General features: G+C 38.2%; 1 protein-coding gene across 1 annotated transcript; it reads right to left on the bottom strand.

The window, feature by feature from the left end:
- Positions 1-21,652: 21,652 nt before the first annotated feature.
- LOC130581922 (low-density lipoprotein receptor-related protein 1B-like) lies at positions 21,653-63,429 on the bottom strand (the record flags this gene model as incomplete). The annotated part of the gene is made up of 11 exons (XM_057380322.1): positions 21,653-24,098; positions 27,267-27,411; positions 29,782-29,872; positions 31,954-32,030; positions 42,106-42,210; positions 42,781-42,955; positions 47,017-47,178; positions 56,121-56,285; positions 60,780-60,905; positions 61,394-61,567; positions 63,313-63,429. Coding segments are annotated over 11 exons (1,478 nt in total), but the record flags the coding sequence as incomplete, so codon positions are not given.
- Positions 63,430-63,585: the final 156 nt, after the last annotated feature.

Here is a 63,585-nt window from a genome sequence, read left to right as displayed (position 1 = left end):
TTTTTTTTTTTGCTAATTCTGCAATTAATATTCAAACCGCAAGGAACTACTTACTGCCATACAAAAGGTTTTTCCTTCTTTTATATTTTTACTTCTACTTTGTTTTCTTGGCTGGCCTTTTGGAGGCTTTTCWGGTGATTAGGGGGTGRTGTTGGGTTGGCCTTTTTCCTTCCYGTTCCGACTATTAGGATGGAAGAAAGAGATAAATTACTTTTCCCACCCATCATTTTTCTCCTGGAGCATCCTTCGCATCAGCATTTCCCTCCAGCCACRCTCACGCTTCACCAGTTTTTTTAAGCACAACAAACAATCTCAGGGTTGCCATCTCAGGGCAGAGGCAGGAGGGGAAATCACACTGTGCTCCCTGCCCTGCACACATCATTCCCTTGGAACTGTGTGCTCCTTTCTGCTGCTTAATGAGGGAAGCTTTGGCCTTGGGACCAAATGTCACTCTCAGCGCCCCTTGGAGCAGTGCTGTGTGGGGTGGATTGGCTGCAATATCCTCTATTTCATGGAAATTTTTTCTTAGGAATACAGTGGTGTTATGGAAAAAAAACCCAAAAAACAAAAAAAAAACAACAATAAACCACAAACAGACATAGAGGAAACCACTGGAGTGGACAGAGCTACTTCACTTTACTACTTCTGAAAGATCACCTGGTTGAAAATGTCTGATTTTGGTTTGAGAGGGCTGAACACTATGATCAAACCACAGCCTTCTCTCCCAAGTCTCTCCTCTGATTGCTTTTTTTTTTTAATTGTTGAATTTGGGGTTCTTTTGTTTGTTTTGTTGTTGTTTCTTTGGGGTTTGGGGGTTTTATTGGTTGTTTTGTTTGGTTTTTGTTTGTTTGTTTCGTTTGATTTTTTTTGGGGGGGGGGTTTTTGTTTTTTTTTTTTTTTTTTTTGGTTGCTTTTGGTTTTTTTAATATCATAGAATCATAGAACAATTTCAGTTGGACAGGACCTTAAAGCTCATCTTGCTCCATGGGGCATCTTCCACTATCCCAGGCTGCTCAAATCCCCATCCAGCCCGGCCATGGACCCATCCAGGGATGGGCATCTATAAGGGTCACCATATGCTCTGCCTGTCAGTCTAAGTTGTGAGGCATACACAGAATTTTAGCTGTAAGAAAACCAGCAGAAGTATTTAAAGTCCATCCCTTATTTGTTGAGTCAAACAAGAATTTCATCCCTGTGCAGGAGCAGTCCTGACACTTTAGCCTGACTTGAAGATTAAAGTTGCCACAGGACAAGAATTTTCAAAGGGAGCAGATAATCCTAAGACACCCAAGGTACCCAGAGACATAATTAATGGCTCCCAAAGAAGCTGGGAGGAAGTTTATATATTTATATTTCAGTTATCAGTGGGCTGGATTGCATTTTGTATCTTTGCATCCTGAAATTAGGGAAAGAGCTAAATTTCTTTTATTTTCAGGCATCTCACCGTTGACAGAGAATTACTGAAATGTGTGGTCTTTAAGTCTCATTCACTTCCCAACCACTGGATCCTCAGATGCAGTCAGGCAGCATTTTTCTCTCCACTCATATCACAATTTGTAGGAGAACTCACTAACACTTTCTAAACTTGTTTAATATTTCTAGTGCAGCTGTCTGCCTGCTTATGAAATGTTTACCTTTACAGTGGTTTTCCTGTTCCTCTCCCTGAGTTTCCTCTTTGGAAATTAAAGCTGTCCATGATCTTGTGCAAAGATATTGCCAGTGCTGCTGACCAGAAGGAGCACYGAGTTTCCTGAGGCCACTTCATAATTGCATTTTGGAATACAAATGAGTTTACTCTCCAAAGAAGATATTTCATTTGAATTCTTCCCAACTTCATTTCTATTATAAACTCCGCCATCCAGTGTTCCTGCAGTCCACCCACAAATCAAACAATATTTTGTGACTGTGCAAAGCAGCTCCTGTGTGGGATTTTGTCCCTGGTTTATAACCTGCTCTCTGCAAGGATGAAGGACAGATGAAGCAAAGTGGGCACAGCTCAAAGCCTGCGTGACATGCAGACTTTCAGAGACACTGAAATTGCAAATTCAGAGTCCCTGACTCACACAGCTGTGAGTCAAATCAAAATAAAATAGGCGACAAATTGCGAGTGAATACTGTCTCGGACCTCCCAGCGTCTCTGTGATGGAGTGAGGCTGCAGCAACGCTGTCAGGGGTGGCAATTGCTGTTAGAGCTRCCCCACTGTGGAATTCTGGTCAAAAGTCTCTGGAAATGCCAGAATGTTCCCAATTTCATATTACTGTTTTCTGATTTCTAAAGCCGTGCGTGCTAAAGCCCCCAGCAGTTTGGAAGGGAGGCTTCTACAACTCAATAAACGTCCTGCCAGAAAAAATGTTGGTACAAATAAGTGGTGATTCTCTCCTTCTTGTATTCATTAYCTTTTTCCTAGCTTTTTGGTGGCTTTTTTTCCCAGGTTAACTAGTAAATCACACAACTGTGCAGTGGGCAAGAGCTCCTGAGGTCCCCTGGTCTGGCTCCCTGCACTGAGGTGTCCTGGCCACCATAAATAACTAAAAAAGGATTTTTTACTTTGTGCTCCCATCACCTGTGCCAGSCCTTCATTAGAGTTTTTAACTCGCTGAATTCTCTCACTATCCATTTTTACACCCTTTAAGAATTTCTAATCGTGGTTTTTCAGCCAGTCTAGACATTGATAGCTCATTTTCTCTCGCCTGCTATGCCGACCTGCTAACCATTTTTAGAGCTTTTTGTTAAACTCCTTCSAAATTAGTCAACATCTCCCTGCTAATGATGCATTCAGAGCTAACACAAAGGTGAAAAAGCATCACTAAATGAGCTCYTTTCTACGTTAACAGTGACTTCAATGAAAGCAAGTTCAAGTGAAAAAGCTTATTTTATTTTATTTTAATGGTAGCAGTTCTGAGCAAAACCTGCTTGGAGGAGGAGCACCAGGCAGGTGAATGGCTGTGTGAATTTTAACAGCCCAATATGCTGATGAGGAATGCCAATAAACAGGACCTTCTGGATCTATATTTGATGGATTCAGGAGAATCCTTCATAAGGATTTCAATTTCATTTAAAAGGACTCAGAAATTAGGGGATGACAGAAAGGTGTTCCCTTCCTGCTGCTCACAGGGAATGGTTTTTTTCACCTAAAAATATGAATTTTTTTAAGATGAGGAATAGTGAGCATGGACTCTCTGTGAAGCTGTAGACAAGTCAATCTTTTGGGCAAGGCCTGAAATATTGATTCTGTCTGCAGCAGAAGGGATATTGGGGCAGGGGGCTTGAGGTGAAGAAGGAAATTTTCCAGAATATCAGTGGGGAAAGCAGTGAGTGGGGATGAACCACAACCACATGCTGCTCCTCTGTATTCACAGGCTGCATTAAAGTTCCTTTAATGCAGGAAGGAAGCAGCAGAATGGACTTGTGTGGAATTGCTCAGCTTATAAAAACTTGGTTTACAGAAAGATGTCTTTTTAAAGTTAAAATTGGATATTGTTCTGTACATGCCTTGAATGCAGCACAGAGAAGAAATTAAGTATCAAAAATATCTGCTCATGAAAAAACGAAAAAAAGAGAATGCTAAATGTTGGAAAACATTAAATGCCAGCAGCTAGATCCACAAAAGCCTGAATCTTTTACACCTTAATTACATGAGTAYTAATTCCATGACAAAGAGTCTCTGGCTGGGGTAAGAAAAATACGAGTAAAGCAACTTAGATTCAGCATCAAATAATGAGAAAACTTCTGATGCTTCCCACAGTTAAGCTAGGTTAAGCTGAAAACATTTATGGAAATTCATAAGAAAATATAACTTTCAGTGAAAAGGAAAAAGGTTCTTGTAAATTTTTAATATGAACCATGCAGACAATTACATTAATAAGATTTAATTATACCATGAAATATTTAGTGTTTCTCTCTGTGCTGAATATTATTTTGAGAATAGTTCTAAAAAGATTATAATGCTTAAGAGATACCAAAAAAAAAAAAAAAAAAAAAAAAAAAAAAAAAAAAAAAAAAAAAAAAAAAAAAAAAAAAAAAAAAAAAAAAAAAGAAAAAAAAGAAAAGAAAAGAAAATGTATTAATAGACAGTGATTCAGTCTTTACTTAAAACAAGGGAACATTTTGGTCAGCTATTGCACATAAATACAGATATAAGAAGTACTTTGTGTGTTATGTTTAATTAATAGAAAAAACAGCTCATGTGTTATAGGTCACACAAAAGCATCACAAAAATCTACAATTAACATCCAAGTTTTGGCTGAAATGCATAACTATTTATCAGAGTCTACATTTACTTTTTATTATGCCAAAACTAACCAGCCATATATTTACTATCAACCACAAGGTGACGGGCTAATTAATCGACTTGTGAATTACAATTTCCTAAATTATGCGCTGTTGCTATTTTTATTCCATGGCTCTTGGGTCTAACACTACTTCATAATTAAGGGAAGCCAACTTTTCTGCAGGAAGTGCAGTGGATTTTGTGATTGTGTTCATCCTCATCCTCAGCACTGATTCTGCTTCAATGTAGGGCTATATCCATATCCCCATTCCCACCCAAAMGCTTCCCTGGCTGCCCACACACCTGGTGTTGCTGCTGGGAACTCAAACTGTGATTTAAACACTTTGCCAAAAGCAGCAGAATACCCCTAGGASAGCTGTAATTGGATAAGCAAATTGTTATTCTTTAAAATGCACATTTCTAATGCCATGGCAGTCTCCCCTRCAGCACCTCAAGCACTGTGCAGCTCTTCTGTGCCTCAGATCCACCAATTTCACTGAGGTTCATAAAGAATCAGGTGCCAGAACACCATCAAGTGAGGATTTTCACCCTAAACATGAACAAAATGCTTTATGCTTCTAAYAAGACCAATATTCAATAACAAGAAAGGGACTCCAAGTGTTTACCTGATTTCCAGGAGAGCACAGGGCAGTGTGCTGGAAACCTGGGCAGCCCACAAAAACACGCAGGATAAATCCTTCCTGGGGCTGCTGCCTCCTCCTGAATGGGAATGAGCGCCTCGGAGGTGGCCCTGAAATAATAATCATCATTTTTTTGTAAATGGGATGTTTGTCCTTACATTTYATAGAACCACAGAATCACAGATTGGTTTGGGTTGGAAGGGGACCTGAAAGATCAGCAAGTTCCAAACCCCAGGCCATGGGCAAGGACACAATTAACACAGTTAATTCATGTCCTGACTCTAATCTAGACACATTTTTGAATATGTGTAAAATATAGATTCTATAATTTCATTCTATTCTGTTTTACATGCTTTCTTTGTCCTTCTCCACCACTTTCTCTTTTATTTTACTTTTAATTATTTCATTTTTATCTCTTTTGCCTACAAGATCTCCTTAGCTTTAACACACAGTTTCACTCTGACAGGCAGCAGATTGGATTTGTTTGTTTTTTGGTTTTTTTTTGGAAGCCCAAAAAGGAGGGAGAGGAGCAAGTGGCCCCAGGTACACAAAAGCAGCACGAGGGACCCACCTGCCCCGTGTGCCACACGGTGTAAGGGCATGAAAGAGCAAAATTCCAGATGGGAAGCACACAGCTCMAGGAAAGAGGCTGCAGGGAAAATGAGGAGACAACAGAGGGGCTCAGAGGGGCTGAGCAAATGAACCTCCCCGAGATGAGAGAGAGGAGAGCACAGTGTGCTGCTGCTGCTTAGAAAGAGAATTAACCAAAGCAAATCCCCCCCAAGCCAGCACAGCCCTGCAAGGGTGGTGGGAGAGGCAGAAAGAGATGCACAAAAATCCTTTTTTTGCTGTTGTTCTGTCACAGCTCAGCTCATTCCTCTGAAGGTTTCTGTTTGTTTGTTTTAGATGGCAAATACCAGGCAAACGTGAACTGAAAAAAAATATTTTGAGGGTGTTTATTTTGTCTTATTTATTTATTTATTTATTTATTTATTTATTTTAATTTAAAACACTCTGTTCCTTCTTGAGATCTCCAAACCAGGAAGAAGCAAGCACAGAGTGTCTCTGACTGGGCTGGTTTGGGGTCTCATCACATCTGCCCTGGGAGACAGGGACAGGAATGGGCAGGGTTGTGTAGTGAACCAGACACTAGGGAACCAGGGAAAATATTCAATTTTAAAAGATCAGAAAATAATTTTACATTTACATCTGATGGGTTTTTGTTGGATTTTTTTTTTAAATGTCTATAAGGTTTAGGAATAGAAATCCCTCAAACTTTCACATGTGTAGGCGCCTGCTAGGGCACTGTGTCACACCTTGGATTTAGTGAAGGCTAGGATTTAGCTAAAATTCACTCCATTTCCACCCTTCCAAGCAGAAAATTTGGCACAATAGGCCTCACCTTTTCTTTATAACGTGGAGGACAATCATCTGTGCAGGAAGGTGCCCACTCTGGACCAGCAGCCTGTGGGGAGAAAAAGAGGTCACTTGCTGATACTGCAGCATCAGGATTTGCAGCAAATTTCACGACATTTGGTACCCCCAGATCTCGAATTTTCTCACCTCAGATGCACTGCCATGCACATGGGCAGGAGGAGGGAGGAAGAAGAAGCCTCTTCATAGAGAGCACTGGGTTAAAMTTTACACTTTTAGAACATATTGATTTCTAAATAAGTATCAATTTACCTTGCCACCTTATAAGATTTGCCTAGGACACTAATTCATGTTATAAATATAAATAAATCAATTAAATGTGTCTGTGTTAACTCTGCTGGTCCTTAAAGGGATTTTCACAGCAGTCAGAATCCCTAATGCTTTAGGAAATTATTCTCAATGCAAATAGATCTCATCCTCTAAAATGGGAACTGTTCTCTCCCTGTGCCTGGAGAGACCTTTTAGAGGGGATCTCAGCATCAAAGTGCTGCCTCTGAACACCRATACAAATGGCTGAGGTTTTATTTATTTCATATTCTATCCTTAAAAGCCATCACTGCATCACTGCTGCCCTTCCTCCTCAGCCAGAGAAGACAATCCCATAGATACACCTTCTATGAATATTCTTTGTCTTAATCCAAATTTTTCTACATGTGGAAAAAAAAAAAACCAACAAAAAAAAAGAGTAAAGAGTCAGCTTTGGTGGGCCCAGGGTCTAAACCAAGTACAACATATTTATGCTCTGAAAGAACTGGTTCATCAGCCCTGAGAAAACTTCCCAGTTTAGTTTGGTCATTAAGATGGATTCACTTTGCAAATCTTGCCTTAGCACCAGGCTAAAGAAAAGATCTTTTTTTTTCTTCACCCACACCATTTCTGGTCTTGTATGTCTTCATACATAAAARTTAAAGCTCAACTCTTTACACACAAAAAAAAAGAAAAACAGTTGAGGAGCCAGAGACAAGACATGCTGGTTGAATTATTTCTGCCATAACAAAAAAACTCCTTTTCTGGGGACAGATTCTCAGATAAATCTACACAGCTCCTCTGAAGTGAACTGAACCATGACTTTATGTACTCCAGCTACAGAGTTTGTCCATATCAGACTGATCCTGATGGACACAAAGCCAGMCATCAAATCCCATATTTTTTCAGTAGGGAAGGATTGGTTCCATTGTATAAACATAGTTAAATTGCTGAAGAGATGAAGGAAGCAAAAGACATCGTAAAGTTCCTGGTTTYCTAAGCAGATGGGAGAAAGAAGGCCAATTATAGTGTAAAGCATCATTTCACCAGGAGAAGTGTGAGAGTTGGAAGAGCTCTGAACAGGGAGGATTTTGCTTTGCCATGTGTGGTCTCTGAGAAACAAAAGGAAGGGTGTGACTGAAATGAAGACAGACAGAATGCAATATTTTCCTCTGATGTGTAAACAGATTTAATGCAGCAAAAATCAATGAGGAAACTCTCCAAAGGAGAGTGTTTTAATGCGTTATCATATTTCACATAGATTTCATAAAAATTCAATTTCAATTATAGCACAGTTTACAAACAGAGGAAAGCGCTGTGCCTCCCTGGAAAACATATGGCCATCAAAACTTCAAACAAAACATTGCCAAAGTCGCTCGTAAAGAATAAATAGCCATAAGCCAGYGTGTTATCATCCTTTTAATGTTTGTTGAATGTCCATAAATCTCGCCGTGTCCGCCTGGGCTGTCAGCTCTGCTCTCTGCTCTCCCTCCTCACACCTCCCCATCTGCACCATGGGTTATTCTGGGTGTTATCTCACATCTCCAGTGGGGCTGCTGCAGAAAAAGGATTAAATAAATATCCACAAACCCTCCAGTGCAGCAGTGGAGGGGCACAGGGAGAGGTTGAGCCCGTTTTGATGGCTGGGAGAGGAGGAACGGGCTCTATCCCAGACAGAGCAGTGGCTTCCTGAGAGATCTTGGCTCCAGCCACCAGCTCCTACCTTGCCAAAAAAAAAAAAAACAAAAAAAAAAAAACCAAAAAAAACCACACTTGGTTTGCCCAAGGTGGTCAACAAGACTTGGGTGTCAGGATGGAGCCAAGCTTCGGTCCTGTGCAGGGTCAAAAAGMRTGTTGTGTGTGCAACTAGGGACCTACTTGTGAACTTTTTTAAAGAGATCGGGATAGGAATGAGTAAAATGGGATGGGAGAGAGTAAAATGGGATAGGAATGAGTAAAATGGGAATGAGTAAAATGGGAGAGGAATGAGTAAAATGGGATGGGAATGAGTAAAATGGGATGGAAGGAGTAAAATGGAATGGGGATGAGTAAAATGGAATGAGTAAAATGGGATAGGAATCAGTAAAATGGGATGGGAAGGAGTAAAATGGGATGGGGATGAGAAGATGCCCCATCTCAGTACCCACAGAGGGTGAAAGGAAGGGCTGGGAGGGGGGAGCTCTCCTTGAGATAGGGCTGGGGGACATCAGGGCAAAGGTAGAATTCAGAGAAGAGCCAGCCTCCAACACAACACTCTCTAACCCCCTCACATCCCAGATTAATTCAGGAATACAATACCTATGATTGCAGAAATTTTGTTTTGGCTGGAGAGAGGTGAAGAAGGAGCAAGTACTAATAAAACACCAGGGAAGAAAGAGTATAAATGAAAACCAGAAATGCATGGAGGAAGTAGGACATTGCTGATGGCATCAGTGAGGTGTGAGTGTGGGGGAAGAAAAGGTGATGTACTCTGGCAAGGGAGGACGAGCTCACAAACMCCATGTACTTCAGCTGTGAGGGAGAGAGGGGACAGGGCTCAGAGCTGACCCTTTCCTGAGTGCCCACATGTCCAGAATCACAATGGGTGATGTGATGGCAGCAGTGGGGCCAGCTCCACGAGCTCTCACAGCTCTCACCTGCAAATTCCGCTCTGTTTTCACTGCAACACAGGACAGACACCCAACTTCAATATAGAGAAAAAGAAAAACCATTTCCCCTTCCTTAATAATGGCTTGCACCCAGGCTAGAGAATTTTTTTCCAGAAAGGACATAAAATGTGTCATCCCTACTGGCATTAATGTGTTGTCTCAAAATAYGTCCAGTCTCGGCTTTAGGATGTGTGCCCCTTGGAGCGAGGCCAAATATCCACACATCTGCCGTTAGGATTTTACAGGAAACCATTTAGTGGCAAGGTTTTCCCACAAGTAGTTCATCTCCTCACTAAATGAGCCATTTTGACAGCTTCTGGACCATCTTTCTGTGTGAGCTCTTAGGGGCRGTTTGGTATTAAGGCTCCTGAGTATAAACAGCCAACAGCTCGCTGGGCTTGGTCACTTCTAGAGTGCTAAAAACAGAAAGGAAAGCCTGATTTTTCTTTTTRCTTGTTTGTTTTTCTTATYACAAGCAACAGKATCTAAGTTCACAGTGGGTATCAYAGGAATATCAAAACAGATCATTCTCCAAAGGCCTGAGAAAATAGCAATAATTAAATGTGGAATATRAAAACATGACCCTTTCAAGGTAGTTCAAGCCAGCTCCATCCATTAATAATATTGTAGAGAAAGATGARTCTCACAGCATCTCCCAAAAGGAACTAAAAATGATGGGAAAACCTCAGGCACARTCACAACAGCAATAGCATCAGGGTGCATAGGAATGCACATTTCTGCACATTAAATATTCTCCTTACAGCCTTCCATCTGGGTCTCTCCTGTGGGGGTAAATTTATTCCAGCAATGTCCAATCCTCTGTTTAGAGATCTGTAAAGGCAAGGCAGCTCGAGGCACGGATTCACACTGAGACAAAAGCCCYGGAGAACATTCACAGGTGTGTGCCTCGACTCAGCCTCACTGCTGAGCACAAAAACCGAAAATCTGCAGCAGCTTTGGGTCAGACAAAGTTCTTTTTGACTTTTTTTCTCTTTGGTTTCCTCCTACCCTGTTAGATGGGTGCCCTTGCTGAGGGTGGGCAGGGGTGGGCTGGGATGCTGGGGTGGGAGAGGTTTGGGTCTGTGAGCTAAAGAAAACAACATTAATTTGGAAGTCATCTATAGSAAAGCCTCGGGTTTAGGATACCTAAATTTTAGGGGAATTCTCAGAGACCAAGCACTGCCTGTCCCCAGGATGAACCTGGAGGGGCGGAGASCAGCTCAGATCTGTCACCTCCACATTTTTAACTGCTTCTGGCTAAAGCAACAGAGAAATATATCCTCTTCCCTTCCAAAAACTCTCCAAGGATCCACAACAGTAAAATTAGAAAGCTCTAACCTAACATTTATAAAGAGGAATATAAAAGAGGAATAAAAAATACTGCGCTGGTGGGTAAGCAGTTGGTTAAATCAGKCTGGGAAGCCAGGAAAATGACAYCTCAWRTGATGAAGGGCAGCCAGGAGGACAYAGCAGTGGCAGGGAGGAGTGTGGAGTTTAGAAAGGGCCATGAGGGAATGAACACAGGCTGCTTGCCTGGGATGCTGCAGCAGGCTTGGGTAATGCACAGAGGAAATAGTGAAAGGAGTGAAGGACATGGTTATGGATKTCCAGGCAKGGCAAGGAGGAAMAAAGCTGCAAGACCAAAAGAGATTTGAAGGATGTGGTTATGGATGTCCAGGCAGGGCARGGAGGAAAAAAGCTGCAAGACCAAAAGAGATTTGTTGAAATTTGCAGCCTGGATACACCCAGGGCTGACAATTCACTGCCATTGTTGGAATCATCCCTGGAGCTCCCCAGCACCCGTGAACTCCAACCCAGGAGAAGGTTGGGCTGGTGAAGATCAGCCCTGGAAATGCTCTCCAGGAGAGGAGCACACAAATTTGGGCCACAGCTTCCCCACCGTGCCCAAGGAGAAGGTGGGAGAAGTCACTGCACAGGAAAGTTGTGCTGGACTTTAATGAGGCTGCCTGTGGGCGAATGTGAAAGGAATAAAAGACAGCTGATGGAAACTAATCACTGCTAGAAGAGTTCAGCTCAGATGTGTTTAAGACACAGTTATGAAAGACAGGCTTTAACATCTCTTCCAATAAAAGCTGTGTCGAATGACAGCCAAGGCCGGCGCAGTTAATTAAAGCACAGCGTCGAGACACTCGTGTAGAGAAAGCAATAAACAGCTCCTGCTCTTGATTAAACACTGAAGACTGGGGGCTTTCAGTTGGYACAGCAGATATTTGCTGTAAGCACACCTCAGAGTCACAGGTATTATTGCTCCAAAAAGCACAGTTYGCTCGGTTTATCTTCCCCAGGGCTGGAGCAGCGAGGGCACGGAGGTGAATCTTTGAATCTTCTCCTGGGGAAGGAGGACGTGGCCACCAGAGAGGCTGGGAGAGGAGAGATGAGCTGAGCCTTCAAAAGTGGGCAAAACACTCAAAAACAGGCACTCATTTTGTCACAGATTATCCTTTTCATTCCACGTACATCCCTGTTGGTTTTGAGATGTACAAAAGCTGTTCCAGAGCTGAAAATCACTCTGGCTGTGAGAGCACCTGGCTCCTGGAGCCTGCAGCTTCCAACCATCCCACCCAACAGCAGCCAGACAGGCTGTGTGACACCCAGGATACACACACAACAGCAAAGAGCCTCACCCCAACTCATTTCTATAGACAAAAAAGAACAAAGGCCAAGCCAGAGGCACATTCTGGGAGTTTCACAATGCCCTGCCATTAAAAACACTCTGTATTCCTGAGCAAAGAGTTTTACAGAACAATTTACCACAGCCACGAAGAGCTAAAGCTGGGAGTGGGTGAATATTTTGCTTTCCACCTCAGTGGGTTCATTAAGCACAATTAACCCTCTATGTGAGAGTGCCACCAGCTGTGCCTCCCCACTGCTCTGTCCTCTGCCACCAGCAGCCCAGGATTTGTGAGCACAGCTCAAATTGGTCACTGASAGTCCCACACTTGCAGAATACTTGCATGAGTGTTTTAATCCATAAACAGCCTGGATAAAAAAGGGTAAAATATTAATTGTGCAATTTGATTCTCTGTTAAGTCACAACACCGTGTTTCCCAGCTGTATCTACACGATCAACAGTGTGGAGAATTAAATCAGAGGAATTCCACTTGAAATATCAGCTGAGGACTGTAAATAATATAATTAACATATTATAATAATATAGTGCAATGTAAGGCAATGCAAAGAGCATAAAGGTCTCAGAGGGTTGACAGCAAAGACAAGAGAAGATTAGAAGRGGCTAATTGACAATGCTAATTATYCCTCATGAGTGGATAACATATATAMAACATTATAATTTGTATGGGATCCTGAAYGCTGATAAAACCATCTGGTCATGCCAGGGGAGCGAAGGGACAGGATGGCTTCAAAGGAAGGGACACAGATCAGTGACCTTGTCCTGCTTTCAGCTCTCCAGGATCAGGAACTGAGCAGGGCTCCCTGTCCATTCTGTGCTGAACTTTGAAGTGCAGAGAAAGGCAGAAACTCAAAATGAGTTTCAGTAGTGAAGCTGCACTTTTACTTTTCATAACAATGGATTTTTTAAAAGGTACGTCAAAGAGAATTAAATTTGGGTCCATGAATAGAGCAGTAAGTGATGTAACTCAAGGTAATTRCATTCTCTCTGTCTCCCAAGAACTGGATTTTTCCTTCTTGCAGCAGATATACTCCATATATTGTGGTCTTGGTTAAAATCTAAGCATTCGCTTTAGATCAGCGCGTTTTCCTAGTGAGATATTCTAAATATGCTTTGAATTTATGAAATGCTCTCATGAGCAAAAACTAGTGAGGATGGAGATGGGAAAGTAATGACTGTGAAACAGTTTGTAACACTTTTTTTGAGGAATTGTGGTGTATTTGCAGGAGTGCCCCTGGCCCAGACCAGCCTGTACTCCAGGGTTGGGGCATTGCCAGGATCTTCCCTTGGAGAAATACTTTTTATAGGACAGGAAAAAAAAACTCCATCAATGCATGGAAGAGCCCGTGGGACMAGGAAATGGCCAAACTGTTGCTWGCAGSATCAAATCACAGAATGTCCWGAGGTGAACATCAGGAAAACAAGGYTTTCTCCAGGCTTTGTGGAGAAGATGGTGCTGCTCTGACAGAGTGATAGCTCTTATTTCTTTTTGGCCCTTGGCCTGTGACTATCATTTCACACCCAGATGCCCATCAGCAGTGTCCAAACAATGTTCATTGCAGTGACATTATTGTTACTGTTGTTGAAAAATGAAAGTAAACACGCGGCCTGGATGTATCCATAGGGCAACGGGGTTTTACAAGCACTTTAAAATACACAATTTTTCAAATTTTTCACTTGAGTACTCTCAGCAGCAATGCTTTGTGTTGTTACATTGGTTTCAGCCTGCAGATTTGTGCTCTAGTGTGAACTGCATTGCTACCTTCAGGAATAAACTTGGTTCAAGAAAAAAAAAAAAAAAAATTCATATGCCCTGACTGCACAGTGAACCTAAAAAAAAAATCCTGTCATTAGGAAGCAGGTTTGCTACACGGAATTTTGAACAGCCTTTAATTTCCACTGTAAATTCCCATGCACACTGGATGAACTGCAGGCTCACTCAGGAAACATCCAGAGAAGGGATTTTAAATCCTAACACATAAAGAAACTGATTTAATCAGCTTAAAGCATGTTGATAAAATAGTTAAGTAGATTAGATTAAAATTCTGCACTTGCAGTGCTTCATGAGCAAAGCTGTTGAGCCCCCATGAGTGGGATTTTCCTTTGCCATCATCTAAGGAAAGCAATGGACTCTGAATATACGTCATTTATGCCACAATAAATGTTCAGTTCCTGACAAACTTGAAATTCGGAGCACTCAGAAAGAGCAGGCTATGTAAACATCCATTTCCTATTAGAAATTTAATTATGGGAGACCAGACTATGAAAATCAGAAATTCTCTTCCTGCCCATATACCTGACTTTAAGAGACATCCACGAGTTTCTGTAGCACGATAATCTCCAATATTCTGAAATTCCTAAAAATTCCTAATAAACAGYGTCACCACACCTCATGCTGAGACAAGAAATGCTTACAAAAGYGATTTTGGTGCTCAAATATGAAGCTAGGAAGCACCACGAGCAGTATAAAGTAAAGCAGATCCATCTCTGTGGTGACTGCTGCCGAGTTCCCCCCAGCTCAGCAAGCAGAACCAGCACAGGGAACTCTTAAAAGCAATCAAAACTGAAATTACAGGAGGAAAAAAAGGAGGATAATGGAGCACTTTGCTTTGCGAGGCTGCTCTAGGTTAGGTCAGGCAGAGTTTTCAATGTAAACAAAAAAATTCTATGCAGTGACAGCAATGAAAACTGAGGTAGGAGATGCCTTTATTRTCATAAATGTCCATTTCCCTATGCACCCTTTAGAAATGTAACTTTTCATGAACTTCAGTGCTTTGTAAGGTTATCATGAGCCCTGAGGGAAGGGAGATGGCTGAGAGGTCCATCCTTTGGAGCTCGTGGGTCTGGAGCCCAGAGGGGTCAGCACAAAACGGAGCTGAGAGAGAATTCAAGAGGCATCAACAGGAGAAACGGCAGAATTTCAATTCCTCAGGGTCAGAGAGTGAAGAGCAAGGGTGAGAGAGCAAGGGTGCAAGGGTGAAGAGTGAGAGGAGGGAAATGGAGAGCRAGTGAAGGRCTGCTGGAACCTGCTGGAGAGAAAYTGYRATCATKGCAACAACACAGARCASACCTGACACCTTTTACAACCACAACCTTCACACAGAAGCGTTTTCCTGCCCTTCATGAAGGAAATGTGGGGTCAGGGCCTTCCTGAGATTGCTCTTTGGTATTTATTTCTCTTGCCTTCTGTTCTATTTTCTGAAATTCTGGGAGGGCTAGGTAAGAGAAATCCCGAACAACAAAAACAACAACAAAAAAAAGAATCCCACTAGAACACCTTGGAACATTACAAGATGCCAGCTATTTGAAAAATCATCCTGGAGAAAGTCTCTGCTTCATTCTCCCAGCACAAACCTTCCTTAAGCCTGGCAAAGCTCAGAGGTTTCTCCAGCAGAAATCATTCAGAATGTTTTGCAGGCACAAATCTTGCTCTTACAGCCATAACRAAATTAGATATATTGGCTACATTATCACAGAATCAGAGAATCAGCTGGATCGAGTCCAACTTCTCGGACACATTAAATACTGTCCCACAGGATCCTCTGAGGTCTGGAATTTTCCAGAGGTATGGATGCAGCCTTGTTTGTTTGGGGTTCCTCTCTGCAGAAATATGAAGGTATCTGCTCACAGTCCCAATTTGTTTTTTTTTTTTTTTTTACAGATGTGCTTGGCATTATCAAGGGATCAATTATATTTCTTTACTTCCAGAGCAAGGTTTAAGCAATGAAGGGAAAATTGGACTGCAGGAAGAAGACAGAGAGCAGAGAGTGTCCATGAGCCCATCCATCCCCAGGCATCCTGCACAGACCCTGAGGGGCAGAAAAAAGGACAACAGGACACCTGTGGGCTGTGCTGGGTGCAGGTGACATTCCAGGATCCTCCGTGCTTGTGAGATGCAGAGCAGGACCGAGATGTGCACACCACAACGGGGTCATCTCTGCCTCATTTCAGCTCTTCACTTTCTGTAGGGCTGYAGAAAAAAGGATGGTCTGTCTGGGATGGATGGGACAAGCAGCTTTAAGCTTCAGCAGTGGAAACTGAGGCTTAAGCATCATCAAAGAAAAAAACAAACAAAAAAAAAGGACAGCAAGTGCTGAAGTTGTCTGTTTAAGGACATTGTTGTCACTCTTGGAAAATTCTGGAGAAATGTCTATAGAGGCTGGCACAGTTACAGCTGATGCTGTTAGGGAAATGTGGAGAGGGCAAGAGAYCCCCAAGGTACTGCCAAGCCCTGGGATTCTGTGTTTGTTATTCTTAATTAAGTACTTCCCTCCCTTGGTGCTGTCCACAGGGTTTCTGTCATCTGCAACGAGTATGATTCCTTTTTTCTGTCATTCAACTCTTCCAAAACACCACAAGTTTTAAAACTGCAATTCAAACTCTAAAATTGCAGGAAATAAAAATAAAMGGAACAGCTCTGTGCAAAGAACTCTATTTCATATTATCTGTACCCATGGAAATCCAGTTAATTTCCCTGACTTTTCTCAACCTGCCAGAGAGTAGGAAGTAAAAAATCACACGAAAATGTTGAAGAAATAGAATTGCATTTGAGTACTCTGGAATAGGAATAAGGAAGGGTTGAAAACAATTTAAGAAATAAGAGGCTTCCAGTAAACTGATTCCTACAGACTTTGGAGATGCATAGTATCTATAAAGATAGATACTCTCTGAAATAGCTGAAAGCAAGAATTAAAATGATCCCTTCTTATATATAAGGTTTTTTACTGGCCAAAATCCTTTTCCTATAACTTCCTGCGTGGAGCTATTATCCTGGACTTTGACATCCCTCAAAACTCARCTAAGAGAAAAACCTAAACACAATTATTTCTTCCTAATACCCACATTTAAAACACACCAAATAGTTGTAAAAGAACAACCCATCCCAAATCACAAGTCTCATTCTTTCTCCTCTATTTTTTTTTTTTTTTAATTTTAGGTAAATTATACCCTGAGTAGTTACAAAAGAACAACCCACCCCAAACCATGTCTCATTCATTCTCCTCTTTTTTTTTTTTTTTTTTTTTTTTTTTTTATTTTTTTTTTTTCTTTTTTTTTTTTTTTTTTTTTTTTAATTTTAGGTAACTTACATGCAGCTTTCCATGTGCCTCTTGGAGTCTCCATCCTGTTGCTGCACACCTTTGGAGTGGCACCTCTGAGACATTTCCCTCTCAGTGCACAGCCCTGGTTCATGGAGCCAGGCAGATTTTGTGAGATCCCTAAAGGCTCGTCCCAGAGCTCTAAAATTTCCCGTTACAAGACCATGTGGGTGGTTTTGTTAACTAAGAAGGGCCTCGTTTCCTTTCCTCTGAGACACAACCATTGTTTTATTGGGTCAAGAAGAACCTCCTGTCCTGATGGATTAATTAAATGTTCTCTGTCCCAGTGAATGGTCACACTTCCTATCCCCTCCCCTTTGGAGAGTGCTCAAAAAAATTGCTCTGAAAACAATGGTCAACGAAAATAGGATGTGATACAGTAATAGGTGACAATATCGAGGTTGTCACACTGTATTTATGGGATATGGCTGTTTRAACAGACAATATGATTGCTGCTTTTCAATTACACTTTCATTATGGCAAATGATTTGCTGTTTCATTTACTGCTAATGTGCTTGTTAACCTAAATTATTTTACTCCTTCACTAAAAATGTATTTAAAAGAAAATCTTTCTAAAAGTCTGCTTTAAAAATATGTGAGAAGAAAATTTATTTTAAAAAGTTATTTTAAAATGTTGAAATGTTATTCAAATTTTAAAATACTTATAGCAGTAGACACTAATTGTAATGGATGTATGAACTTCTTAGTATGAAGAAGGGATTTTTCCTGCTTATCATAGACCCTTAAAAATAATTTGTTTCATTCAATTTTGATATTCCTTAAAGAAGAACATTGTTGTCCAATCAAGCATGCTTAATTAGGACTTTTCAATGACAAGAAATGCTGTTCAATCCTTTAAGAATTATTAATTTTGCAATAAAATGTGTGAGTGCAGTGATACAGTTTTCCAAATATTCTTAAACCTGAGTGGATAATATTTTTATTTGGATCATGTACAACTGCGACTGTCCAGTGTTACTTTCCAACTCAGGGATTACTCTCTGCTTTTCCCCTCGCTCTGTCCCCGTGCCCTTGCATATTTAATCAWAATTGGAAGTCAAGTGACTTTTACAAGACAGGAATGTTAATTACCTTTCAAATTGYTGGAGAGGGTACTTTGTCTGGAGTTCCTCTGATTGTGGTAATTAATTAGTGGTGCGAGGTCAGCCTCCTGTCTTGCACAGTTCATTGAGCAGCGTCTTTTCAAATATTTATAAAGATGTTTTAGTACCTATCACTGAGAGCTACATTAATGTTTTAATTTGGGCAGAAAAAAAGCACAACTTAATCCTGTCAGACACAACTGTGGTAGTATATATATMTAGTAGCAATCTCAAATCAGGCATTGTTTTTCATTTTATTCATGTTCATTAAGAATAGGGGAGAAATATTTCTGATTCTGCAATGTTGGAAACAAACTGGTGGAAATGAGCTAAAGCTACAACTGTAGAAAAATTGACATTAAAATACTGTTCAGGGCAGGGAACTACTAGAATTTCAGGAATTTCAAGATGATTAAAATACCTGAATATATGCAGAAAATCATCACAGACCTTCCACAAAGGCCTAACACTTCTGTAATCACTTCCTGTTTACAAAATACTTTATTTCCTATTATCATATTTCACCAAGTGTGCAGAATTTCTGTCTCTGGGGGTACCTGGCCACACTCCCTGAAGGCGTGAAGGGAAGGCAGAGTGTGCTGATGCTGAGCTGGAAGGCAGAAAGCTGCATCTGACTCTCTCTGCTACAGCTTTTCCCATCAGATCTCACTGCTCTCACACTCAGCAACCAYGTGAGCTTCATTCCCTCTTTTCTGTTAGACCAGGACTCCACACCTGAGGTACCCTGTGGGGATGCCAAAAACTCAGAGCCATCAATGGCACTAAATCTTTGTCCTAAACCTGGCTGCTGCTGCTCTTTGGACAGAGCCATGGTGGCCCTGCCCCGGTTCAGGTGTTGGGTCTGTCACAGACAGGACACCAGGAATGAACATCACCAGGTGAAAACCCATCTCGGGGCAATCCTTGAGCTGTCATGGTGCCTGGGCACTCACCTGTTGTGAAGATCATCTCTTCAGCGTTTTCTTGAATCCTCACAGTCTTACCTTATTCTGTTTATTGCTAATGAATCACCAAACACCAACTGATGACAAGAGTTCTGCAGAGCATCACCAACACGAGTGAGAAACTGTTGCCCTACACAGCTTGTTTCTTGAAATCTTCTGAGGTGCCAACTCTTGTAACATTCAAAGTTGTTTATTTAAGAAATATTTTAAGAAAATGTCAGTGACCAGCTTCTGTAATCTTTTTTTCTTTCCTCTCCAGGATGAACAGATACTTTAAAAGAGCTTTAGCAATAATCCTAAATTAACATTTCCTTTGAGTTTCCAYAGAAGCTTCAGACCTGCCTTTCTACTCACCTGTGAAAATATTTTTTTTTACTCAAAGTACACAGCAGTTCTGATACAAKACACACTATGTATATGTTGGCATCTTGGCATTTTAAAGTTACTTTTTTTTTTTAAAAGATGGATCATTATTAGGTTTGGTAGGAATAGTAAAGGTCAGCAGCATCATGATCTTCTTTCCAGGGAAAACTCACTGAACGTCCTTTGAGCTCCCTCTCCACGAGTACGACTTTGAACGTCACTGTCAGAGCCCACAAGAGGCACAACACAAATCATGGGATGTACACGGGGAAGCAAAAAGATTCCTCATGAATTTCCTCCTTTTTGTCACCCTAAAATATGGGCACTAAATGAGAAACCCTTACTTCCACAAGATCAGTATTTCACATGTGGACATGGTAAGCACGATAAATCAGTGACTTGGGATGATAAATTATCCTTCCTTCCTTCCATCAGCCATCCTTCTGTCCATCTAAGACTTGAAAACTCCAAATGCTTCAACATTTTTGCAGAGATGCCCAGGGCTACACAGACAAGATTCATTGTTGGGCTGCTTGTTCCACATGAAAAATGTCTTTGCTTTAGGGCCAACTACCTTGAGGACCTTTCATCATCACTGACATTGCTTTCCTAAAACATCTTCTCACCCTCCAAAAAGGGGATGCTTGATAAGATATTTGGTTCTATTCTGATATATTTGGCACTTTCACAAATTTGCTGAAATGTTCACACAAAATTCAATTAATGTGTGTAACTGCACTGATTCTGATTTAAAAAAAAAAAAAAAAAAAAAAAAAAAAAAAAAAAAAAAAATATTAAAAAAAAAAAAAAAAAAAAAAAAAAAAAAAAGCTGCTTTATTAGGACTTTCTCAGCAATCTCACTGTTAGGTAATTGAGGAAGAAATTTTAAAGGCATTTCACTACAGAGTTTTCCTTCTGCAAACATCAAACACCACAACTGTCTTAGAAATAAGAAAGAAACAATTAGGAAAACAGCAAAATATCCTCAAACATGCTTCTTAATGTGCCTATCAGCAGGACTGCATTCGTGTTGGCAATCTGAGATGTGAGSAGTGACTAATTAGAGCACCATCCATCTCAATTTGTCATTTAGAACTTCTGTTGTCATCATTTAGAGTTTACTCAAAGTCTTGCAMAGACCAAGAGGCTGATCACAAGGCAGAGACTCTGCTGTACTATTATGTAAATAAATTAGTATAATCTCTGTAGGAAAATAAAAAAAATCCATTAAACAGAATTACAAAATTTTGACCAAATCCTTTTTTCGTTTCAAGTTTTTCATAGAGACTCTCTATCAGCAAAGAATTTTAGCATCTGGTTTGTGATGAAGCACATCATGCTCCCTGTMAAAMTTACATTTATTTTTGTCATCTGTTGAATGACAATGTGGGTATTCCTTAGCCTAAGAGCACAGTTTCAGGGTTAGAGTTACCAGAAGCTCCTTTTCCCTGAATAATTTAAATAATTTAAATAATTTCACTGAATATTTGTGGAACCCACAAACTGCATCATATTGCTAAGAAAAATCATTAGTACTGAGGAAGAAAAATTTTGCCCTGATTAATCCTGTGGAAAAGGACAGAACTGGCATTTCACATCAATGTTCATTGAATGCTTTCAAAGGAAAGCAAGAAAAAAAAGGCAGAAAAAGCCTTGCAACTACACTCTTCTAAAGAGATGCTTTAATCAGTGATGCAGCCAATTTTTTTTACTTCTAAGCTTGTGTCAACTTCAAGCACACATGAATCTGTGCCATTAATAACAGCAAAAAGGCCGTGGGAATGTAAAAAGTCAAATGTTTTYCTTGTCCCTTGTAAAAATGTATAGAATTTCCTGCCCAAAAATATTTTACTGAACTTGTGAGGATGCACATATAGGTTATTGATCAGGTCCTCAATCCTTCACCCTTCAAATCCTGGTGTGTTCTGCACACCTCCAGAGCCTGGGGATTTGGGGGATGTTAAAGGACTGTGGAAACAGTTCTTGTGGAGAACCTTGGTAAAGTAAAAGGCAAACAAAAAGAAATCCATTGTGGATTATTACACCTATGTGCAATTTAAAGATTTTTAAGTATAGCAGTCGTAGAACTCAACATCTCCATCCAAATCCTACCTACATACTTATGACCATATTCTGATCTAATGCCCAATATTTAATAGCTCCATTGACATCAACTGTGCATTTATAAGGAAATAAATTTATTTTTTTATAAAGTAATTAACTTTCAGGCAAGTAAAGAAAGTAAATAAATTGTCTCACTGAAGGGAAACAGAGACAGCACAATAAGTAAAATTGCTCAGACTCRTGTAAGAATTCATGATTTCAAACTCATGTTACTTTTGTACCCACTAGTTAAAATTTAGGTCTATCTGAGTACTGAAGACAAAAGAATTCTCTGACAGAAAATGAGTATTACTGAAATTTCCAGCTACTTATGTTTCATAACAACTCTAAGTGTGGAAAAAAAATGAGGGCCTAATCCACATCTGGTGATGCCAGCAGAAAAAAAATGCAGAACCTGTGGAATCATAGCTGTGTGGTATGAAACTATTTAATACAGTACTTTGATAGAAAAAATAATAGCTTTAAAGTTCTATTGACATTAATATACAGCTATACACCTAAGTTATCCAAACACGTGCAGRGCTGCAAAAACATTCAAAGAGAATTTGTATCAAAAGCAAAAATTTTCTTTAAGAAAAGGGATTTAGCCATCTGTACAAAGTAATGTTCTTTTGCTTCAATTTGCTCTTTCTTTAACTTTCATTTTAKAAGTTAAATTTAAAAATTAGTCAACACACTGAATTAAGTATGTAGATTTTCATTTAAATAAATCAGTCAACAATTTTTTTTATAAAGTATTTAACACTTCATTGTAGAAACATAGGCAAAATGACTATTATAACCAAAATGAAAAATACTGTTCAATTTAAAAAAATGTACTTAAACAAGAACCTGAAAAAGTTTATGATATGCATAACATCGTTCAAGCAAAATTGCACTAGTATTACATAAATCAAGAGTTTTATAAAGGCCCCAATATGGCAAAGTTTAGAAATAGGTAGTATGCATGCACAATAGTACAACAAAAATCTCTTATAAAACAGCAGTTATTTTTGTAATGCTTGTACAAAGGGAATAAAGAGCAACCACAAACATATTTAATCTGTTAGGTTAATATATTATGATAGCTAAAAGTCAGTCATGTCTAGCAGAGGAAGGAAGGGTCCTCTGCAGTATATGTGTGAATACATCTTTTGTGCCTTTAAAGTTATGTATAAAATATTTTGATTCAGTTCAAACCTGAAAGTAATTGCATTCTTTATTTCCATCAAAATTAAAAAAGTTGATTCGGATTTTGCTTCTTTGCAACAACAGAAAACAGACCAGGTCRGAGAAGTGCTGGAAACTGATACTGATGCTTTTCACTTTTGATACTTGGACTTYGACATTTAACCCAGACTACAGAAACGTGGGCTTTGCTAAGGTTTCACTAATATGCAGTTAGGCTCGTTTTACCTCCACAATATCACAGTTTATCTTAATTTAAAGAAACTGCTGTGTTTTGAACCCTTTAATGTCACTAAACAGGTGCGAGGGTTTTCTCGTGATTGTCAAAACCGAATGYTGTGATCATCTGAGTGTGCTTAAGGTTTGGGGTCTGGCTTCTTCCCTACTGCTYGGGGAGTTATTAATCCATACATACTGATTGTGATTAAGTGAATAAACATGTAAAGCATGTGTAGGCAATGCCCTCTTGTGCTCTAGGGTGGCTACTGTCCTACAGGACTGTTGGAGTTCGTATGCTTTTGTCCCACAGCAAGTAAGGTTTCCGCTTCCAAGATATATCGTTACTATGTTCTATAAGGTTTTAATAAATACAAAGCTTGTTTACATGGTATATATGTTTAGTATATCATGTACAGTCACTGAATTTCTGAAACATAATCATTGTGTTCATGCAGATCATTAGATGTTTCACTTCTATAGTCTCGTTTACTTCTTGGCAACCTAAAGCTAATTTAAAAGCAAGTTATGCTTGTTTGTGAAAAGTTATCTAGCTTCATCAGGATCTGAAGAGAAGTTCTAATGGGCACAAAGAAGAGAGTAGACCATTCAATCATTCTTTCACCATTTAAAATAAACAAAATTACACACTGTACTACAGCTTCCAGACTACATAATGAAAAAGTGCAGATACCATCTTCATCGATTAAGTAGAACCAAAAAAGTTCATAGAAAATAGATTGCTCATTTTCACGCTACAAACGAATATGTTGTTTGCCATTTTAACAAATTTAAAGGTGTGTTATTTCAGCAGCATTGTTGTAAATTTTACCGTAGTGCAGTTTCTTTTTCATAAAAATACCTTACAAATGGTCAGTCAAAAGTCATCAGCAAAAGAAAAACCCAGAAAACAATCAACCAAACAAAAAACAGAGGTAATGCTGATGCCAAAACAATTATAATACTGTTGGTACATAGAAAAGTAATCCTTATATTTTATACATTTATACAGAGTATAAAAGGTAACAGCAGATTATGCCACAGTCTCCCTTATCCCAATATCTATTTTCTTTGGAAGAAGTTCTCTTCTTTCATCGACGCTTGCTAAGGAGTTTCGACAGTTTTGTCCATCCACGTATAACTTTGCATATACTGGATTGGCGTAATTCGTTGGCTGCAGAGAAACAAGGCAAATGTTAGATTGCTCATGTTGAATAAAAATCAGCATTTATGGAAATGGAAATGATTTTGTTAAAGCAAGAACAAGTACACACAAAATATAASAGGACGTATTTAATAGATACCTGGACGTCTGCAAACCTGATGATGAGTTAATTACTTAGTTGAAAATTAAATTCAYGATGAGACATGCTATTAAAGTAACCAATGGCATGACATGCAGCATATTATGATATTAAAACCATATAAACAATGACGAAAATTAAACGAAAAACCTGGAAAAAATGTCTCTGAGGTTGACTTGTCCACCTTATTACACTGGAAGATTTCAGAATAGATATGAAGGAGTTTATAGAGAAGGTGCACTGTGAGACCATGTGACAAGTTTAACAGTAGAAAACTGCAGCCAACAGTTTCCATATATTACCTGTTCTAAGACATCAGCATCCCATCAATAGCTGACCATGTTTTCGAATTCTGTGGCCCAAATACACAACATGATTTGACCAAAAAAAATTCAATACTTTTGTAATGTAAATTAAACTTTAATAATAAACCAGCATAACTGTCAATATATCATAGTAGTTACAAATTGAGAAGTCTTATCTCAACAATTTTGRTAGTTTGGACTGTAATGAAAAACATTGTTGAAATAAGTGGCACTTCAGTACACGACAAGTCCATTTTTGATGCTGCAAAGCACTTAGTTCTGTGAGAAATCCCCTGAGTCTCCACTACTTCCTTTATACTTCGTGCCTTTATTGTCTCTGGAAGATCTTTGCTATCCAATTAAAGTTCAGCTTTTACCCATAATAACAGGAAAGGGCACCTTGTGGTCAAAATCCTCCTCTTTCTTATAACTAATTTATCAGCACTGCTCTGCTTACACTGAGTGAAACACCAGCAAGCTCTAAAAAAGGAGAATTAATTTGTTTGGTCTGATTTGAATTACCCAAACCAGAATCGGTTAAGTTTTCTTGACTTGAAAATAAGTATTGTGAGTACACCCTGGGAAACAAGGAATGAAGGATGATTGTAGTTTTAGTTCTTCCTTGCCCTGTTGATCAACACTCTTTCTTAGCCCAGGATTCAGCTATTCCTCAGGCTGGAGAGCTACAGCAGCTACTCATTTAGTGAGTTAAAAGCTGCCCATTCCATCTATTATAGATGGCAAAGTGGGCCACACTTTCCTGGAATGCAGGCAGAACAAGGTGAGACACATTTATTTAATTTAATATAAAAAATTAGCATTAAAGGGAAAAAAAAAAAAGGAGAAATGCTACTCTCAGTTCCACCTATCTATCCCCACTGGAGATCTTTACATTTCTGGTCATGATGCTAACTGGAAATTTAGGAATAMACAAATTTAATTCTGTTTCAATGGTCAGGACTTTTTTATTTCATTGACAACCATTGGTAAGAATGATAACCACAACAGACCCCTGGCATCTATGGAGTGCCTTCTGGAGTTATTAAAATTATATATAATGGCAGGTTCTGCCTCGTGATACCTCTTKGAGTGGTACTGATTGCACAAGGCAGTACAGAAAGAAGCTGGAGTCACCAGAATTTAGGAGAAAAATTTAAAGATGGGCAAATATTCTGGCTTTCATCAACCATGGTTCTGTGCTCCATCAGAAAAATCCCACCCCATAACAACTGATAAACTTCCAAATACAACATATTACAATCATGCAAGAACGTGAATGGCACAAAAGATGAATTTATATTKAGGCACATGAAAATGAATGTCATATTGATGTCCCTTTTGTGTTTTAAACAGTGTTTGCAAACATCATACTAAATTGCAGTAAAAAATCTGATGTTTTAGTAGAAACTGTTTTCTGATACAAAACCATTGAAATCTGAACAATTTTAAAATATGCTTTGAAAATTATAAAGGAAATTGTTAATTTTTATGTGCATGAAATTCCCCTAAAGTAAAAGCACTTGTTTCCATTATTTGGGACTATTTTTCAGTTTTATAAACTTCATTAAATGCCTTTAATTACATACAAATTGTAATTGTGTCAGAATACATGACTGTGAATGCCATGCTAAACTTATATAATGTTATGGAAAAGCATCACATTCCTTACTGTTTTTAAAATTCCTTTGCAAAGACACATTTTTCAGTTTTAGATCATGGCACAATGATGGGTACAGATGAAATTTTGTATGCAGAGGGGGACCCTTTATTTCAAATAGAAAATGTATATCTACTGTCATTCTTCTTTCCATTAAAAGAAGAAAAACAAAATTAAAAAGAAACAGAAAATGCCTCTACTCAAAAATGACAGACAAACTTTCTTTACAAAGGGGCTGTGGTGGAATGAAATGGACTCGGATCATCAATTCTCACCCCTGTTGATAGTGGTCCTTTCAAGTCAGAGTTTAGGTAGATTGATGGAGCTGTGTGGGGAAGCTTGAAAGCAGTGGACCCTCCCCCTATGTATCTGGCCTGTATAAACAGAAAATTTTAGTTTCTGTGCTGATAGAGCATTTCCATGTGTACTTAACAACACTTGTAAGTTAACAGTGCACCAACTAAAAACATTATCTTAGAGTGATCTACATTTATAAAAATCTTCTTCCAGGTATTCCTCAGCACAAAAAAATTCTTACACTCAACATGAGAACAAAATTCAGCATTTTACAACCATTTTCCACTCAGGATTTGAGCCAGGCTTCACAATAAGCATTGGCTCAGCCACTCTGCCTCCAGTGAGTAACTCCGTTTTCAGCTCAGTTCATATATATTGATACACTTTTTTGTCCTTCAGACAAGAGGCTGGACAATAACAGGTTTCCAATTGTCAATATTTGCCAGTAAGCTAAAAACACAGGTTGTGGCTTGGCAACTTAGGGCAGATGTGTCTATGACAAAAAAAAAGAACTCCCAATCATTTTGTAGCTCATTTCTAACTCTATTTTGATAAAATACAGGCACTAGGAAAAATGACCATCAGCCAGCATCAGCCTACAAAACAGCTGTTAATATATACATGRCATTTATTCTAATGCAATCTAACTTGGTTTTATATTCATTAACTAAACCGAAATGTCATTGTKCAACACTTYCACTCATTACATTYAAAGACAAAACCTTTGTAAGACATMAAATAAGTTGYRGYTTTGCCACTAGAAAGAGARAAKAAATTACCTTTTCTGCATTTAGAGTAAAATCTGGGGCTAAGAGACCACCTTCACTGTGGTCRTGGCCCACCTCATACATGTTATATGATGGATTGCCGATTTCTACATTGATTCCTCCATTTATCATGGGTTGTCTTCTGATAGTTTTTGTCCTGCAATGCACAAACATACAAAAAAAAAAGCTAGTGAGCTTTCAAGTAAATCGTTGGATATTTGTTTTCTCTTTAATCTCTAAGACCAACAGGATGAAAAAGCATTTCCTGCAGAGACAATCATGAAATCCTTCCATTTTCCAAGCAAAGTAGCAATCTGAGTCTCTGTATGGATCTCACAGAAGCTGGAAGCAGAATTTTATTGTTTTTCCCAGTTTGGCTGTAGAGTTATGAATCCATACAAAGTGCTAGCTTGCTCTCTAYAACCCTGACTTCCTGCAATTATTTCCAGATTTCCCACACTTCCAAGGAAAAGCTTTACAAACTCATCACAGATTCCCTGCAGGAATGAAGATGGAGCGAACCTGAGTCATGTCCCCCTGCTCCTTCATTTCACTTCTATTTCAAACCAGTTGCCCAAAGTCAGTTGTAAACTGAGGACAAGCAAATKGTTTCATCACAGTGCATCAAAAATGTATGAACTCCTCGTAGTTCCAGTTTGTATTCCCTGCCAGTGGTTATTGGAACACTGAAGTTCAACTTGAATTTTTTTTTTTTCAAGCTTTTATAATGAAAGACAGAGCCTTATTTTTAACCTTGAATTAGGTATCAGTAAAGGTAAGTGATTGAGTTGGATTGTTTCTGTTGCTGAATTCATTTCTTTCAGCTAAGGAGGTGATTTCAGCCCGAGCAATTGAAATAACCTCAAGAGGGTAATTTTTTCCCAATGCARTATGTTCTCTAGAATTACAAGGGAGGAATAGGGAGGTCACAGTCARGATGATAGCAGTCGAGTCCTCTTGYTGGCTGGGTAAGATGCAGTCAGTGGCTGAAATCCAATATATTAAATGATCTGTATTTTTCAGAAATGCCATTGAAAAAATATTTCCTAAAATAGGCACTTAACAGTAGCATGCAAGTATTGAACAACTACACCTGGTTTAATACTTGACAGTCTTCTCTGAAGGGAGAAAATAACTCTGAAATACATTTTCAAATATAATTTGAAGAAGAAAGTCCTTTATTGAGGCTAGTTCTATTTCCCTACTGAAAATCTATTATTTAACAAGTGATTCTCAGTAACCTAAATAATTTACAGAGCAGCAACTGGTTGTCAGGATTTGGCTATCACTAAACTTGGTGTTTTAGGTACAGCAGCCCATAATGACATCCGTGGAGCCTGGCAGGGTCAGCATTACTAACAGCACGGTCAGGAAATGTATTTATCTTGTTGGCTTTACAAAAAGGTTTTAAAAATTGATGCTCACTGGTTTACACCAGACTTTGCAGCAGAGATGTTGTGTGTGATGCCAGMTCTCAGCAACTTGAAAGATTCTTTTAGCCTGGAGCATTGAAATAGTCTCATAAATGGCCACGTTTGCAGAAACAGCAGAATCATCACATATTTCTGAAGGGCTTAACAAAAAGGCATTATGCTGGKCTCAGATGTGGGGTAACAAGCCCCAGGAGAAAGGCAGACAGCTGCTCAAGGCCAGCGAGCAGGACAGCTACGAGCCTCAAGTAAATGGTTTGTTGGCTGATTCCCACTCTGGGCCTTCCCTGGGGAGCCATGTCCTTACTACCAGGAATCTTCCCTTGTTAAATCTGCATCACCATCAACATTTTGTTCTTTTCTCCGAGCATGGGAAGGGTAGAAGCTCTCTCAAGTGTCTCATCCAGCARAAACTCTCCTGCCTGCCCCGGCCACCAAACACGGCCTCGGAAGAAAAGCCCAAAGTCAAAAAGTCAAATATGAGTTCTCAAGTTCATTACTGGCTCTAAGGCAGCCAAATTCAAGAGAACAAAATATTCCCTGTTCAGTGCTAGAATTTGGCTTCCTGTGCAAGATGCTAAAGGAACACASTAATGAGGAAAAGGCTTGTGACTGTACAGTAAATATTTTTAGTATTGTTTACATCTTYACTATCATTCRAAGATGTAAACAATATGAAAAATTGGAGTATGTGGTTTCAATRAAATACATTAATTCTGTTCATTAAGTTCTCCAAGTCTYTGGATAAAGTTATTCACACTCACACAGCCTTGGCAGGACTGAGCAAAGTGAGTAAGAACTACAATATTTTAATCTATTTAATGTGGAACATAAATATCAATAATAGATGTGGTTGTTCCAGCAAGAACCAAAATGTTTCACTGAATTTGCTTCCACCAGAAACAAGTTTTGGGTCATTTGTTGTGTTTTAATTTTTCATATAAAGAGATTTTTTTGTATATGGGAAAGATGCAAATACTTTAAAGATTTTAAAGATTTAGTTATTTAAAGATTAATTTTATTGTTTATTATTTATAGATTTAAATATTTTAAAGATTTTTTTTTTTTACTTCATAAATCAATACAAAATGACCTACCTTCGTTTTCTTTTGCAAAGAAATAGTCCAATTACCAGAGTAGTGATCAAAGTCACCAGCAGAACGAGGGGAACAATGATTGCTATACTTCCTAAAACAGGACAAAGAAATATCACTGAATAATCATGGCTTCACAGTAAAACAGTTAAATTAATTAAAAAAGAATAATTGCCCATACCAACAAAAGCAATTTCACGTGATGAACTTCACTCATCAATTTGAGATTTTAATGCTGATCAATAAAAACCCCAAGTCCATTACAGACAACAGTGTACACACAAGTAATTTTATAAACAAATCAGGAGTTTCCTTTTTCTGGAGACCAATATACTTTGGACTAATTCCCTGCCCTCATTTGCAGCAATAGTCTAATGAATGAAATGTATGAAATTGCTGGAAAATTTGAGCTCGAGTGGCACAGCCACTCACTGCCACCAGGACCTTCAGCAGTTTGGGTCATGCAATTATTAATTTAAAATATTCACTAGGCTTGCTCTGGTTGAAGAATTAATTTGTATTTATATGTATCTGTTCTCTTTATTTGTGGGGCGATAAAAAGCAATGAGCAATCTTCATTTCTCAGTGGCTGGTGCATTCCTGCATTTTGCTGCATTTTACTGCATTGTACTCGAGAGCCAACAATTTTGTTATGTTGATATAAGCAATCACAAAAACTACAATAATGCTTAATGCAGCAGAAAAASGGTGTACAGATCAGACAGCAAAGTTAAAGGACAGGAGGGAACAGGGAAGAAGAAAATGGGTTTCGCATTATTTTGGCAGATAATTTCACTGAAATGAGGCTATCTGCAAAAATAAGGTCAGCAACTGCACCCTCATTTCTCAGCCTTACTTTAAATACCTGCTCGTAAAGAAATACATGAAACAAATAATTTCATGTTATAAATACAAGACTTATAAAAATAAGACTCCAGTACAAAGGCAGTGTGGAGTGACATGTATTTTCTTTAATATCATAGTCTTTAACCAGTGGAAAACAAAAATATTGCTGGTARTTTCATTGGCTACGTTTATTGATTTATTAAAAAGAAAAAAAAAAAAAGCTGCTGGCAGTGTGTGCTCTACTTTAAACACAGTCTAAATAAAGAATTGAAAGTGCTTTGAATTCTGCCTGAAGGCTTATTGAAAGCCAAGTCAGGTTGTCAGAGACACGAAATGAAGCACTGAAAAAAAAACTTGAAGCATCTTGAGTTCACTTCAGCTTATGAAGATTTGGGCATGTAAAGGATATTATAACAAGGCTCATTTAAGAAAACATTTGATAAATAACTGGATTAAGTCCTACTTAGGACAAAAAAAAAAAAAAAAAAAAGGTTGATTTTGTCTAGGCATGTAAAATTTAGAAAAAAAAACCCTGAATTGCCATTTGGTAGCCATGGTGCAGCCTGGGGTGCAGGAAAAGCCCCAAACACCCATTTCCCACATCCTAGTGTTATTCCCTCAAAACAAAGCAGTGATCCAGGTTTTGCCTGCTTTTTCACCTATTTCCAGCTTGAGAATRTTCTTTCCCTTGTGTGGATCACTGTGAAGATTTCATCCCAGCACCAAGCTGACCTGAATAGTGGGCAGCTCATTTTGCTGCTCCACTTGGGCTAAATGTGACCAAGGCAGGTAGAGCAGGGCACACTCAACCCTCTGCAGGGAGCCCTGTCCACTTTAAGCTGCCAATAGTGCAGCAATGCCATCCTTTTATGCTTACAGACATGTTTAAAAAAAAATTCCACAGGAGCTATTCTTACTTTCAGGACGATTTTCACAGTAGGTAAAATTCAGCCCTCTGCAGATGGCCAATACCAAAGTTATGCACTACTTAGAGCTCTATTTTTGCTGCTTTCAGTTGGATTTAAATGGTCAGAGGTCTGGTACGAGTTCTCTGCACAGGGCTGATATGCCCAAATGCACTTGATTCACTCTCCTTAGGAAAAGTGCAGCAAGCCCTTGGAACAGGGAGTGTATGGCAGGAGAACTGCATCCAAACCACCAAGCAGCAATGAAAAARTTGTGAAATATCTAAATTTGGGGATTTTTAAAGCAAAAGATACAGGTAATGAGCATTTTTCACAACACAAACACATTCTAAAATATCACAAGGCTTGCATTTCCAGACTGAGGCAGATTTGACGAGTGATAGCAGSTATTTGAAGTACTCACTTGTGCTGATGTTGTCAGACTTGCTGCTTTTGGGAGCTGGCCTCTCACACTGCGTGCCTGACCAGTTGGCTGAGCATCTGAAAGGACCCAATTAAGATGGGAAAGTTAATAAATGTCAGCTATTAACACAACAACCCATGAAAGAGACCACCAGCATCTTCTTAAGAGCTACAAAATTACAACAGTGATTCCAAAAACCAACAAGAAGCCTCATGGAAGGAGCCAGCAGGACTTTGCCAAGGCACTGACAGCATCCAGAGTAGGGTTTTGGTTTAAAACTACACCTTTGTATATTTGATTCCTGTTATTATCACTGYAACCCTCATTCCAGAGGCCTTTTCTAAATTCTTGAATAATGAAACAAGTTTAAGCAAAGGTATTATTAACATTTAATCTTTTYTTTTATATTGAACTTTATAAACAGATATTTATTTGCAGAAATACATCCGCATGTGTGTGTGTAAGCAGGCATGAGAGTTAAAGAATAAAGAGTTKTCCTAGAGGGAGGAAAGCTTCTCCTGGCTTCAGAGAGCCCTAAATACTGTTTATATTMAGATTATGTGTTCCAGGGGCCAGGTGCCTGGATTTTCCACAGCAATTCTGCTATAATTTCCTAGTGTGAATATCAATATGCAAATATGCCTTCAGCTGGGATTCAGAACACTCTCCATGCACACAAGGAGTCCAAGGAAGCAGACTCGGCAAATCCATCAAAAACGGAAACAAACACCTGAATGAAATTCAATTGCTTATTCAACCTGCTGTAAATATGATTAAGTTTACTACAGAGCCTCAAACTCTCCTTGTGCAAACGGCAGGAAGTAGTCACTTTTCATCTGTCTCTGTTGCACATTGTGCAATGAATCATGTTTTTTTTCCTAAGTATTTTTGAATTATTTATGAATTCCAACATGAGTTATCTTTAGGGAGGTGCAACAAAGCGTTACCCTCACACAGTTCCAAGAACTGCTGCTATCTGATGCCTTCCTGAGGATTTAACAAATTGCAAAGTTCAGAGGTGGACATGTGTAACAACTGATATTGTTCTATAAAAAACAGGAGTTTTGGAAAGATACAAAATACTGTAAATAGAGAAAAGTGCAGAAGAGCCCTAGGCAGCTTTGCTGGTGATGCTTTGGGCTCTCTTTCGTCTTTGCAGAAGAATGGCTCATTTCTCTCTTTGCTCCTAAACCTATTCCAGCACAACCCAACATTCAGATAATCCTCTTTACTGGGTTTCACATTAAGCTTGAACTTTTTTTTTTAAATTAATTTTGGTTTTGGCATGAAACATTATGAAGGTGCTTAAACTCTACAGAGGGAAGTCATGGATGGTTTMTAAAAGCATTATTGATCTATTTTTATATATTGATTATTGCTAGTTGACTGATAAATTGCCACACACTAGCTAAATTACATTATAATCTAGAAGTTCTTCAAGTTTATTGAAATAAATTTGTTTACTTTTGTAAATATGGCAAATATACACTCAAGTTTCCTCACTGTGAAGAACCCCCAATGACTAATTACACAAATGCTTTGCAATGAAATGTTTTATAACTGAACCCAACTGACTTTTCCACCTGCTTACCACCAGTTCAGCACACTGTAAGTCACAGGGAACACATAACTTTAATCTTTCAAAAGATGCATCTGTTCCTTTTCCTTTCCAGATCCTTTTAGCAATTACATAACACAGAAATGCTTGCACTGTCACCTTACCTTACTAAGTTACTATTCAAGGAACTTGCTTTTTAAAAATATCAATTTTCAGCATGCAGCTGCAAAGTGTCTCCATTCTTGTAGAGAAACATTACATATCTTTATCTTTAAACTTAGAATATTCTACTCAGCTCCAAGCTGTTGGCATCTGACAAACATGAAACAAAGTCTTTATATTTCTGACTGAAATTTTGCATCATTCCTGCTCAGAAATCGGCTCATGAGATTAAAACTACTGATGACAGGCAATTTGCATTTAATACTACACTACTGAAAGGGAAAGATTTATTTTCGAGWTAGATGTATCTAACTTTGCAACTAAATTCTTATATTAAATATTTCAAATGCTTCCACTGTATGTAAGAATCAYTATGATAAATCTGTCCTAAAAACAGTTTAAAGAACACAAGACAGTCAGACTAGCAAAAGAATCACCAGGAAGCATTCAAATASAAGCTCATGAGAAAAATGTGTATTAATGTACAATTACATTCTTCAAAACCTCATAGCAGATATGACACCACAACAGCTGGTGAAATATGCAGTAAACAGAGGGAAAAATTAAGGCAAATATATTAAAAGTTCTTCAACTATCTTGGCATTCTAATTGCAAAAATCAGCAATATTGAGACCTCTGAGACATTTGATAGAAGTCTCATAAAGACATTTTTAGTAGCCACTACATTTTAATTTTTTTTTCAAATGTTTGCTTTCTCCAATAAACTTGAAAGAGACTGAAGCTGGCAGGTTGGGAGTAATTTCCTTCTATATTTTGAGGTGAAATGATTGCCCTTTGATGGTCCAGCAATGCACTACAGATTTGTCTTGGGCAGACAGAGTAGAAAAAGAAATAAAGCTCAGGGGAAAGGTATTTTCTGCAGGGGAATTTGACACAGAAAATCAGCCATGAGCAGGCACATAAATAACCATGGCATTGGGACATGGACAACTGTTCATGCAGGAACATGGGAAACGAGCAGTTTTTAACCAATTTTAATGGTCTTCAGAGAGAAATTGTTCTTAATAACAGCATTTTCTGGTATCGGGACATTTAAATTCAGGCTGCTCTGTTCCTAGCATGGGAACTGAACCAAACCTGGTTCAGTTTGGTGCACAGTTTGTACCTTTCCAAACCTTTTGGTACCAGGAGCTGCTGTTCTGTGCCACTTTCAGGGGCTGCATGATCAGACAAGATATTTGCAATAAACAAAGTGGCATTAACGAAGCAGAACCACAAAAAGCCACTTTGTTTCATCAGAGATATTCATATTATCACAAACACGGGAGAAAGAACAGTGAAAATGCCTGATTTGAGCCACACAGAGACAAATACAGATGGAAACAGATGGGGGAGCTGACAGGGAAGGACAGGCTGGAGTCAGATGTGTGGTGCAAGAGAACACCTCAAGGTGCAAATCTCCAGTTCCCAGCAGAACCCATGAGAGATCAAAGAGCAGCAGCATCACAGGGGATGCCAATATGAAAACTGAGAGTGAATGTAATAAATAAAGTTCGTGCAACATTCTGCTGCCAAGGTCATTAATAAAACTGCTGCAGCTCTCTCTGCTGCAATTTAGTTCTACGTTTATAACAAGATGAGTGCTTGGGAAATGCCTTCTGAGCTACAGAATGCCTGTGCCACTGGAATTACCTATTTGGAGGAAACAGCATTGCAAAGAGAGATGTTTTTAAAAACTTTCAACTGAGATTATAAAGGTGTTCCACTTGTGAGAGGAATAAACAGAACATATTTACATTTGTGAGACTGATCATGCTGTTGTTACAGGATCTATTCATGAGAGAAAATGCCACTATTTCTGTATAACCCTTACAGGTCATTGTGCTCGAACATTCTAAACTCAGTTATACAGGCACTTGACCATTTGACTATGAAATGTCTGAATAAATAGAAAAAGGTAGTTTAAAAAGGCTAATTTGGTGTCAGTGTGCAATTCACAAAAAAAAAAAAAAGTTTCTCTTTTTTTATCCCCTCTTTGTGCCACAGGCATTGTCAGAAAAATATAATACAGCAGGGATAATATGAAGTTAAAAGAGCTTTTGTAGACAACTGCTTTCCAATTCAGTACACCAGTGCATATCCAAAAATGACAGCAGCATTGAAAGATTAGTCTAGAAGTATAACACAATTTGTGGTACATTCCTTACAAAACAGAGGTGGAAGGGGAATTGAAAATTTTTCTTAGCTATAAATGATATTTCTTCATTATGCCAAGTAATTTTCTGACTTTGCTTTTCCCTTTYAGYCATGACASAGCAATAKGTACTAAAAYATCCTAATGARARTATCCAGCCTCACTATATTTGGAGYACTGACATTAAAATTTYACTRGAACTTGTCTTATCATTGRTATTAAAAYTGYTTTTAAGACAAGAGAAMATCTGGATTAGATAGTTATTTACRATCTATATTAAATTRCATTRAAAGAGAGAAAKCAAAATCCTTTTTTTCYCCAAAACTTGGTAGGATGTTACRGGATGAAAAAAGTCTTGCATTAAATCAAATCATGAAACTATTCCTTATAATAAATTTAGGAATACTTCTATAGATATGCTTTGTTCATCCAGAGAGCCAATATAATGGAGTTAAACCTGCTCATAAAAAGTAAAGAACTTTCATAACAAAGAGAGAGCAAAAATCCCACCCCAGGACTGATCAAAAATTGCACATTCTGTACTACCCTCATATTATAGGGTTTAATTATTTTCAAGTAATAACTTTTCCATGATTATTTTATACATGAATAAGCCACATTTTAGTAGCTTTGTCTAATGAGCGTTGCTTGACATCATAAAAGGAAAATAATGTAGAAGTTAAGGGACAGAAAATTTATCCTTGTTTCCTGAAAATGAAATACAAATTACCGTGCAAATCCACTATATTCAAAATAGGATAATTACATCATCCTAAAGCAGGCAAACCAGYAAAAAATTACTTCTGAGGAACACCAAAAACCACCTTAAATATAATCACAATATATATGAAAAAAAAGGACTTTAAAAATGAATTTTAATTTGTGCATGACATGTACAAGTCTGTACAAGTCATCATTCAGAGTTGCTGTGTGATCTTCACTGCAAAGGAAGAACTTTCAAGAGCAACTCAGCCTCATCCATCCCAAAGTAGGAAAAGAAGAAACTGAGGGTCATTAAACATCATGCTATTAGCAATATGTGCACAGTACAGAGGCCATACAAGTATTAAAAAAAAAATACAGCAAATATATATAAAACATATCTAGGTGAGTAATGTTGTAGCTGAAATTACACTGAGCAATAAAACAAAAGAKATTGAAATGGTAAAACAGAAAAGGAATGAGAAAGGATTGGGTAAGCAGGCAGATAAAAACTCAGTTTTTGCAAAGTAGGGGTGTACAGCAGAAAATACTATGAAAGTTTTATCTGRACAATTTTAAACTCATGGACAAAGGATATCTGCATTACAGCCTAGTTAGTAAATGCTCCATGAAAAATATACATATTCCTCTTTTCCAAGACCTTAAAATTTTCTCCTCTGACAACCTCTCTTCAAACACCTGTTTGCATTTAGTTCTTGAACTAATACTAGTTTGTGGCACAAAGTGGATAAAAGATCTTTTATAATTCAAAGGTATAACCTGTGGATTACGTTCAATTTCAAGATATTTTTAACAAAGATATTTTTAGTTGAAAAAGAAAGCTCTCAAAGGACTGGCAGAATGCTGTGAAACTCCTGTTGTAATTGCAATTGGGGAGCTCATTAMATATACCCCAGGAAATCATATGGAAAGCATTTATTGCAAGATACTTGATAAAATTCCTGCCTCTCCAGGCTACCAGTGCCTTCTCTTGGTCAAGTTTTTCAATCCTGCAATTGTTCTACAACGCAGCAGCTTTTTCTACTCAGYCTTCAGAAAATGCCAGTCAGAGGGCAGCATGGTATGGTCCCTTTTTGTCCACAACTGGACTATGGATGTACCTGAACTTTTTTATTTTTCGAGCAGAGGTTTGCCATAAGTGATGAGTTTATTCAGTTCTAAACCTGCAGCACTTGTACAAGCTCTACGTGCACTTACATAAAAACTGATCATATCTGAAGATTTTTTTAACAAGGAAGGGTTTTCAGGAGGAAAGTACAGCTTCACAGGCACTTGAGCTGGAGCAATGCACTTTTTGATTTCTGAATTCTGCGACCTAAACACACGCACATGTGCACACAGATGTGCAAACTCCCACACCCTCCCCTCACACAGCATCCCTCTCCAACCTAATGGATATAAATTTGCCAAGAACAAGTTGGAGGGTTTTCCCAAAACAGTTGGGAATGGTGGATGCCCCATCCCTGGGAGTGTCAAGAGCAGGCTGGGGTGTTCTCTCAGCAATCTGCTCTAGAGGGAGGTGTCCCTGCCCATAGCAGGGGGTGGATGAGCTTTAARGTCCYTTMCAACCAAAACCATTCTAGGAYTCTGTAAGAACAGCTYTCCTGYTTATTTYRCTCCTGCAGGAGCTRTTTATCCTAATTTATCATGTCTACACTTCCAAGTTCAAACTTTATCACTTCAAGCAATTCCACAACTCCTTCTCTCCCCAGTAGCTGACTACTGTCTTTAACCTATTACTTGACCAAAATTCTCCATTTAGAATTGAAGGAATTTGATCTTTCTCCACCCTTCACGTTTCAGTTTCCCCTGTAACCAAACTAAGGCTTCCTTCCAAGCTTCTGAATGATCTGAGATTTCTCATTACCTCTCCTGGGTGACTCGTTCCTCATTAGAGAAGAACTGGTGCTTGCTCTAATATTGAAATACAACACACACTTGAATCCCTCGAACAGCCAGCACATCCAGCCACAGGCAACTCAGGGAATGCTGCACTCTGTCTTCTGATTTTTGTATTTCTAGAATGTCTGCTGCAAGGGGGTTATGATTTGAGCACATTTATTTGCAGATARTAATACTAATAAAACACATCCATGTGCAGATATAAATAACAATAGTAATACAAATAAAAAGATGGAACTATAGCCACATATGGTTATGATGAAGGCATAAAAGAAACAAAGCTGAGAGAGAGCAATATTCTGTGCTTAAGATTCTGTACTAAAAGTCCTGCCTATCCAACAACCAGTAACACTCTTGAGCACTTGAAAGGTTGAATTATTTCCTTCTCTTTTCACTGGGATCATGCAAGGTGTAATCGCTCTCTAAACCTTGCTTCTCTAACAGGAATGTATATGCAGACAGGTAATTAGTGAGAAGAAACAGATAAACAGAAGTATTTGTTAAAAGCCAGACTGATAGCATGGATGGAATGGACAGTTTGTGAAATAAATAGAAAAAAACATTGGTTATCTCCCATATGATTCTGATCTCCTGCTCATCCTTTTTTCTTCAATTGCTTTATGAACTTACTGTTGCAATTCAAACATATCTCACATGCTTCTGCCTTTATTCACATCACACACAGACCCCACCCTTTAAAGAGATCCTTAAAAAATTAATATATGAATACAAAAATGGCAGTATTTGTAGATAATATTATGCCACTTAAAGATATCCTAAAGTGGTACATTTTTAGAAAAGGTCATTACCCCAAATTWTAAGATTCTGAAATTCTCTCACAACCTTTGTGATTGAGCAAGAACAATACTATGGGGGGAAGGGGGAATAAATAAATGTCATGTACCTGAAAATAATGCTAAGAATTATTAATCCAGATTGCATAGAACCTCATGTCCAAAAAGGAAGTCAGAGCATATTCTGCATATTTTAAACCTGAGAGAGCATTTATTRAAACTGGYAAYGGCYTTCAYAAAACTTTCTGTTTYTTTGGTGGCTTATRTGAAGCCACAGWAAGGCCTTAWTTYATTCCTAAAATRGATAGGTGAAAACCACAACTTCTGCTTCTAGAGTGTAACTGATAGTTAGGTCATTTAGTGCATTCAACATTAAAAAGACACCTTGAGACAGTAAAATAAAATAAAAATGCACATTAGCAGTACAGGTTGGTGAAAGGGGTCTGTTCTGACTGGCTTAGAGTTACTCTGTATAATTATGACTTTAGGATTGCCCCTTGGAACAAGCAAATCTTATTCTCATTGTCTTTACTGAATGGTAATAAGGGTTTGATGATGTATAAAGTTTGCATTCCAAACTCATGCAGGCTGTGAGAGAGAGCTGAGTCCCTGCTGAGTGACAATTGACCAGGCATCTCCTATTTCTTCTAAAAATCACCCACTCTTGAATTAGAGACTGGTCAAGGAACACATTAGCCCTTGGACAGGGGTGTCTTGGAGCTTTTGAGAGAAAAAGCAGGAAAGGAACATCCAATATGTGACTTTATAGGCAGCAATATGCTCTTCTTAGGGATGCATGATTCTGAAAACCCAATTGTGTTACATGGGGGTACAAAAAGCTCCAAGCACCCATGGCCCATACACTGCTGATCAGAAGAGCCACTCCGTGCTCTTCCAAGTCTAAGAAGTGGTAGTCAGGACATTAACCTTGTTTCCAATGGATTTATGGTACCTCAAGTCAGAGAGTTTCATTACATGAAAACATTGACAAAGGAAYTGAGATCGTATTAMAAAARAAAAAAAAAAGATTATTCATCCTACACAGTCATTGTCTTTGCTGCCCACCAGGCACCTGCATCACATCCCCACAGCATTTTCTGTTTTCATAACCCATGCACTGAGATGAGATAAGTTTAAATCTGTATGAGTTTCAGAGTTTATCCCAAGTCTAGGCCTTTGGTTCATGATTTCACTACTGACTTTTGCATSACAACCATTGAGCAAAGCTATCTTCATCTGACAGGTATTTCATATCTCTCTGTACATTTGTGTCACAGGATTCCCAAAGACTAAGGTTGTTTTTTTACCTGATGAAGATTGAAATTTTCTCTTTAAGAAATAGATCTAAAATTCTTTGGGAAAGTAAAAGATAGAAATATATATATAAATATATATTTTAAATCAGAGAAGTCAACGTTATGATGTAGCTCACATACTTTTGTTTGTTTCTTGTTTACAGCATTATTTCTACAAAATTAGCAAGACTCATACAAACAAGCTTAATTCCTGAAGTTGTACCAAAATATCTGTGCTGTTTCTTTCCCTGTTCAAGAAATAGGAAGTCAGGTTTGGACTATGGAACATGTGCAACATCATTGTTCACTAAACTTCATGCTYTGCAGGATTAACTTGGTAAAATATCTCAAAACAGGAGCAATAGAAGCTAAGCGGCGTTTTCAGGTTTTTGCTCMATTTATTTAGCAAAAATAAAGCTTTTTATTTCTTCCTGTAATGATCCACGCACTCCAAATTTATGTTTAAACACCCTCTGAGAGCTGCGCTGATGAGTGTAAGTTTGCATCACAGAAATGGTCCCCCAGATTAARTATATATTGTGAAATGCATGTGAATGTGCATGACTTGAACCAATGAACTGTGGCCTGGAATGATGTCACAGAATGTGCAGCATTAAGTGGAAGGTTAAACCTACTTGCATCTCGGTTCATTAAACGCGGTTAAAGTGCAAATTCCCTCATTCTGACAGTAGTAATCACAAGGGTTCACTTTCTGGTCACAGCGCTGACTTTTAAACCCCACAGAGCATCTGCAGAATTTCAGTAAAATAGACCTACATAAATATTCTGCCTTTTGCAGAATTGAAATTTATTCATTACTTTACAGATTTAATTTACGCGTTATATATAACGACGGCAAGACACGCACACGGACACGGGCACACACTCACAGAAAACACAATCAATACTATTTTTTCACAGGAGGTCCATCTGACAATTCTATAAAGCAGCACTTCACTTCCAAGCTACAGAATCCAAATTTCTTTGGTATTTTATGTCTGAGCTTAAGAAAAGCACCCTGAATTACTCTCCTGWCCGTGGCACAGGAGTGAGAGCACAATTTCACCCCAGAACAGCCACACTGCTGTGGRCAGTGGCAAGGTTAGGGCAGAAATGAGAAATTCATGAGCACATCCCATAAATAACACTGACATTACTCTTCCTATTCTCCAGCTATCAGGAGGAGGGATTTGCCTCCACCTCTGACCAACTTTGTAGGAGAAAAGACTTAATCCACCTTTGAGAAGCAAGGCAGGCAACCCTCAGATTCCATTCCAGGAAAAATGCCTGAACAGGCCTGAAATTATTATGAGTCTCTAAAGAAATATCTCTGTATCTATAACAGGCACTTTATAGTCCTTAGTTATAAATGTCAACACACACCTTGCAAAAAGGTATGCAAAGTTACAGAAATAGCTACAGAAAAACAGATATTGTAAGCTGAAACTGCAACCAGCACATTGTGCATCCTAGAGAGACCAAAATTACAGCCACATGCATAATAATGCWATTATTTGTTGTCACACAGGCATTTGAATGGCCTACAGGAGGCAGGATACTCACAGACAGACAGGGATATTTGTCTCRGGGTCCAGCTGACAGGTACCACCATTGTAGCAGTAGCCATCACACAGCTGACAGGTAGAGGCAATCTTTCCATTAGTGCAACTGCCATGGTTAAAAAAAAAAATGCAAAAAAGAATCAGTATTTTAATAAAACTGTGTATTTCCTTACAAAAACAGTATTTTAATAAATAATTATAAGATCTATTGATTGGAAGAATTGTAAGTTTCCAGTTTAAAATGTTGGTACAGGCAGGTAGATTATTAAACAAAATATCTTTAATCTTTCCATTTATGAAAATAAACATTTATAATACAAAATAATCACTCATCAATCGAGCAGCACATGTTACTGCCTATCTCTCCAACAGTATTTAGTATGACTCTATCACTGTCATAGACAATGCAGAATGAAGAAAATTCAACAGTATGGTAAAATTCCACTGTTAATTTGATTAATTTAAATTTTTGCAAGTGAAAATCCATTCAACCTCCTGCCACATTGTGCTTCCTCCAGTGAGGAGGGCTCCACGAGTTGGATTTAAAGTGAGGAGTCATTGATCTGAGTGACCACTTCAGGGATAAGCCACTGTGTGAAGGATTTAAAGGATAATGCAATGGAATTGCCAGTAAATGCATGATTTTGATCAAAATCTCTCCCCTGCACACACTTACTTGCACACTATGTCATTGCTGTCCTTGTTTATGATGCAGTGTCCCCCGTGGCACCTCAGGCACTTGTCCACCTCACATTTTGGACCTTCAAACCGCACTGGGCACACACATTCCACACTCCCATCGTCAGAGATCGTGCACGATTCCGAATTCACGCAGTAGTGGTGGCAAACATCTGAAAGCAACACCAGAGATAATTATTAAAAGACATTAAGGAGTGCTATAGAAAAAAAAATAATGCATTACTTTCATGTTTTAAAAGGYTCTGTAATAAAAACAAAATGAAAACTGAGGCTGGTGACTCACTGGCAACCACAGGAATCAAGAATACCCCATAAACAGATATATAATATATTAACGAGGTAGTCTTCAGAAGTGAAATGGAAGTATAAACTCATAAGAGGGTTTGGTTTTTTTTTTTCCCCTTCTACTTGTCTAACCCTTTATGGCATCATCCCACATAATATAAAATAATATGAAGAGTACTGATGAGAAAAGCAGAACGATGTWAATGTATTTAATGGGACGTTGGCTGAATAAAAATCTTCTGATACATTCACATTACCATTAACAGCATTATGCTAAACTGAAATTGAAACGATATTTTGAAATAATTAAGTTTTAYTTTCATTTATCCACATATTAAAATTTCATGAAGTTCTAATAATAATATATAAAGACATAATCCACAAGTTTCACCAAGTACTACATACATGCTTATCGTTATAGACTGTGCAAGACCCCATTATAGTGTTTAACTGTTTAAATGCCAACAGGACTGAGATTTCAAGTAGCGAATTCTTTCACCCTTCAGAACCAACAGTAACGGTCTCATTTTCCRTACCTTTAAAAAACAAAATTGCCTACATGAAGAAACCTCCAGAGCTCCAAAATACTGGCATCCTAACATTTTGGTTAATTTTTGCTTAAGTGGTAGTGACAACTTCATTTTGTGGTTTGGTTTTTGTTTCTTTAAAGCCATCATTTCAGCTCCTTAATGGGCAGGGACACCTTCTGCTATCCCAGGTTGCCCCAAGCCCCATCCAACCTGACCTTGGACACTTCCAGGGATCCAGGGGCAGCCACAGCTTCTCTGGGCATCACTTGTGGGGGTATTTCAAAGCCAKAAACACATTTTGTTTATGTACTCTGTGCTGTTTTCCTCCTCTCCAAGGAGTGAGTACAGCTGGAGGAGCTCTGCTGAGGGACGGAGCATGGCTGCTGGAGGAGTAATTTCTGTTTGAAAATTCATTAAAAGTCTCCACCTGTCTGTGCAGGTTCAGCTGCTTTAGGAATCACTGCTCAGCACCCAGAGAGGCTCAAAAGGCACTGAATGAAGTTGTTCATTGTTTCTCTTTCCCCAGTTCCAGGTATGGAATGGCAATTTGCAGCAGGGGGGCTGCTTATGGAACAAAAAATACTGCAKTTTGAAAGCTAATCCTGAGAGTCATTTTGTGTAAGAGCAGCATAAGGGACATATCTTTGCATGTACATTAGGTGAGAAAAAATCCTAAAAAACACAAACTCAAAATGTAGGAACAGGAAGGTCACATGTCAAAACAATTATTAGTTTTTGGTATTGATTGTAATCATGAATGCCTTTAATCATCCGCTGTATTGAAAATGTTTATTGCTACATTTGGACTGAAATGACACAATTTTATCCTTTTCCTCCTAAAGAAAGGAATTTCAGTTTCAGAGAAAGCCACAGCTTGTGGGATCTCTATATCCACTTTGAATGATAGCAACTGCACGGAAATGTTTCCTATTTTTTAGGTAGTTTGGGCCTTAAATGATACAAGAAATGAACTTCAGCTACTCTGTGTGTCTTTCTTCTGGAATTTAAAATAGGGAGCTACACTCAAATACATCATATTTATGTGTATTTAATAACATGCGCAGTGTTAGTAGAATTCTATGTAAATTCACTCACCTAAATTTATTTCAGCAGTGCCAGTGCCTTGACACGGAGCACACATTTTGGTTATTAGCCCTTATGTGAACTAATCACAGGAGAAACTCTGCACTGGGTAATTGGGGACGAGAAGTATGGGGAAAATAAGGTCTTTGCAAGCCTGGTATTACTGCAAGCAAATGCCTTCTCTCTGCCATAAAACCCCACTAATAATATTTTAAGCTTGGGAGCAGGAGTAAAATACCTGTGCACATTCATGTGTCATCCTTTGCATATGAACTAGCTTCAATCACAGCAAAGACAGGCTGAAAAAGAGATCTGGGAGGCAACGAGCCCTGGCAAAAATGCTGTATTAAAGTGTTCCAGCTTGCATACAAAGTGAAGGTGATTCATAAAACAAAAGATCATACATGTGTGAATAAAGAAAACAATAATCGATTTTATATACAAATTATTAACCAGTGCAATTTCACAGAACTGTTCTGGCTACCCGAAAATACTCTAAAAAACTGTAAGAGGGTTTTGTTTTTTTTTTTTCCCTAAAAACCTAAGTTTTAAACGAGCWAAAGCTTAATTTTATTTTGTATTTTATAATGTATTTGAGTCTCTGTATTGTGGCAGTTTCACAGTGCCAGCAGACAATCCAAATCTGATAATAAGTACTGTTTAAAAAGTACCCCTAAATTTACATTTAAATTAATTCTCAAAAAAGGAAAAAAAAATGTTTGCAGAAGCATTCAACTAGAAACAATTTGTTTGGTTTTGGGTAAGCCTCAAGTAAATATTTTTCCTTAATCTGTGTGTCTGTCTGTGCATGATTTATGTACTATACTATTTTCAAATACCCAATTGTGTTTGCAGATACTTATTTGTGGATTCATGCAGTTTGTTTAATACCAAGGGGGAGAGAATCACAATTACTGCTGRTTTTCCATTCAAAGGTTTCAATTTATTTCATAGTCTCCCAACTGGAAATATATTCAGTTTACTTCAGTAGAAATCCTATTTAAGATACACACTATCCCTTTCCTTGTTTGACAGACCTTTCTCTAAAACAAAATACTTTTTGTATCTTGTAGATAATTCTAAACCAGACCTTTATAACACCTAATTTCCCTTCTTTTTTTTTTTCTTAAATCAAGCCTTCTTCAGCAAATTCACTGAATGTACAAGAGATGATGGCTTTCACATTTAATGTTCTATGACAAGCACTGTGACAGTCTAACAAGACTGTGACAGTCCTTTCCTTCAGAATGTTACAGTCAAAAGCAAAGCAGGAGTAGAAAATACGAGATGATTAAAAAACATCATTCAGAACTCAATAAAATAATTTGTTCTAACTTAAGGTTGCTTGTGAGTCATCGTTTTTGAAGAAACATGGGAAAGACAACCTGTAATTTGTAAATGAGTGACCAAAACAAGAAATTCAAGATTATTTTCTAATGTCTTGAGTTAAGTGAAAAGAGATAATGGTGGAAAGAAGAGAAAAAGCATGGGGATGAAAGAAATATAAATGGAGTAAGAACAGAATGCCTATTGGTTGATAATCTTCTTCCTCCTCTGTAAAAGAAGTAAAAAATTAGAGGAAGTTGTAAAAGGTGAGAAGAGCCTTTCTAAAGGGATTAAAACCTTCAGAAAACTCTCAGTGAGAGGAGACTGATGGGTCAGTGGAGTGAAAAAATAGGGAGAAATTCAGATGTAAAAGACAGAACCAAAGTCCTGAGAATTAAACAAGAAATCCTTTACAATTTCAACACCAGGATGGGGCAGAAACCATACTCAGGGTGACTTTTGAGCAAGCTGAATAAACATAGCAATGAGAAACTCAGTGCAGCCCTCAATGTTCTGCTTGCTGGGGTTAGAAACAGAAAATAAAGGTAAAGGAGCAGTTTGAGACRTTGATCTGCAGATAAGGGACAGCAGAAGGTTCTTTAACCAACTATGTCAATTCATTACCAGCAGAATAAAACACATGAGAAGTTGGAGTAGGAAATTTTAACACAATTATTTCACATCTACTGGCAAAGTCATCTGTCTTGTACCGCTCCACTCTACGGCTCATGCATGAAAATAACAATAAATCATTCCTAAAAAAAGCTCTTTCTTCAGCCAGCCACGCAGAAGGACACAAATATGTTCAAAGATCACCTGAATACAYCAGATGACATTGCACGAATAATCCRGGACTAAATTTAACAACGAAAACAAAAACGTCAACAAAATGACCGTAACAAAAAACGACCCACGCGGGTTTTAAACTTCCACCGTGCTTGGGGCTTTGATTGCACACAAAGCTGGMAGGGTTTGTGGAGGTTACTCACAGTACTGGCACCTGTCCCCCGTGTACTCGGGCAGGCAGGCACAGAAGGGTTGGTTCCCAGCAGTGACCCCGCAGCTGCCCCCGTTGTGGCAGAAGCGCTCGCACACTGTCTGATTGCAGCTCGGCCCCGTGAAGCCCAGAGCACAACTGCAGGTCGGCCGGCCTGTTTGAAACAAGGAAAGATGGTTTATGATAAAAATTAATACAAATTAAAGCAGAGTTCAGCACTTTCTCGACATGGATTTATGGTATGAGTAGGGGGTTTCAATGCTCGAGCACAACTGTTTTTCTAGATGCTGGCAGGATGTGCTTTTGCAAATGTTGCTTAGATGCAGAACTTTTAAAAATCAAAGTTGGCTCTGGGAGATGTGGGGCACCTCAAAAACTGCACCTATGCGTTTTTACACATGTACAGTCATTGACTCTTTTATGAGAAAAAAAGACTTTATTTAAAATATACAATCATTTTAAAAGATGGCCCTACGCAGGATTTAAAGATATTTAAAGACTAAACTCTTCCAATCATCCTGCCATGCTGGGTTCCTCCAGTTGCAGGGGATAAATGTTTGTACTATCGCCACTGGTGTCTCTTCAGACTGCACTCCATTATTCTCAAATATACAAACAYTGATACATAAACACATGGATACACAAATATTTACTAATGCTCTAATAGCTACACTTTACATAACAACTTTCACTAAAACACAAATATCGGTGCCAGTTCTGTTATGCCACCCCTCTCAGATAGTGAAGACGGTTGCAYAAGAATTGCTGTCTGGCAGCAGACCAAAGATGCCTGTAACATCAATATTCACTGCCTGAAAAGCAGTTAACACTTTGGGATGAACATTTGCACACAATGAACTCCTAGTCCACAGCTTCTTTTCAAAGGATTTTAAAATAGTCTTCAAAATCCAATGCATTTTCCTCCTATGATTCTTCTCCRTTGTAATTTTCCCATTTTTTTCCCCTTATCTAAATCTCATGTCTAAAGGATTTATAGCTTTGTTACAATTCCACTGTTTTATTAAACCCTTCCACTTTCCCCTGTCTTATTTCCTTAAGGCTTATCTTCTTTAAAACAAACTTCTAGATACCATTAATGTTTTCCCATCTCCTGACTTTGCTTTTCTMTCTCATTTATAATCTTCAAGTAAATGACCTGATGTGTCCAACAAACCATCTTCTTTCTCACTTCCTAATAAACCAGTCTCATTCTTGATTATCCCCTGCAAGACACTGTATTTSCTCCACCCTCTTCCTCTTTGCTTTCATTCAACTTGAAGGATTTTCTGAAATTTATGGAGAACAGACCAAGTTTAACACTTTTATTTTTCTTGGCATCCCAGAAGGGAAAAAAAAAGAAGATTAAGTGAGGTGTGAGGTTGTTTCTSAAAGAAAAGGGCAGACAGGATGGATTGGAATGAGATGAGCATTAAGGTTCCTTCCAACCCAAAACATTCCATGATTGTGTGGTTATCAAGGTAACTGCAGAACCTACTGCATGTGTGATGCAGAATCCCTTTGGACTGGAATTACAGGTATAAACAGGAAAAATAACCTCTCAGATTTTATTAYTGATAGCCTAATCAAGRTAATGATATGTGTAGAGAGAGAAGMGAAAGGTGGGGAWYAAGTTATACATGAGAGGCTGCAGCTTTYCCTGGATTAGCATTTGGAAAACTTCCCACCGTGCCATAAAGCAGGAACAAGGTTTTTACATAGAAACAATCCTAATTCATGGAGGGATGGGTTGGTGAGTTCACAAAAAAAGCTGTGCTTGACTTGGGCCTGACCTGTTTTGAGACACACAGAAGAGTCAAAATTCTAAGTAGTCAAATGAAATAACACTAAGGGTCACTTTCTCATAATAATTCTCCCTGATTTTCATGCTGATCTAACAGGACCCTTTTTGCTGGTTTTTGTCTCATTAATTGTTCCCTCAGTTTAACACCAYGTCTGGTGCAGGTACCCACACTTATTTCCCCCCTCTCCTCCTGATGCTGACCACGGCTGCCCCTGAACCTCTGAGATGTGCAACCCTGCCAACCTTGCTGTTCTCTCTTCCCTACTTAGCTGGCTGTGTTATTGAGTAATTAAGATTAAACTGACTATTCCACAAACCCCACATTTCAAAATTTCTTCTGTTCTGCCTTTCTTTTAATACTATGCAATAATTTAATACCAAATTCACCAGAGAATTTTTCAARGCAAGTGAAGCACCCTCATTTTATCTCCTCTCTCTGACTCAAGTAGAAWGATTTATTCAATCTTTTTCCTTCACTCACTTCTTGCACGACACACTTCACGCAATTCTTTTCTGTATTTTCTATTTTAAGCTATGCTAATTTAAARTGTTTTGCAAATCATCCTAAGGGCCATGAGATCAGTTAGTCTCTTTCTCTAATGAGTACAGCAGGAACAAAACCACTGACCTAAAAATAGCTCCAACTACTTTAATATGCATCAGCCTGGTTATTCATATCTGTCCCCTGTGATCTAAACATTAAATCAAAGATGTTGAACTCAGATGTTAGCACAGATTCCACTTGTTTTTCCCCATGTATACAGTTGTATTCAAATTTCTGCCCCCAAGACAGGGGGTTTCACATAATCCTTCATCTGAATCAGTGTTTCAGTTAAAAAAAAAAAAAAAATAGTGCTAGAACACAAATCTGGAGGTCTGAAATCAGCTTTCATTATTAATACTCCTCTATTTGTTAAAATGATGAGACAATGGTATTTTTCTAGTTTGTAGAAAAGATTATTCCATTCTTTACTAATGTAGACTTATAAATATGCCAAGCTGCTGACAGTTATATGAAAATTTAATCCAGTATAGCCTAAACCCCATTTTTGTCACTCAATTTAACATGACTTTCAGTAATGTTAATAGYCAATTGCCTATTTATACACAGACTGTTGACATCTGAAATAATACTAATAATGACATTTTCATTTGCCTTATTCTCATAAATTATTTCTGATGCAAAAAAAAAAAAAAAAAGGGTCCAAGAACAGTTTAACAAAACTGCAGCATTAAACAATGACAAACAGCACCATAAGTTTTTGCATCATAGAATCAGAACACAGATTTATGTTTGCAGAGTGCAGTTTTTAACCAAGATGTCACATAACCTAACCAATAGAAATTGCAAGATAAGCTCATGCACCTTCCCTGGTCATGAAATCTCAGGGTTAGAGCTCTACAGACACAGAATTAAAACTCCTTCTTAATTCTGGACCCTCACCACCACAGGAAGATTCACAACACAACAGCATGTAGAAAAAAACCCACATGGAAAGTGGTTCATGGAATGCTAAACTGCTTCAAATTCAGAACAGAATTTAGTAGAATAAGGGAGAATATATTATAGTGACCCTAAGACATAAGTTATTTTTGGCAGTAGAGCATGAAAAAAAAAAGACACTAGAAACAAAATGTAGTTTCCCCCTCTCTAAAAAAAAAAAAAAAAAATCATTAAAAAAATACCAGAAATAAAAATCTTACAACATTCAATTAGGTTTTGACACAGAGGCTGTAATTACTCCTGGTTTTTCAATTTAATTTGCTACATAATAACAATTGCCTATATGTAACTTTTCAACTAAACTTCAAAATTGCTCATAAATTTCTTCTTTTGCTTTCTGTATAACATGCTGGTGACATATTTTGGGAATTCATTCACATATCTTAAACTCATACTTACATTTATTTTGCAAGGATCAGAATTCTAAGGAGATCCACTTTCATTCATGCTATTGCCTAAGCAACAGATAAATACTGTACATTTTGCATTAACCACATAAAGTAAAAAAAAAAATATGAAAAAAATACTTAAAAACTAGGTCAAAGGAATTATTTTTGTAAGCTTTCTACAAGTTCTGAAAAATGAGGTCATCCAGATGAATGTCTTCATCAAAACCTACCTTATTTATTTCTTCCAATCACTGGTAAATTCCCTACCAGCAATGTGTTTTTAAGTTGTTATCTGCCACTATGAACATTTAATTCCAACATTTAACTTGCTGTCACTATTAAAGAAAACAAAGCTGCACTACATGAACTTTCTCCAAGCAATATCTTGTCCTTTGGAGTCGTTATCAGCAGTCAGTGGGAATCACAGTAATTCATTTCTGTGTGGCTGATGAAGCATAATTAGCTTTACTGAAACAATAGGAGTGGAGAGAAGCTGCATTATTGAAGATAATTAGTAGGTGAGCTGATTGGGATCTATCTCAGCAGATGCAGAGTCTCTCTGTGCTGTTGAAAGGACAAGGAGAAAAGAACAATTTCTAAATACCTCTGAGTAGTCTCAGAGGCTGCTTTTTCCAGGGCTGGTGGTGGTGGTTCTGTGGATCTGAGCTCAGCCCCAGTGAAATTCCACCCTCACCTTTCCCACTGACCCTGTCCCACTGACCCCACAAAGGGAAACTCCTGGGACTGACATGGCATTAGCAAAGAAAACAGAATCTTCACTGGTAGGGTTCCAGTGTGCACCAAATCACCTCGTTTTGATTATAAAATAGAACACAAAATARTATCTGCTTTATACATATGATCCTTTCAGAATATTTAATCAATTTTCATTTAGAGGAAGCAGATAATAATGCTTTTAAACTCATTTTGATACAAACATCACATTTCTGTATGATTGGACATATTCTTCATATTGTTAGTACAAAGGGATTTATCTGATTTTGTGAACCAGTTACCTTAGTTAATGTGTTTGAGACATCCAACAAACTATTGCTGCAACATTTTTACTTTAAGCTACATGGAGAAACAAAGTGTATTTTTATGGAAACATTGGCTTTTTTTCCCAAATTCCCATTAATTTGGCTTACTGGARAGTGTTCATTATTACACCCAAACTTTTAATTACATGTCTCAGATGTGTACTTTTAATTAACTGATGACATTTTCTTTGTTCAATTATTGTAGTTCAATACAACTGTCGTAAACTTATAAATTTTAATTAAAGCTGCTCCAATCTCTGGCTGTATAACGTTCACATAGGAATTTGCCAAAAGGCTTAGCAGTAAGTAAGCCAACAGTGAATAATCCCTGAATTGCCAGTGGGATTTGTTTAACAAATTAACATTTGTGTGCWGATAATGAGGTTCTACAACTTAACACATCCAGCAAAGATTTAGCACAATCATGTTTTAAATTAGTAATACTCTGCAATTTACTTAATTAGTTATCACATTACCATTCTATATTAGGTGGGGGAAGAGAAGAGGATTTGCACGTTGACTAGAACACACACATTCACCAGCAGAGCATTTTGTATGCTGCCTCATTTTTTTTTTGGATCAGAACACAAGGCAAGATTCATTCCTAGGAAACCTTCTTGTTTTTTGAGCCAGAAGTGAAGAGCAAGAAAATTCCCTGACTCCTGGGGAAGTTTCCAGCTGGGGGGACTTTTAGGCAGCAGCAGCAGCTAAAATTGTTGGCAGTCCCTAAACCCTCTCTCGTTTATCACGTGTGTAAAACAACRTCAAAGCTGTTTGAGATAAATGTGTGGGAATTGAGAAGAACAATCAAAGCCTCCAAGAAAGAGAGGGCTGAGCAATGAGCTGAAATGATCACAGGTCATTCATATTTTACAGATGGGTTTAGGCTGGCACCYGCACACATACAGCTTGTGCAACTTCTAGAGGAAAAGTCTTCACCATTTTGAACAAAAATACACTTTAAAAATAGAGCAAATTTGAGAAATATATGGAACTTGGTTGCATGAGTCAGTTGTATGATGGATGAGAAGGATGGCTGCTGCTTTTTGAGTTGTTTCTGTGAGAACTGGTACAGGAGCAAACACACACAGCAGCAGCAGCACAGAAGATCAAAGTAAAATGATCCTGAGCTGACTTAATTTTAAAATAGTAACCCTACACTTTACAGAAATGGAGGGAATTCTTTACCAAAATGAGTTTGCAATAAACCTATTGGAACATSGGGACTTYACGTAAGTGTCACTTGTAGASCTGTTTTWGAGCTGGACCTGGCAGAGCTGGSCTAAGGGCTGGACTCAAWCTTGGAGATCTTTTCCARTSTYAATGATTSTAWGATTCTASTGCAATCAGACAGATCAACCTGGTAGGACAAACCATAAATCTAGACAAAATATAACCGTGAAGTTCTACAACCATTAAGGAAAAATGGAGCAGCTCCTGATAACAACGATCCTTTTCATTCCTCCGCGTAGAAATGTGCAAGAATGAARTAACACATGGATTAACAAGTCCCATATGAGCCTCACACAGCAGGTCAGCTCTGCCTGGAAGGCTGAGACAAAGAGACTGACAAGCAGCTGACACTGCTCTGGTCTGGATTTCACACCCTCAGCCCAACTGCAAATGGCCTGGGCAGAGCACTTGTAGCTGCAGGGGCTGCACAAATATGTATTGGACTGGAAAGAGGAAATGGTTGCAGCAAAAACACTCGAGGAATTAAGCTTTCTTGACTTAATTAAATTTTTTTCAGTGCTTTCAGGGAGTCCTGTGCAACTTCTGTCTGAGATACGTAACAGCCTTAGTATATCATGGATTAGATTAAACTGTGATAAGGAACATCTCCCTGGCATGCTAGTTTGTTTCAGTAACACACGATTTATGGACTGATATAGATTAGAAATACAGCCTGATAAGAAATAGAGATTTCCTCCTAATAGAATATTTACAGGGTCCAGGGGCTAGGCAGGCAAGGAAGATGAGATGCACATCAACCTGAAAATTTTATCTGGGACACTGGACGGAATCACTGTGATTTAGAAAGGTGTAAGGCCTTTTTTCCATGTTTCCAGCACATKARAGTTATGGTGTGGGCTTCGAGGCAMAGCTACCCTCATGAAYTGGAAATGGCAGAYGGGACTTCTGGTTAAYTTGAAATATGATCCTTAAAAATTTGATGTAACTAAGGGGACCCAGAACAGCAGAAGAATCCTCCCACCAGCAAGAATGCCCAGGTACAGCCATCACAACCAGCTCTGAAAGGCACTATTTGGTCATGTGTGCTACAATGAACTTCAGCTGCTGCTAAACATTCAGATCCCCCAAATCAGGCAAGTGAACAAAGAAATTAGGACTGTGGTGTCACCCATGCTGGATCTCCTGCTAGTGCAGACATGACATTCCATCTGGGACCAAGCATCAGGCTGATTCCTGCCCTCCCAAACTCATTCCTCCATCCTCAGACTGATTCCTGCCTCCCCAGGCTGATTTCCTGAACCCTCAGGCTGATTCCTGTATCCCCAGGCTGATACCTGCGCTCCCAAACTCACTCCTCCATCCCCAGACTGATTCCTGCTCTCCCAAACTCTTTCCTCCATCCCCAGGCTGATTCCTGTCCTCCCCAGGCCCATGTTAAGAACTGAACAGAAGCATTCTGTAGACCCTGCTCACATCTCTCCTCTCCCCACTGGTGACCAAACCTACTGCACACTAATTGTTTCAGCGAGGCTGAGCGATTTCCGAGGCTGGATTTAGCAGGAAAATGAAAATTAAAAATATCCATGTGAGGGCATAGCTGTGTGAGCACAGCAAGTGTGAGCTGCCTGGGAGAGGGAAAACAAACTGCTGGAGGTGAGCAAGCCCTGTGGCTACTGCCAAAAGAAAAGGATTAAACAAAACCCTGGGGTCTCTGCAGAACTCACAACAGAGCTCAGTTCCAGGAGCCAAGTTATTAATTTTATTAAGCCTTTTAACCCCACAAAAGAATCAATTAGATGCCAGACATGTAAAAATGTGGGAATAAACATCCTCCCTGCAGATGGGGGGGAAGTTCTGCGTGCCATTTAAACCATCCCTTCCATTCACCTGCACGTATTGATCTGACTGCATTGACAAAAATCACTGTTCATCATTTGTGTCAGCAGTTCCATCAGCTGCTGGGAGCAGTTTAAAGTATGATTAATCAGCTTCCAGCACAAGCAATTCTCATTTTCTGATATTTAGTCATTATTATGAACAACATTATTAACCCTCAAGTACTCAGAACGGAAAGAATAAATTACTAGACTTGCACTCGCTTGGAATTTTGCCACCACATCTCAGCCAGGAAGAGGAGACTACAGAGAAGCCAGGGACTGGGACTGAATTACTGAACTACACAGGCTAAAGTTAATTAATAAGGGCTGAGGAAATCTTTACAATCCAAGTTCCTCTGCCACAGACACTCAGGAATTATGTACCTCCATTACAGGGAGGAATCTCAGGTGCCTGGACCTTTTCTTTCAGAGATCAAGATTTTGGTCACTCCTGTGTTGTTTCTCACACACAGGGGAAAATTATTCACATCTTAAGCAGCTGAAAGTTTCTGAGAGGAAGAGGCAGCAAACTCTTCTCCAGCTGTTTTGCTTTGAATTGAATATTTAAGTATTTTCCTTGAAGCAGAAAATAAGAGTTCTGCTGCTCCTTTCTCACAAAATTACTACGTTTTAGAGTACTTCTTTTCACACTTTTCCTCTCTAGCCCAATGTTATACAAGATATGGGATGTGCTAGGGACAAAGATCAACTGCCAAATTCCTGCTTTTTAACAGGATAATCCCCCTGAACCTAAGAAATGTAATTTCAAATTCCTTCAGGAAAATGAAAGATTTGAGTTCTCATAAACAAAGTCTTCTCGAGAGTAAAATTCCTATTTAGTGAACTCCAGCTAAACAAAGGTAAAAGACTGAGGTCAGGTATTTAAGCAAATATCTCTGTGTACACACAYTTAAATTTAGGGGGTGAATTGATATGAATTGAGAGAACAAGATGTATGGACTCGTTGCAGATGTAGTTTGGACACTTTGCTTTACAATTCCACTGATACACCTCAACTTGCGAGTCTTTACCCTGAACATTTACTGACTCCTCCCTTTTCTGGCATTTTTTCTTTTTCTTTTTGTTTAATTGTGCTGAAACACCAATAGAAGGGAATGAGGAGCCCTACTGATCACAAGGAATATATGTGGAATATATTACTATTTTTGCACATTGTATAAGTACAGACAAAATGAATAATAAAGAGGAAAAAAAAAAATCTCAAAAATGAAGAAATTCAAACATTTGACACAGGTATAAGAACAAGATAGAGCTGCTCAGAAACACTCACCAAGGAGAGAGGCCCCGCAAGTTCCTCCATTCTGGCAGTAGTTGTAGCAGTGATTGGTTTCACACCTTTCACCAGAGTAGCTGGGCCAGCAGTGGCACCGAGGATCCCCCTTCTCGTTGATAATGCACTTCCCTCCGTTCTCACAGCTTAATTTACAGCTGTCATCTGCAGGAGAGMACACACAGAGCCTTCAGCAACCCCAGGGCTGTGGAAGGGGCAGAACAGAACCTTGTCCCTTAATCACAGCCACAGAGCGCTGCCAGTGGGGGGAAAATAGCACTTTTCAAATTGGAGAAAGTAAATTGTCATTTCTGTTTCCACAGGGATAGAAAAAACCCACACACTTAGGCGACCACAAATCCTGGAAAGGAGCTGTAGAGTCAGTGGGAATTCTTGCGTGGCACAGGGAAGTTGACTTCCCTAGGACCTAAATTAGTAATGATAGGATGAATTCTTGTTTGAAACTATAATTCACAGTTAGAGAATTAAAAAAGAAATGAATGTTGGTTTTACCTGGGAGACCTCAGAAAACTTCCCAGTCATTTTCTGGTTACCTCAGGCCTTTTTTATTAGCTTTTTTTGATCTCTCACCCACTCTCTCTGCTAAATAACAGCCTTCTTAACTAAACCCTGTCCAATAGATTTTAAATACAATCATTTAGCCTTCAAATTCTCTTCAAAAATTGATATTTGCAGAGAAACTTGTTGGTCCTAAATGTTATTTTCTGATTTTTCTTTTTTTTTTTTCTTATCTGCTCAGACCATAAAGCCATTGAGAAGGGAAGCTGCTGCTGCTCTACATTCAGGATTCTTATGGCAGCAGTGCCACTCTCTTAGAGGTGAGGAGTGAGGGGACACAAATTCTGATCAGGCCAGATTCACTCTTTATGTAAAGCTCTTTTGTACTTACAGTTGTGCCTCTCTTGGAAATATATTGAACAGTAAACCTCTATTTATTTCAAGGTATAAAATTATTTAATGATAATAAATTGATTATAGGCAAGCACGCATACAATGCTCAAACATCCCAATAACTGTAATCCTAAAGAAACAGAATAGCACCTTTCCAGCCCAAATCATGCTTTCAGCAGTGAGATTTCATTTTTCACACAGCAAAACAACCTTGTGAAGCCAGCTGCTTCCTAACTAATCCAGGATTTGAGCCTACACAGCTTTGAACAAGAGGGATGCCACAAGCACTGAAAATTCCTCAGTAACACATCCACCTGCAGGCATTTTGCTGAATTCATCTCCTTTAGTCAAACAATTCCTGAAAAAGAGTCGAGGCTCCCATTTGTCCTTTGCTGTTGAAGTCCAGCATTGACTGGCATGCCACAGACACCCCAACTCCTTGGAGGTTTGAAGGAATAAATCGTGTTGCAAGAGCAGAATTTAGGAATGTTGGATTTTCTGTACCCAAACAAGGGTTGTAAACCCTTTACAAACCCTTTACAACCCTTGTTCTAAACCCAACAAGGACTCTGTAAACCCCAGCAACATGACTGTACTTGTGCTGAGCCCTTTCTTTGCCTCCTTTCACAGCCAGGGCTGACATGGTGTAGACACGTAATCTGGCATCAAACCTATTGAAACAAAACTTCTGGAAAATCTCATCTTGCAGGTAATTGCACCTTTCTAAAGTTGAGCTGAAATCAGGCAGCAAATCCCAAAGCTATCCCAGCGGATTGACCAGTACGTTGTTATTTCATGAGTTTTACAATAAAAATATGAAATCCTACTTGCACTTAATTTGTTTGGTATCCACCCTGGGTATCTACAATGGTTGTAACAAAGCTACTTCGTGTTTGGGAGTTTGAGGATCCTTCGGTGTTTTATTTGTTTGGGTGGTTCATTAAATCCTTTGATGTTCCATGAACCGCTCTTCAGTTACTCATTACAGGAGTTGTTTGAATGGATAATGTAGCATATCTTATTGGAGGGAAGGTCTATTTTTGTTTTGCTTATCTTATCTGTTTTACTTATCATTAGTCATGAGTTTATGGAGCAGAACTTGGTAAAAGCAGAATAAATAACAGTGAAGTACAGACAACTGCTCATTTTTATGAACCTTTCTGATGGTGCATTAAAAACATGTTCTATTTCTCTTTCAGAGCAATTCCACAGAATTAAGATACAAAATTTGAAAAAAAAAATGGAAATTACTACTGATTTTGTTCTCTATGAAACATTTTAAATTCAAGAGTTTCAGTACCACTCTAATATGAAACAGAAATGGTAACATAACAATTTTGGACTTTCAATAAGCTGAGGAAGGGGATTGAAAGATGCAATGCATGAGCCAGTTTGAAAATAGTGTATTAGGCTTGAACAATATCAGGAGTTTCATGCTGCTGCTTTGCTGTCTGGAGGTAAATACAAGAAATAAATTACACTGATTCACATCAACTGAGCACAAAAGGGGATCAGATGCCTTTGTGTAGGAGATATGAGCAGAATAGTCCCATAGGAGAACACAGGAAGAAAAGGAATACAGGAGAAAAACACAGAAGAATTAGAATAAAAAGCTGAATAGACTTAATTTGAATTACTGAATAAACACCTCAGAAAGAAGAGGTGGGAACAGGTTTACCAAGTACCCACTCTTGGAATGAAGTTTTCAAAGAAAAAAAAATCAGAAAGTTTCTAACTTCATCCTTCAATACTTCTCTGAGCATGCTGAACTTAGATTTAAAGACCTCTCAGCTGCTCTTTACACTTTTGAAACGACAGAGGCAAAATCTTTTCACCTATCCTACCCCAGTCTAGCTACTGAATCTCTCTAACATGAAAGAAAGGATTACAGATCATGTAATTTTATATTTTCTCTCCTAATTTGGATACTTAGTTTTCTGCTGTATAGCCTCCTAAAAGAAAAGAACCTGATCTATAAATTGACTTTTCTTTTGTTTTCAGGCTATTGGTGACCTATTAATGGGAAGTGGAATGCCATCAGTTCAAGATGCTGATCTTGGGACAGCTCTGATCTTTCCAGGAATCTCTGCTGGTCCTTGGAAACTTAAGGGGAGTATCAGCAAGAGAAACATTTAACACCCACTTACACATTAAAAAAAATAGTGCAAAAGCATTATTAGAAAGTACTATGATACAGAAGTTTGTTTCAGCTCATGATTTGTAATCTGTGATGCTACAAAACCTGCAATCTACTAGTACAAAAATAATGTCCTGAGAAAAAAAATGTAAGGAAAAGCCTACACAAGACATTACTTGAAATATAATTGCAAACAGAGAGACAAAAACCAAACAAAACTAAGAAACACTTATTCAGCAATCCTTGAAAAAGTCATAAAAGATATTGCAGCCGTAGGAAGGTACTGCACTGAAAATTACCAATATATTAAAAATGCTTCTCTAGGCATTTTCTGTCCATACATAAAAATTTATAATAAGTCATTTAAAAACCTCTTCATGTCTTTAATAAAAATACACCTCCCTGAAAACATTACCATGACATAATCCTTTGCCCACTAGTAAATATGGATCATTACTGAAATTATGGGTTCAATTTGGTACAAGTCAGCAGTGAAAAACAAAATTATTTTATCTGTTCATTTTTCAACACCAAAGTAATAACAATGGGTAATTTGAAATAATTTGAGGAGGTGCTGTAACAGCATAAATTCTTGACAAATATCCCCCTGAGATGGACAAAGAGCTGACAGTTGGAGGGGTAGGGAGGGTGTTCAGACTGATTTGTGTCCAGAGTTGAATATTTTTATTAATCCCCATCATGAACCACTAAAACACAGCTCTTAAGTCAATATTCAATGCCTAGGCAGTATGGATTGGTGAGATTTTCTCCAGGGAATTATGACATTTCAGGTAAATTAGTTTAATTGCTAAATTGAACACTTTAAGCACTGAGGATCTCACCAAAATATCCATCACTTGCACTTCTGAGCCTGGAATTAAACATCAGGAAAACATCCTAATACATGTAATACACACAAAAAATGCTGTTTGTGCTTTCTAGAACATTTTAAAATTCAAGCTCACTAAGAAATCATTCCAGGAGTCTGACTACCTTAGGTTTGGCCTAAATTAGAGTGAAAGAAGTTTTAAAGCACTTAATAATCTCCTATGAAAAAGATTCCCTCCCCATCCCTAAAACACAGCAAGAACTTAGAGGCTCCTTTCCCATGAAATCCGGTTTCCTGTGTCTCAGTATTAGTTATTATATAGTCATTCATATATCTAAAATAATTTTAGATGAAAATGCTGCAGTTTTTTCCTTTCTTTGACTGTTGCTTYRAAKTAMTTTTTATTTGCTCTGTTGCTCTCACTGCCTTTTCAGCATTGTTGCAGTGTTTTTTTCTCCCAAATGGCTCGTGTTTGATTTGGGATCCAAAATACTTCAGAGCTTTTCAAACTTCTTTCAGGCAATATTTATGCCCATTCACATTTAAGAATCATCTTGTATCAGTTAAGCTGAAGGCTCATTTTTCATTTTGATGAATATTAGCAAGGGGACTATTTTTTTGAATCAGGGATTTGGTTTCTTCATATTTCCTTTGCATTTCAGCTCAGTAATGTTATTATTGAACAACATCACAAAACTCTGGACTCACAACCAGCTTTCTGCATTGACAAAAACTGACCAGCTGTTTATTTTCTGGTTCTTCTGCACTTTTCAATACCTACCTAAGAGGCTCTGATCAATGCATGTTCCATTCATCAATGATTTTCCTTCTGGACAAGCACACGTTGCACCAGAAGGGTTGAGTAAACAGATGAATTCACACGTCAGGTCCAAGCATGGATTAGGCACTGTTTAAAAAGACAAAAATAATAGAAATTTTATTTAAAAAAATTAGAACTATGTTCCAAACCCATGATAAATAATCAGAAACAAAAATTCCACTTTCCAAGGTATCAGCAGCCTGAAATCCATGAACACAGTCCCTCAAACAGCAGAATTTATTCCATTAACAAAAATGCATTGGTAACACGGCGTAAAAACTTTCATCTGCTTCTGGCTAGAGGGATTTTTATTCATCTCTCTACTAATTTTTTTTTTTATACCTCATTTGCAGTGCAGGTCTAAAAGACATTTGTGTACAAATTTGCCCAGCGTCGTTTCAAATGAGCGAAAACGCATCAAATAACCCAAATCAAAATTATACAAAGAAATATGACTAAATCTATTTTCAATTTGTACAATCAGGCTCTGGTTTATATTTATACAGCTTGGTTACTGTTTCCCCCCTGAGGTGAATGTGCTCGATATTGAGTTTAAAGTAATTATGCTTACTCACAGTCCATTTGTTTGTAGCGGTGAAAAATCAAGGCACTTTTTGCTTTATCAACATCCACACTTAGGTATTCTACAAGGCTCCTGCCAAATTTGTGCACTCTAAATGCACCATTTTTGGGGCCTGCTCCATATATGTAATCCTCAAAAATGTCGATTCTATGTGGATGCAGTAAACCTTGAATAAAAATGGATATTAAAGAAAAATACATATTCATATTCAAATAATAAACAACTTGGTTTTAATACAAAATTCAATTTAATGATTATGATTATCACCTAAGGACATTATCATTCAGACAGCTTGTTTTGTCCCTACAAACATTGCCTTTAAAAAAGCAAACTGCCTAGAAGAAAATCTTCCCATTCTGCAGACAAGTTAAATCTCAAGCTTTTTACTAGTTTTCCACACAATTGAGCCTCAGAAACTGGCTGATCATTGAAAAATAGGGAAAGTCTGCAGTAACAACTCATTAATTGCAACATACTTGTTCTACCTTGGTACAACACTTTAACTCCATGTATGTGACAAGGAAAAAACAGATAATGTTGCTTTATGTCAAATTATTCTCACAAAACATCTCTTCAACTCCTTGCTAACATATTTGAAATGCTAGTTTTTTGTACCACACTTATTTTAATTCATAATTACAGTAAATTAATGCAAAATAAATTATTAACTCTAGCAATTCCTCATTTTTAAGAGCTCTGAGGGCCTGTTAGGCCACCAGTTGGATTTTCTATGCCAAGCTGGCTGTAGAATTTCACATTTACCCCTCTAACAAGACAATGGCTCCTAACTAAAACTTCTTCGCCTGAGATGCATCTCTTCCTGAAGCCACAAAGAAACAGAAACTATCATTCCTTGTGATACCTTGTTCCTAGTCCATTTACTCTAAAAATGGCTTTGTATTTCCCTTGCATTTATTTAATTTCATCTATGAGCCTTTATTTCTTCCTAATGTTCCTTTGTGCTGTAATACTTGGTACTCAGTATTTTATTTTCATAAAAAGATGTATTAATTCTAATTATTTATTCCAAGCATGTTTAGTTCAACGGGTTGAAGTTTTTAGCCTCAAGCAATTTCTAAACTCCCCAAATTTTCCTTTGGTCCAGTGCTAAAGCAGGTTTTGGTCAGATCCCTACACTCAAAGTGATCTCGCTGCAGATGATTTCCTTCATGTACTGATAGAAATTGTGCAATAAAATATTTTTAATCCAAAATATGGCGATTTAAATGTTGCCCAGACCAATTTGGGTTATGGGAGATTTCTCCTAGTACATTCCAGAATATCCTAATGAATTCTGGGTTAAAACACTCAATAGTACCACATATATCACCCTGAACCAACTGTCCACTAAGCAAGCCTCTCTAAAAGTCTGCTTTCAAGTATTTTTCAATGTGTTCCTTCACTTCTCAATTTTCATTATTTTTTACTCAACAAATTGTTGAAAAGCCATTGTGCAACCCTATAAAAACAGTTTAAGAAGAATGTCTTTCCTTATCACAGGAACTTTCCCCATTCACATTGTTAGCAGAACTCTGTGATTACTCACTGACCTCAAAGTTAAGCCCATTATTTCTCCAAGAACTGATTCAGATCAGCAGTTCTACAACCCCTAAAACTCCCATTCAGTGCAGGCAGCTCCAAGTCCAAGTGAGACCAAACCTAATTATTACCCACAATTTTACTCAATAATACCTAAACTTGGAGATCTGCACAAATCATTGAACCTTTGTTCCCCCAAGGTAGTTTTATTAGATTGTCTTGAAGGTAATCTGTTTAGATAATATTTGAAACATTGGCTAACAATAACATATTACTTAATAACCACTGATTTTTGCTTACAATTTCCCTGAATAGTGAAACTTCAGCCAAATGAAATAAAACAGGAATCGTGTTCAACACAGCTCTCCATACCTTGTTTTGTGCTCACAGACACAACTGAATCGGAGCCATCAAAAAGGACACTGCCAATAACAGATAATTCAAAATCAGCCCAGAACAAGCGCTGGCTGTACTGATCAACTACGAGACCTGCAAAGGAGATAAAGTTCAGATAGGTACATAAAACCAGGAAAAAAATTAATATTGTTATGTAACTACATTTCTATATCATTCATAGTCTTATGTACACAAAATATTGTGACAATGAAAAACTTGACTGGAAACAAAGGAGAATAAAATATAACA

This window comes from Malurus melanocephalus, unplaced genomic scaffold (genome assembly GCF_030028575.1).
Source record: "Malurus melanocephalus ecotype Western Australia unplaced genomic scaffold, MMel_1.1 scaffold_445, whole genome shotgun sequence".
Lineage (NCBI taxonomy): Eukaryota > Metazoa > Chordata > Aves > Passeriformes > Maluridae > Malurus > Malurus melanocephalus.
Note: the sequence above shows the minus strand (reverse complement) of the source record. Positions and strands in the feature narration are given on the sequence as shown.